Source organism: Bubalus kerabau, chromosome 12 (assembly GCF_029407905.1).
Source record: "Bubalus kerabau isolate K-KA32 ecotype Philippines breed swamp buffalo chromosome 12, PCC_UOA_SB_1v2, whole genome shotgun sequence".
Taxonomy (NCBI): domain Eukaryota; kingdom Metazoa; phylum Chordata; class Mammalia; order Artiodactyla; family Bovidae; genus Bubalus; species Bubalus kerabau.
This window is the reverse complement of record NC_073635.1, coordinates 60216786-60288874: the sequence shown is the minus strand read 5'-3', so window position 1 is coordinate 60288874 and position 72089 is coordinate 60216786. Positions and strand designations below refer to the sequence as shown.

Genomic DNA, 72089 nt, shown 5'->3' with positions numbered 1-72089 from the left:
GTGTGTGTGCCTACTCACTTGTGACCTCATGAACTGCAGCATGCCAGGCTTCCCTGTCCTTCACCATCTCCTGGAGCTTGCTCAAACTCATGTCCATCAAGTTGGTGATGCCACCCAATCCAACCATCTCATCCTCTGTCATCCCCTTCACCTCCTGCCCTCAATCTTTTCCAGCATCAGAGTCTTTCCTAATAAGTTGGTTATTGGCATCAGGTGGCCAGAATATTGGAGTTTCAGCTGTAGGGTCAGGCCTTACAATGAATATTCAGGGTTGATTACTTTTAGGATTGACTGGTTTGATCTCCTTGCTGTCCAAGGGACTCTCAAGAATATTTTCCAGCACCACTGTTCAAAAGCAACAATTCTTCGGTGCTCTTATGGTCCAACTCTCACATCCATACATGACTACTGGAAAAATCTTAGCGTTGACTAGATGGACCTTTGTTGGCAAAGTGATGTCCCTGCTTTTTAATATACTGGCTAAGTTCATCATAGCTTTTCTTCCAAGGAGCAAGAGTCTTTTAATTTCATGGATGCAGTCACTGTACACAGTGATTCTGGAACCCAAGAAAATAAAATCTCTCACTGTTTCCATTGTTTTCCCATCTATTTGCCATGAAGTAATGGGACCAGCTGCCATGATCTTTGTTTTTTTGTTTTTTGTTTTTTTGAATGTTGAGTTTTAAGCCAGCATTTTCACTCTCCTCTTTCACTTTCATCAAGAGCCTCTTTAGTTCCTCGTTGTTTTCTCCATAAGGGTGGCGTCATCTGCATAGCTGAGGTTATTGATATTTCTCCCAGCAATCTTGATTCCAGCTTGTGCTTCATCCAGTCCAGGATTTTGCATGATGTACTCTGCATATAAGTTAAAAAAGCAGGGTGACAATATACAGCCTTGACATACTCCTTTTCTAGATAGTTAATAGTGATTTCCAAAACAATCAATGAGATTAATTGCAAACAGTTAAAATCACTAAAAATAATAGGTTGCAAATTTCATTCCTCTTTTTTTCTGTTACATATTCTTTTCACAGAAATAATTAACATAATATACACTTGCAATTTCTTTAAGTAATGATGTGTGGACAAGTAAAATTAAGAACTTATACTTGTTCAAATCATTTTATTTAGTAATGTTTGTATTTTTTGAGAAAGTTAGGTAAATAATTATGTTTGATTCTGAAAGTGCATGTTAATTTTGCTAAGGATCATTGCTAAGTATAAAGATCAAGAAAACACTTTATGATTAAGGAAAGAAAGAATCTTACTATATACACTTCTATTCAGCATTGTACTAGATGTTCTCCCCAAGTCAGTTTGGCTATAAATATTCATAAATATAAAGCACATAGGTTGGAAAACAAAAAGTAGAATTACATCTATTCAAGGATTATATAATCTTGTATGTAGATAATCTTAAGAATCCACTAAAACTATCTGAATTAACAAATACTCAGCAAGTTTACAAAACATGAAATCAATATAACAATCAACACTATTTCTATACACTAGCAATGAAATTAAGGAAAAATTCCACTTGCAATAACAGAAACAATGGACTATTCAGGAAAAAATTAACCAGGAAGAAGTGCAAGACTTGTACACTGAAAGCTATAAAACACTGTTGAGTGAAAATAAAGAAAAGCTACATGAATGGAAAGACATCTGTCTTCATGGAATAGAAGACAACATCAAGATGTCAATGTTCCGCAAACTAACTTACAAGCGCAACACATTCTCTATGAAAAACCCAGCTGCGTAATATTATAGCAGAAATTGAAATCAGATTTCTAAAATTACTATGGAAATGCAAGGTATCCAGATTAGCCAAAATAAATCTTGAGATAAAGAAAAGACCAAACTTGCTTTGGTCTTTTATCAGAACTCTATGTAATTGTAGCTACTTTAAAAATACTGCTAGGCAGTTTCCTCAAATGTTAAGCAGAATTCTCTTATGATCAAGTAATTTTATCCTGTTATATACCCAAGAGAAATGAAAACATATGTCTCAATAAGAACATGTACATAAACAATCTTAGTAGTTTTATTCCTTATAGCCAAAAATTGGAAATAATTCACATGTTGTTCACTGGATAAATGAATAAATAAAATGTTTTTCATCCATATAATGAGATATTGTTTGGTAATACAAAGAATGATGTCCTGCTGCAGTTATAACATGGACATTGAAAACCTTATAATAAGTGACAGAAACCAGATATAAGGCCACATACCTTATAATTCCAGTTATATGAAATATATATATTATCAAATTCGTAAAGATATAAAGTAGATTAGTGGTTATACAGTGCTGGGAGGGAAGGGTTAATGAATGGAGATTGCCTGCTAATGTGTGCAGGTGATTTTTGTTTTTGTTTTTGTTTTTTTTGGTATGATGAAATATCTTAAAATTAGACAATGGTGATAACTGCACAACTCTGAGAATATACTAAAAATCACTAAATTATTTTTAAATGGTGAATTTTATGACATGAAAGTTATCTCAATAATGAAGGTTTTACAAACATCAAACATAGATATATTAATACTTCTATTATTCTGAAGATACTAATGATATAACATAATTTTTAATCATTTCTTCCCATGTTTTTTATATGACTATATGGCTACATTAAGAGACTTTGCCTTTGTTATGCCTCATTAAAACAGTACTGATTATATAGATTTTCATTCAAGTTTTATTGATAATAAATATTTTCAATTTTTATGTTGACTTCAGATAATCATGGTTTTAATAATATTTATTAAAATACACAGTTTGGCATATATCTTTTAGTCACATCTTGCTTATTTATTTTCAACATAATTTCCCAGTGATCTTATTCACCCTAGGCTATGGATCTTATAGTAGTTTCTTAAATCATTGAATTTACTTTTGAAGAATAAGCAGATACTTTTTTCCTTTCCTTTTATTACTTATATCAAGAAGATATAAATATACTATTTCTTTCAGTCCAAGATTATTTTAATTACTAGATGACACTTTCCATTTCAGTCATGCAATTAAACAATGTACATGAATGAAATAAAGGGATGGATATAAAAGAAGAAGGTGACCTCAGCTTTCTTTGTCTTTCTTTTTTTTTTTTTTCTTCAATAAACAAGTCAAAGCAAGCATGGGAAGGAGAAATTTTTAATTTCTTAAACACTCTCTCAAATGTTGGAAAATTCTATAAACATGATGTCAGTAACTTTCAATTTCTTTAAGCTTAATTCCACACAAATTACAGTCATCTATATAATAAGTACTTAGGAATACAATATCTTTGAAGTCTGTCAAGTTGATCTCTAAAGAGCTTTGTTACTCATTTTATACCCTGCCATTACTGCCCATCAACTAACCTTTGTCTTTCTTTTACTTACCTTTTACCACAAAACTAACCCAAATTTAGGTGAAAGTGTGAAGTTTAAATGGTAAATAATTAAAAAGTAAGCTGCCAGCTCATCAATGGCAGTGTATTATTTTGTCACAATTTTAAGAACAAATCAATTGTTTCTTTAACAACAACAAAAAATAGTTACTGCTATTGTAATCAGAGGTAAGGTATTTCAGGTATTTTTTTGACAGTAAATTTCACAGAAAAATAATGGGCGTGTTCTAACTGATAAAACAGCTGACATGGCATATTTCCTAACAGTGATGTCAACAAAAAGCTTTTAGAATAAAAAGTAAATGATGTAACAGTTTACAGCCTTAAAAACTTCCATGTTATTTATCTTTCTGCAATGTGAATGGGACAGATTTATAAGCCATTTCTAGTCTCCACTGATAATTCATTGAATAAACATGCTTTCAGGCTGTTGTATAAAAAAAAAATCATGTAAGTGGTGACTCAGATGCCAGATTTTCAAAAAACTTTAAAACAAATCAGACTTTTAACATTGTAATTCACCAGTTACAAGTGGATCTCATGTTTGTTTTGTAACTGACATTTAACAGGGGAAAGCACTTTTCTGAGTGACTCTCTAGCTGTTCATCAGACACTCATGTTCCTGCCATTTGAATGGGTGGGATCAACAGCTGATTAATATTATGATTCTATTCTCAGATAGTTTGTCCTTTTCGTCATTTCTGTTCACATTTTTGTTACCATAATAAATCTTATCAGATATCACTATAATTTTATTTTTTCATGGGAGTAAACAAAACCTGATTCGAAGAACTGACTCATTTGAAAAGACCCCAATGCTGGGAAAGATTGAAAGCAGGAGGACAAGGGACGACAGAGGATAAGATGGTTGGATGACATCACCGATTCAACTGACATGAGTTTGAGTAAACTCTGGGAGTTGGAGATGGACAGCTCATGGGGTCACAAAGAGACCGACACGACTGAGAGACTGAACTGAACTGAAACAACAAAGTTCAACATAAATCCGTTGATTAAAAAGTACAATAGTGAAGTGAAAGTAGCTCAGTTGTCCAACTGTTTGTGATCCCATGATTTCTCCATGGAATTCTCCAGACCAGAATCCTGGAATGGGTAGCCTTTTCCTTCTCCAGCAGATCTTCCCAACTTAGGGATTGAACCCAGGTTTCCTGCATTGCAGGTGGATTCTTTACCAACTGAACCACAACAATAATCATTGACTAATTCTAGCCTTTTTAGAATTGAGAAGATTTTAACTTAAGGTTTCAATACTATAGGTCAATTCTCTACTAATGCAAACTAAAGCAGACTAAGCATTTTTTTTTTTTGCAGAAAATACTAGATTTTATAATCCATTTGAAGGTGGAATTAATTCCCATTTAGAAGAAACTATACTTTAATAATATAGCATTAAATAACTCACACAGATTCAGTTACTTTTGTTTACATGTGTGCTTGCCTGTGTGCTAAGATGTTTCACTCATGTCCAACTCTGTGATTCTATGGACTGCAGCCCACCAGGCTCCTCTGTCCATGGATTCTCCAGTTAAGAATACTGGAGTGGGTTGCCATGCCCATGTTCGGGGGATCTTCCTGACCCAGGATCAAATCCCCGTCTTTTATGTTTCCCAAACTGGCTGGAGTGTTCTTTACCACTATTTACACCTGGGAAGCCCTGTGCTTATATATGCAAATCAAATTTTAAATTTTGTTAGATTGTTACTGTCCATTAAAGAGGGGTACTTCGGAGGGAAAAAAATCATCAAAATGATATTTTAATTTTTCTAATGCCAAATAGAAATTTTTTTTAATTTTATTTTATTTTTAGACTTTACATAACTGTATTAGTTTTGCCAAATATCAAAATGAATCCGCCACAGGTATTACTTTGCCAACAAAGGTCCGTGTAGGCAAGGCTATGGTTTTTCCAGTGGTCATGTATGAATGTGAGAGTTGGACTGTGAAGAAATCTGAGCGCCAAAGAATTGATGCTTTTGAACTGTGGTGTTGGAGAAGACTCTTGAGAGTCCCTTCGACTACAGGGAGATCCAACCAGTCCATTCTAAAGGAGATCAGTTCTGAGTGTTCTTTGGAAGGACTGATGCTAAAGCTGAAACTCCAATACTTTGGCCACCTCATGCAAAGAGCTGACCCATTGGAAAAGACTCTGATGCTGGGAGGGATTGGGGGCAGGAGGAGAAGGGGACGACAGAGGATGAGATGGCTGGATGGCATCACCGACTCGATGAACATGAGTTTGGGTGAACTCCGGAAGTTGGTGGTGGACACGGAGGCCTGATGCACTGCAGTTCATGGGGTCACAAAGAGTCGGACATGACTGAGTGACTGAACTGAACTCAACTGAATGATTATCTTGACTGATAAGAGTGATAGAATTTTAAAACACATTGCAACCTAATAACAATATATAAACCATTAAATGTATTTTAATCATTTTACTATAGATTCTATAAGTGAAGACATGCATAGAACTAGTTTAGCCATCTGGCATTCCAAGTGGCTCAGAGGTAAAAAGAATCCACCTGCCAATACAGAAGACCCAGTTTTGATCCCTGGATCAGGAAGATCCCCTGGAGAAGGAAGTGACAACTCACTCCAGTCTTCTCGCCTGGAAAATCCTATGTAGAGAGGAGCCTGACAGGCTATAGTCTATGGGGTTGCAAAGATTCTGACACAACTTAGCAACTAAACAGCAGCAGCAACAGCAATAATAGGATGAGGAAGAAAAACAAGAGTTCTGTTATCTGTAAGAAGTCAGAAATTGCTTTATACCAATCTTCATAAATCTCCTTAAACTGCAGCAGTAAAAAAATGAGGCAAGTACATTTTTGTCAGTAATAGACAATTCTCGTTAACCTCCTTGCATTATCAGTTTCATTTTTGCTCTTTTTAGAATGGTCATTTTTTTCTCTGGTAAAATAAACCCAATATTATTAATACAGAATTGGTATATTTGTGTTTGGTAATCGATAATTCCAATGAAAAAATAAGCATGTAAGATGTCAAATATTCAGATACGAACAACTACAAGAGCTTCAATTCATCAAGTCTATGTTAAGGTACTCAGCAAAATTAGGTATAATGTGACAGTTACATTTTCTTTAAATTATTAGCTCCCAATTGAAGTAGTCATTGTTTACCTGATATGACTCTTGTTATGTTATGTATTAAATATGTTATGTGCAATATATATGATACCTGCTAGAAACCCAAATATGCAAATATGTAAAGACACAGTCCTTGTTTCAAAAAACTTATAACCAAAATGGGAAATATATGTGCAAATTAACAATTGTTACTTTCCAGGATCAAATATTATCATAATGTATTGTATGAGATTATGGAACATTTCATAGTATACCTTAACCCACAGTGTTCCTTTGATTGGCAACTGGGAATTTTGCTTTGACAGGAATGTTAGAAATTAGTATTATTAATAAATTCCTATACAGCAATTATTATTCATTTTCAAATGAATAAATCCTTAATCTTTACCACAGTCCTTAGACTTTTGTGAACACTCTGAAAATAATTCTTCTATGAGTCTATTAGTCTTATATCTAGAATATTAAGAAAAATCTCAGCTTTTGTAGCTTTTCCATAGAGAACAGAACAGCATGTTTCAGAGATTTGTAAGCTGTTTATAAACAATGCATTAGATCAGTGCCCTATGAAAAGAAACCAGGAAATATTAACCCATGGAGTTTGTAATATATATTGACTATTTTGCTTGTCCCTTTTAAAGGTTCAACTTAAATTTACGGTATATAGGCTGGAGGCTAGGATACTATTAGTCTCTGGGGTTCTGTGATATGTAATGTTGTGCTATGTGTTGATGAGTAGGAGTAGGGTTCATGAGGGACAAGAAAATGCATTACAATTGTAAGCAATTGCACAGATCTCTGGAAATTCCTCTGTTTCTAAGAATTACTCAAACTCCATAAAATAACTTTGTAACAACCTGCTGCTGCTGCTGCTGCTGCCAAGTCACTTCAGTCGTGTCCAACTCTGTGCGACCCCACAGACGGCAGCCCACCAGGCTCCCCAGTCCCTGGGATTCTTCAGGCAAGAACACTGGAGTGGGTTGCCATTTCCTTCTCCAACAACCTGCTACATCACACCATATAATCATTGTAAAAGAAATCTAAGGAACAACAGTGATAAGTGACTAGATATCTTCTTTTCCTGTGTTACTTGACCTTCATTGAGATGAGAGTTCCAAAATCTTTAAAAAGTAGGCACTTCTTATCTTCACATTATGTTTTTCCCTTGATAAATATATCCTGTGTACTTTGTTACTTTTTATAAAATTGAACTTGGATTTTAAGTATCCTCAAAATAAGTCATAACAGTAAAAAAATACAAAGGGAAACAATTGCTTTTACACTGTTCACTGAGTCAGACACGACTGAGCGATTTCACTTTCAATTTTCATTTTCATGCATTGGAGAAGGAACTGGCAACCCACTCCAGTGTTCTTGCCTGGAGAATTCCAGGGATGGGGGAGCCTGGTGGGCTCCATCTATGGGGTTTCACAGAGTCAGACACGACTGAAGTGACTTAGCAGCAGCAGCAATTACTAGCCAAAGGTCAGGAAAAACCTTTTTCACTAGGCTTAAGTTAATTGATATCCTCAACTAACTTATGAAATTGCTGCTGCTGCTGCTAAGTCGCTTCAGTCGTGTCTGACTCTGTGCGACCCCATAGACGGCAGCCCGCCAGGCTCCCCCATCCCTGGGATTCTCCAGGCAAGAACACTGAAGTGGGTTGCCATTTCCTTCTCCAAAGCATGAAAGTGAAGAGTGAAAGTGAAGTCGCTCAGTTGTGTCCGACTCTCAGCAACCCCATGGACTGCAGCCTACCAGGCTCCTCCATCCATGGGATTTTCCAGGCAAGATTGCTGGAGTGGGGTGCCATTGCCTTATGTATAATTGCAAGGTACAGAAATCAAACAAGAATTTTAAAAGTAAGGAATCCAATATTACGTTAACTGATTTCTCAATCATTCAGTGTGATTTCCTTCTTTTGTTTTCAAGACTGAAGTAATGCATACCACCATTTTTAACAAAAGTCAATAATGAGATATGAGGGAAGCCACTGATTCCAAACTAAAACATAAAACTACTATCCACTTTATGATTGAAAGTATCACTCAACTTTACTTTTGCTACTAAGAGTCAAACTTCCTTAATTTTATGGTTCAGTTCAGTTCAGTTCAGTTGCTCAATCCTGTCCTACTCTTTGCAACCCCATGAACTGCAGCATGCCAGGCCTCCCTGTCCATCATCAACTGTGGGAGTCCACCCAAACTCATGTCCATTGAGTGAGTGATGCCATCCAACTATCTTATCCTATGTTGTCTCTTTCTCCTCCTGCCCTCAATCTTTCCCAGCATCAGGGTCTTTTCAAATAAGTCAGCTCTTTGCATCAGGTGGCCAAAGTATTGGAGTTTCAGCTTCAACATCAGTCCTTCCAATGAACACCCAGGACTGATCTTCTTTAGAATGGACTGGTTGGATCTCCTTGCAGTCCAAGGGACTCTCAAGAGTCTTCTCCAGCACCACAGTTCAAAAGCATCAATTCTTCAGTGCTCAGCTTTCTTCATAGTCCAACTCTCATATCCATACATGACCACTGGAAAAACCATAGCCTTGATTAGATGGATCTTTGTTGGCAAAGTAATGTCTCTGCTTTTTAATATGCTGTCTAGGTTGGTCATAACTTTCCACCCAAAGAGTAAGCATCTTTTCATTTCATGGCTGTAATCACCATCTGTAGTGATTTTGGAGCCCCCCAAAAATAAAGTCACACTGTTTCCACTGTTTCCCCATGTATATTCCATGAAGTGATGGGACCGGATGCCATGATCTTAGTTTTCTGAATGTTGAGCTTTAAGCCAACTTTTTCACCCTCCACTTTCACTTTCATCAAGAGGCTCTTTAGTTTCTTCTTCACTTTCTGCCATAAGGGTGGTGTCATCTGCATATGTGAGGTTATTGATATTTCTCAATAATTTAATTCCAGTAAAAAATTTAATTTAATTTAAATTTAATTTAATTCCAGAAATTTTAATTAAATTAAAAATTTAATTCCAGAAAAAAACACATAATCATATAAATGATGTAATAAGTGTTTGTCAAAATGCAACACTCATTCTTAAAAAAAAAAAAAAAAACTCTCAGAAAACTAGGAACAGATTGGAACTTTCTCAAACTTATGAGGAACATCAAAAATAAATAAATAACACCTAAGCTGTCATAATAATAATGGTGAAAAGCTGGATACTTTACTTCTAACATCACTAATATGGCAAATATCTTCATTCTTTCCACTCCTATTCCCCATAGTATTGGAGTTTCTAGCTTGTGCTATAGATTACGAGTCGTTGGAGGTGGGGGTAGGGGGAGAGACAGCCAGAATGGAGAGAAATCAATGGAAATGTTTCCCCATTCATGGATTATATAGTTACATATGGAGAATATCCCAAGAAAACTAAAATTTCCTTTAAATAATAAGTGAGTTTAATATGGTTACAGGATAAAAAGTCAGCATGCAAATAATTATATTTATTTATAAGGGCAATGTAAAACTGAGGGTCAATTTTTTAATAACAACCAGTTAAATACCATTAATAATGGCTCTAAAAATTTAACATACTCTGCAAAAATGCAGAGGCTTTGTATACCAAAAACTATAAAGTCCTGACAAAAATAAATTTTAAAAAATATAGATGCTTATGATATTCAAATACATAGCACATTTAAGAAGAGAAAATATGAAAAGTATTTTATGAACTAGGATTAACAAAGATTTTGTTAACATGACACAAAAAGAAAAGAAATATTCCACCAAAAATAAAAAAGTTGATAAAATTTAAATTTATCAAATTTAAAACTGTTGCTCAGGGAAAGTTTCTATGATGGAGACAAAAATGCAAGGAATAGGCTTGTAGATAATATTTTTAGCATATCTCATATTTGTCATGTGTCCTTAATATAAAAATTACTCTATAAATTCAATAGTTGTTGCTGTTCAGTTACTCAGTCATATCTAACACTTTGCAACATCATGAATGGGAGCATGCCCGGCTTCCATACTTTCACTATCTCCTGGAGCTTGCTCAAACTCATGTCCATTAACTCAGTGATGCCATCCAACTCCTCATCCTCTGTTGTCCCCTTCTCCTCCTGCCTTCAGTCTTTCTCAGCATCAGGGTCTTTTCTAAAAATAAGTCAGCTCTTTTCATCAGGTGGCCAAAGTATTGGAGCTTCAGCTTCAGCATCAGTCCTTCCAATGAATATTCAGGACAGATTTCCTTTAGGATCAACTGGTTTGATCTCTTTGCAGTCCAAGGGACTCTCGAGTATTCTCCAACACCAAGTTCAAAATCATCAATCCCTTGGTGCTCAGCTTTCTTTATGGCCCAACTCTCACATCCATACGTGACTACTGGAAAAACCATAACTTTAATTAGATGGACCTTGAGAGTGAAAATCAACAGTAGAAAGCAATATAATTATAAGATGACCAGGATATATGAACAGACATTTGATTACAGAAGTTATAAAGATGGCAAGTGAGTACTTCAAAAGATGTTCAATATAGTTACCTTTTTGATAAAGTAAAACCACAATAAGATACCACTATGTAAAGGAGATCAGTCTTGGGTTTTCATTGGAAGGACTGATGCTAAAGCTGATACTCCAATACTTTGGCCACCTCATGCGAAAAGTTGACTCATTGGAAAAGACTGATGCTGGGAGGGATTGGGGGCAGGAGAAGAAGGGGACGACAGAGGATGAGATGGCTGGATGGCATTACCAACTCGATGGACATGAGTTTGAGTGAACTCTGGGAGTTGGTGATGGACAGGGAGGCCTGGCGTGCTGCGATTCATGGGGTCGCAAAGAGTCAGACACGACTGAGCGACTGAACTGAACTGATGTACCTGTTTAAACAGCTAAGTTAAAAAAAATTAAAATATGAAATCCTGGAGTTATTGCAAGCCAACTTAATTGTCATACTTTGCTGGTGGAAAAGCAAAATAATGAAGCCATTTTAGAGGGAAAAAAAAGTTGGATATATAAAATTAAACTCCACTTCTCTACAGGGTAACTATACTCCTGGGCATTTATCCTAGAGAAAGGAAACTAACTTCACACCAAAAGTTGTACAGAAATATTCAAAAGCAGCATTTTATGAAATAGCACTGATTTAAAAAGCAACAAAAAAACCCAAAATGTCTTGCCACATGTAAAGAGATAAACTTAATATTACAACCCAATAAATGTTTTTCACAAAAAAATCCTCTAATTTTTTTCTGTTTTTAAACTATCCTAAGGTTTACATCTAGATCTGTTAACCATTTTGATATAAGTTTCGTAAAAGGTATCAAGTACTGCAAAGTGATCAAACTGGTCAATTCTAAGTAAATCAACTCTGAATTTTCATTGAAAGAACTGATGCTGAAGCTTATAAGCTCTAGTATTTTGATGCAAAAATCAACTCATTTGAAAAGACCCTGATGCTGGGAAAGATTGAAGGCAAAAGGAGAAGGGGGTGGCAGAGGATGAGATGATCAGACAGCATCACGGACTCAGTGGACATGAATTTGAGCAAGCTCTGGGAAATAGTGTAAAACAGAAGAGACTGGCAGGATAGAGTCCATGGAGTCACAAAGAGCTGGACATGATTTAGCCACTGAGTGAAGAACAATCAAGTATGAGTTCAGGTATTTTCTAAAATATATGGTCACTTTTCCAATGCTATTTATTAAAATACCTATCTTTACTGAACTGCCTTAGCACCTTTTTCAAAGATCAGTTGATCATATTTGTTTGTATTGATTTCAGGACTTTTTTTTTTTTTCAAAACGTACAGATCTCTTTGTCTATTTTGTTCACTAATATTACACTGTGTTGATTATCATAACTATATAGTAAATCTGAGGGGATGACCTGATGGATTAGCAATAAAGAATCTGCCTGCAATGGAGGAGCCTCAGGAGACATGGGTTCAATCTCTGAGTTGGGAAGATCCCTTGGAGAATGGCATGGCAACCCAATCCAATATTCTTCCCTGGAGAATTCCATGGACACAGGAACCTGGCAGGTTACAGTTCATAAGGTCGTAAAAAGTCAGACATAACTGAAGTGACAGCATGTGTGCATGCATCAGTTCAGTCACTCAGTCATGTCTGACTCCTTGCGACCCCATGGACTGTAGCACACTAGGCGTCCCTGTCCACTACCAACTCCTGGAGCTTGCTCAAACTCATGTCCATAGAGTTGGTGATGCCATCCAACCATCTCATCCCTGTCTTCCCCTTCTCCTTCTGCCTTCAATCTTTCCCAGCATCAGGGTCTTTTCCAGTGAGTCAGTTCTTCTCATCAGGTGGCCAAAGTATTGGCGTTTCAGCTTTACCATCAGTCCTTCCAACGGATATTCAGGACTGATTTTCTTTAGGATTGACTGGTTTGATCTAATGCAGTACAGGAAACTCTCAAGAGTCTTTTCCAACAACACAGTTCAAAAGCATCAATCCTTCAGTGCTCAGTTTTCTTTATAGTCCAACTCTCACATCCATACATGATGACTAGAAAAACCATAGCTTTGACTAGATGGAACATTGTTGGCAAGTGATGGTTCTGCTCTTTAATATGCTGTCTAGGTTTGTCATATCTTTTGTGTCATCTGCATATCTGAGGTTATTGATATTTCTTTCAGCAATCTTGATTCCATCTTGTGCTTCATGCAGCCCAGTGTTTCACATGATGTACTCTGCATATAAATTAAATCAGCAAGGTGACAATAAGCAGCCTTATGTACTCGTTTCCCAATTTGGAACCAGTCAGTTCCATATCTGGTCCCAACTGTTGCTTCTTCACCTGCATACAGATTTCTCAGGAGGCAGGTAAGGTGGTCTGGTATTTCAATCTCTTGAAGAATTTTCCACAGTTTGTTGTGATCCACACAGTCAAAGACTTTAGTGTAATCAATAAAACAAAAGTAGATTTTTTTTTCCCCCTGGAACTCTCTTGCTTTTTCTATGATTCAACGGACACTGGAAATTTGATTTCTGGTTCCTCTGTCTTTTCTAAGCTTGAACATCTGGAAGTTCTTAGTTCACACACTGTTGAAGGCTTGCTTGGAGAACTTTGAGCATTATCTTGATAAGAGTGTGAGATGAGTGCAATTGTGTGGTAGTTTGAAAATTCTTTGGCATTTCTTTTCTTTGCATTGGAATGAAAACTAACCTTTTCCAGTCCTATCGCCACTGCTGAGTTTTCCAAATTTGCTGGCATATTGAGTGCAGCACTTTCACAGCATCATCTTTTAGGATTTGACATAGTTCAACTGGAATTCCATCACCTCCACTAGCTTTGTTCGAAGTGATGCTTTCTAAGGCCCACTTGACTTCTATTCCAGGATGTCTGGCTGTAGGTGAGTGATCACACCATTTTGGTTTGCTGAGTCATTAAAATCTTTTTTGTATAGTTCTTCTATATATTATTGCCACCTCTTCTTTATATCTTCTGCTTCTGTTAGGTCCATACGATTTCTCTCCTTTATTGTGCCCATCTTTGCATGAAATGTTCCCTTGGTGCCTCTAATTTTCTTGAAGAGACCTCTAGTCTTTTCCATTCTGTTGTTTTTCTCTATTTCTTTTCATTGATCACTGAGGAAAGCTTTCTTATGTCTCCTTGCTGTTCTTTGGAACTCTGCATTCAAATGGCTATATCTTTCCTTTTCTCTTTTGTCTTTAGCTTCTCTTCTTTTCTCATGCATAGTAAGTCTAAAAATTAGGTAGAATGAAAACTTTGTTCCTCTTATTCAAAACCATTTTTAATATTCTAGTTCCTTTGAATTTTTACACAAATTTATCTTTTAAAGTTTCTTTTGATGTATAGTTGACTTATATTAGTTTCAAGTATACAATACAATGATTCAATATTTACAGACTATATAAAAGTTACTATAAAATACTGAATATATACCCTGAAATGTACATTACATCCTATTATCTTATTTAATACTTAATAGCTTGCATCTCTTAAGCACCTTTCCTTCTTCCTCCTCTCCCAGCCATCCTCCCACTTGAAAAAACTAGTTTGTTCCCCATACCTGTGAATATGTTCCTTTTTGTTATAATCATCCATTTGTTTTATTTTTTTGATTCCAAATATAAGTGTGAAAACATAAGGTGATTGTCTTTCTCTGCCTGATTTATTTCACTGAGCGTAATGCCCTCTAGATCCTCCCATGTTCTCATAAGTGGTAAATTTTAATTTTTCATAGCTGAATAATATTCCATTGTATTTACATAAATTTTAGTATTATTCATTGCTAGTCATTAGAATATGCTCGATAGCTGTACACTGACCATGTGTCCAGAAACTTTACTGAACTTCTGTATTTTGTAATTAGATTGAATTACAGTAAATTTTACATTTTTGATTAATCTTTTAAACATTATATAATGTATCTTATACCTATTATCAGAGATGGCAATGGCACCCCACTCCAGTACTCTAGCCTGGCAAATCCCATGGATGGAGGAGCCTGGTAGGCTGCAGTCCATGGGGTCCCTAGGAGTTGGACGCGACTGAGCGACTTCATTTTCACTTTTCACTTTCATGCATTGGAAAAGGAAATGGCAACCCACTCCAGTGTTCTTGCCTGGAGAATCCTGGTGGGCTGCCATCTATGGGGTCGCACAATGTCGGACACGACTGAAGCAACTTAGCAGCAGCAGCAGCATACCTATTATATATAATGAATGCATGTATTATATAATGGATACATATATGTGGATTTTCCTACTTTCAAATATCAAAGTACAAAGCTAATCTGAAAATATTGTTGACAAGAAATAATTTCCTTCTTTCTTTGGGAACAAGATTCTGATAAGTAGGGAGTTTCTAAAAATTATTTCAGTACTGATATAAGTGGATATGTTATAAATTCTCATGGCAAAATACTGTAAATAAATAGCAATGTCAAATCACTTCTTTATGTTCACAAAAGTAAATCAACAACATTCTCATTACTATCAACACAAATTTCAGAAGTGAATACTCAAGGCAGAAATTATAAATAATAATTGTAAAGAGTTATATCAAAATCTTCTCTCACCAGCAAGCATGAAGAGGAATGAGCACCTTCCCAATGTCGGAAGTTATCATTTAGCAAAGTCACCAGGATACAATAAACAATCCAATCAGAGGTTAACTTTACCAATGTCATTTGCAGACTAACATAGCAGGCAGTTGGAGTGGAACTAACTATGTACTGTAGGTGGTATGAGAAGAGCTCACACATTAACAATTTTGCATTAATACAAAGAAGTGCAATCATACTTTATATCAAAGGCTACTAAGAGCGATGACCTACACATGTGATGACCTACTTGGTTGATTAACTTTTGAAAGTTTATGCAGACCTAATCAGGTTAGAGTTGAATTAGACTGCATTTATATTCATAATTATAATCACATCTGAATCAGTAGACCAAGAAATGTGATATTATCTATTCAGATACTGGATAGATATAATTCTCATAATCCTTTGTCTGTTTATATCTTCAGAAGCCATATTTTGCCCTGGCATTTTAACAATTCTTTACTTATACTTTGTAAAAGCCACATTTTACCCTATCATTACTAGCAGTACTGGTGCTCAAATAATTTAAATAAAAAATGCACCATGGTTTAAACTAAATATGCTAGAAAAATTAGGGATAATAATGAATAAAACAGACTCAAAAAACCAACAAAAAATGTGATATAGTTTCATATTTAAAACATGAAATGAAAGCTTTTATTTTTTTACTTTCTTCTCTCTCTCTCTCTCTCACACACACACACACAGAAATATACACACAGGTAAAACTAGAAAAAAGGATATTAAAGTAAGGCTGCTATTGAAACTCAGCTGAGTACAAAAGCATAGATATTGAAATATCCTGGCTCCATTGTAGGAAAAAAAAATATTTTCAAAAACCTGCTTGGGAATAACAGCACTCTATATACATAGACAAAAATGTATTTTTCAACACTATTTTCTCATTTGGATGTGCTTACTCTAATTAAAACATACTTTATGTGTCAAGATCCCTTGTTTTCGGCTAATCTGTTGATTCTTTCAACCACAACCATTCCGTTTTTCCTATATTCCAAGTTCAGGAAACATGTCCTTGTATAAGACATACAAGGCTCCTCCTCTTTTGGAGCTTAAATCCCAGTAGGATATGACAGACAATAAAGAACAAATGAATAGAACAGTTATGGCATCATCTGAGGGAAATGTTTCCTGGGAGAGAGAACAGCTGGTACAAATGAGGAAAAGCATATATGACAATATGTGGTTCTAGAACTGTACACAATGGGACACTGTGCTACGGAATTAGCGTGAACATAGAGATGTGCTTGCAGGTTAGTTAAGAGTGGTGGGAGAGTCCAGGGAGAATAGGGCCTTCCTGAGAAAGTGAGAAAGATTTATGGTTACTGAATCATAATAAAATACTATATATTATGAAGGGTAAAGCCAGTTTTCTTCATACATTACTTTAAAAAATAGCTTCCACAGCTAAATCCTAAGAGAAATACAAAAAAAAAAAAAAAAAAAAAGAAAGAAAGAAACAAGTGGCCTGCTTTTCTTCCATAACCATAGGTCTTTATTTTTTAGGCGATATAGCAGTTCACTTACTAATGGTTTTTAAATACTGAGTAAAATAAACTTGTTGCTATGTAATAACATATTAGCCAGAATCCTAAAGCGTTTCTAATTTGGATTTATCAGAAAAGAATGGTTTGCTGGATACAGGCCTAAAATAGACAATTATTTTCAGGATGTAATGATTATGCTTACATCATTTTCCAAGAGTTTCCATTGACCTTCTTTGACAGAGAGCTCAATAAACTCTGCCTGATAACACCTGTGATATGTAATTTCAAAGTAAGTGCCTGTGTTTTTTATGGTTCATCAGATCATTTTGAATGGTCAATCAATGTGTATCAATAATTACTGCACATTCTATAAAAGAAGATTCTATAGAATTTATAAATTATAACTCAATTAGCCATCACAGAAGAGATATGATAACACAGAAGGTGAGTATGAACCATGACAAATCAGATAAACTCTCACACATCATTAAACAGCCTCAGCAGTCATGTTAAGGGGAAGGCTTTTGCACTTTTTCATTTTGCCTTCTTATAACTTGTGCCAATTATATCCTTCCATAAATGAGGTCCATAAATGTTGTTAAAAACAGAGTCATCTAATGTCAGTTTCCTGTTTTATAGTCATAAATAAAATAAAATGATAATAAAAGATATAGTCCATTAAGATGAACTATCCATTACTAAATTTACTATATTTAATACATAGCACCATCTAGTGAAATTTGAGGGAAATGTGTAATATACTGAATATGATGCAGACAACTCTGGAAATAATTGGAGATTAGTTCTTATGTATTAACGTATCATTTAAATTTCTCCTAGAAATTTTTCAAAAGATAAATAAAATGTTATAGAATTCTCCGGGCAAGAATACTGGAGTGTTGAGCCATTCCTTTCTCCAGGGGACCTTCCCAACCCAGGGATCTAACCCAGGTCACACAAAAAGTGTGTCAGTGATAAGAATACACTGGCTGACTTTCCAACTATGAAAGCATAATTGACCAGAAGCTCTAGTTACTATCCATGAAATCATGTCCATGTTTACTTCACAGCCATGATTTCCACAATTTCTTCCCAATCAATGACTAAGTATGGTATGAATACAAAGTCAGGCCTATTCCTGGGCTGCATGATAGTCTTTCGACAGCCATCTCTGACTCAAGAACTACTCTGTAGCTCAGATGAACTTTTCTTAGATTGTGTTGCTATCTGGAAAGTGTCCACCAGCTTTCTTTCCCTCTTTCCTTTGCCAGGGTCAGACTTGTATTGCAATTTGAAGATTCTCCCAAATTCTTTTAGCTTCCCAACCGCACTCCATTTTTTCCCTCATGGGCATTTTTCCTAATAAAATGCCCACACATTTAACCCCACTTAGCATCTACTTCTTGGAGAATTCCAAAATGAGGTCTAGAAGGTCCAGAATTACCTCAGAGTAATAGAAAGTGAAAGTTGCTCAGTTATGTCCAACTCTTCGAGAGTCCATGGACTATATAGCCCATGGAATTCTCCAGGCCAGAATACTGCAGTTGGTATCCTATCCCTTCTCCAGTGGATCTCCCCCATCTGGGAATCCAACCAGGGTCTCCTGCATTGCAGGTGGATTCTTTACCAACTGAGTTATCAGGGAAGCCCCAGAATAATAGATGGATCAAGTTCTCTGTGAGTTTCCATGTAGTAGTGTTGGCTAAACTTTGTGTACAATGAAAGCAAATCAATATTTGTGATATGCTTAGCCAAAATTCCCATATGGTAGCTTATAGAGAACTTGATCCACAGGCTTGGAATCCCACACAAAATAGCATTTGAGTAGGGGACAGCAAGGGTCCTGTTTAGATGTAAGTTATGGAAACCAACAGGTGACCTTAGAATTAATATGCCCAGGGATCAGAAGATAAGCAAAGAGGTCATTTAATGTCAGAGATAATTACCCTTGATCAGTAGGAGAAAGAATAACTGTACTTAGAAAATGGGGCAAGTAAATACAGAACCCAGATGACCCACTTGGCTTGCCTCTACCTCATTAGTCCTTCATTGCTCTATTTAAACTGTGACCAGATACATGTACCTACCCTGGACTGAGAAGCAAGGTATGACTATCAGGGTCAGAGCCATCAGGAATGAAGTTTTGGTCACACTACTAAGCAGGCCAGCATGACCTCTGAAGAGATAACTGAGACTGGGAGGGATTTAGAATGGACAGTAGTGCTGGGACAGTGTATCAGCTGTAACTTCAAGATCAATTCCATCAGTTAGAACTCAAGTTCAAAGTAATAATATGTTTTAAGGTTTTTCTCAAGAAAATGGGCCGTGGAGGAGCTTGTCTGTTCAACACAAGTAGTAGAACTAGTAGCCTTGGGAATAGGAGTATAATTGACCAAGGGCCCAAGCTGCTGTGCTGAAATCCATCAGCCACACTTATAATGATAAGTTTCTTACTAAACGTTCTTGGCTAATAACTAAGAGTGGCAAGGAAATTAGAGCTGCCCTTGGTTCCAGAATTCTCCAGTCTCCCTGTTAAACTTTTCTTAGACTTAAAGAGTCTACTGCTACTGCTGCTAAGTCGCTTCAGTCGTGTCCAACTCTGTGCGACCCCATAGACGGCAGCCCACTAGGCTCCTCTGTCCTTGGGATTCTCCAGGCAAGAGTACTGGAGTGGGTTGCCATTTCCTTCTCCAATGCATGAAAGTGAAAAGTGAAAGTGAAAGTGAAGTCGTGTCCGACTCTTCGCAACCCTATGGACTGCAGCCTACCAGGTTCCTCTGTCCATGAGATTTTCCAGGCAAGAGTACTGGAGTGGGGTGCCATTGCCTTCTCCATAAAGAGTCTAGGACTCTTACATATAAATTCCTTTTTTCTGTCCTTTACTTAGAATCAATCTTTCATGGCAGCATGATGGATCTTCCCGCTTTAGGAGTCTCCTGTCTATTTCCTCTCAGGGGCAGTATCAGACCTTTTCTCTCATAAAATCCTTAAATGTTTAATTCTGACACTATAAAGTCAAATAGCTCAAGACACTTAGATTGCAATAGGTTAGGAATTAATAAGTATACTAAATTAGTTGTTTTTGCTGATCTACAACCAGTAACTTTGTAGGAAGAAATCCCTTCTGTCTCTGAATCAAAACTCTCTCTGCATTTAAAAAGACTAAAATTAAAGAGAAAAAAAAAACTTATCCTATGAGGTATAACACAAAAGGGACAAATTGAGTGTTTTTGTTTACAGGGCATCAGTTCAGTTCGGTTCAGTTGCTCAGTCGTGTCCAACTATTTGTGATCCCATGAATCACAGCACGCCAGGCCTCCCTGTCTATCACCAACTCCCAGAGTTTACCCAAACTCATGTCCATTGAGTCAGTGATGCCATCCAGCCATCCCATCCTCTGTCGTCCTCTTCTCCTCCCACCTCCTATCCCTCCCAGCATCAGGGTCTTTTCCAATGAGTCAACTCTTCGCATGAGGTGGCCAAAGTACTGGAGTTTCAGCTTCAGCATCAGTCCTTCCAATGAACACCCAGGACTGATCTCCTTTAGGATGGACTGGTTGGATCTCCCTGCAGTCCAAAGGACCCTCAAGAGTCTTCTCCAACACCACAGTTCAAAAGCATCAATTCTTAAGCACTCAGCTTTCTTCACAGACCATAGCCTTGACTAGATGGACCTTTGTTGGCACAGTAATGTCTATGCTTTTTATAGGATAGGCCAAACAGAGAGAAAAGAAAATTAGTTTCCCAAGTTGCAGCTCAAAGAAACATGGAAAGAAGCCCCAAAGAAGTTTAAATTAGGAGACCTGCTCAGAAAGTACTCATGGTCACAGAAATTAAATTATATACTTGTAAATAAAGGGGATATTATGTACTGGGCATAAACTTGAAATATCATCTAGACAGCTTTTTTTTGGAAACGCAGATTGTCCTCTTTTGTTTGAAAAATATTTATAAGTGAAAGTAGATTTCCATAAAAGTCTGGATAATAAATTTCATAGGGTAGAAATTACAGTTCGTACTCATGGCACTTTCTCTGGTATGGTACATTTTCGTGAACAGTTTAAATATACAATGCAAGTCCCTACCTAATAAAATTGGGAAAATATAAAACAATTAGTTAGAATGTATACACTTTAAAGTATACAAGGGTACTAGGAACAGGAAGTTCTATCTAGATGCCTGGAATCTGGCCTGCACAAGGTGAGATCTGGTTAAGGCAAACCTATGATGGATGGAAGGTATTGTGCCTGCTTTCTGCTACAGAGTGATAGGCTTCAGAAGACAGGGAAGACCATAATGAGTGTTCTTTTTGTTGTTTTATTAAACACTATGGCTTCCCAGGTGGTTTTACCAGTAAACAACCTGCCTGCCAATGAAGGAAATGTAAGAGACAGGTTCCATCGCTGGGTAAGGAATATCCCCTGGAGAAGGGCATGGCAATCCACTCCAGTGTTCTTGCCTGGAGAAACCAATGGACAGAGGAGCCTGGTGGGCTACAATCCACAGGATAGCAAAGAGTCAGACACGACTAACACGACTTAGCATGCATTGCATGCATGCATGGCTTAATAGCCAATATAATTTAGGAACTTAAGAGAGAAGAATGTGTCTCCATTAACTGTAGTTAGAAACATGAAGAAGTCACATCTGACACTTCAGGAAGTAATGCACAAAGGAGGGTAGCAATGATGCAGAGCAGGGGTTGACTCAGATAGACAAACAACTTTCGGGAAATATTTAAATAACATAAAGGCATTTGTTGGTACTGCCAAAGTGTGTCCTCTACAGTGAGGTTGGGGGTTTTATACTTTGGGGAATAATGAAGTAGAAACAATTTTCCTGCACTGAAAATTGATGTGGATAAAACCATACATCTAGACAGCCTCTATAGCACAAGCTAGCATATTGGATCTTTTTGATTTGACTTAAGTTCAGAGTGCTGATTCTATTTTCTTAGCAACTTCTGGAAGATAAATATAAACTTTAATAGAAGACACTACTAAAGTCTTGTCACAGACAAGAGAAATCATGATTTCCATATCTATTGTATGCCACTTTCATCACTAGAGAGGTTGCCAAGAACCACAGATCAAAATCCTTTAATTTGTATGGTAATTTGGACATTTGGACCTTTATGAATGTGTATTTTGTTGTTCTCATAGGTGAGCTAAAGAAGAAGAAATCTGTCTCACATAATGAAACAGCCATTTTATTAGCCTAGCACCACACCTAGGAATGTAGGGCAAGATATACTACCCTAGAAAGGTTAAATGGGTGGTCTTTCATTGGGATACAAAAGAAGAAACCTGGGGCATCCGTACCACGAGTATTTTGAATTATGAGTGTATTTCTTAGCAAATGAATGCAGAAAAAATATTGTACATATGTATTTCTGGACATTATATATTAACTAAATATATCTTTGATTTTGTTTTTACTGTTTGTTTAGTTGTTAAATCATGTTCCACTCTTTTACGTCCCAATAGACTATAGTCCCCCATCTTTTCTGTCCATGGTATTTCTCTAGGCAAGAATACTAGAGTGGGTTGTCATTTCCTTCTTCAGGGGATCTTTCCGACTCAGAAATTGAACCCACATCTCATGCATTGGCAGGCAGATTCTTCAGCAGTGAGCCACCTGGGAAGCTCATCATATCCTTGAATTAGGAAACTTTATATATTTTTTTCCTACAGTAAATTGATGCAGCCTGTGATATTAAATAAGACACATTACTCATTTTCTGACAAATTTTACACTTACTTTAAAGTTATTTATTTCCAGTCTCCCTTATACAATTCTAAGCCTGTTGAAAACAGGCAGAGATTATTTTACCCACTTTTAAACCTGAATGTTTACCTAAAGTAGTACCTAGTACAATCATTTATCTTGCAGGGAAATGTATGAAGAAAGTATATTTTTTATGTATTACAGTTAATAACTTAATAAAGTTACTTTTACTCCATCATAATGAATTAAATTTTTGTTGATGGAAACAAAAATTATAAAATAGAAGAAAACAACACTAGCAGTAAATGTTATCACTATTATAATTCTTAAGGACACCAGAACTAATATCACTATGCTCTTTATCTCTGTTAATGCAAAACACTCTGAAAGAACTCTGAATTCTAGGTTCTGTCTCATTTCTTACTTTTACAGTTATCCCTCATAATTTTATACATGTTTAATATTTCTCTGCAATGGCAACCCACTCCAATACTCTTGCCTGGAAAATCCCATGGACGGAGGAGCCTGGTGGGCTACAGTCTATGGGGTCACTAGGAGTAGGACACGACTGAGAGACTTCACTTTCACTTTTCATTTTCATGCATTGGAGAAGGAAATGGCAACCCACTCCAGTACTCTTGCCTGGAGAATCCCAGGGACAGAGGAGCCTGGTAGGCTGCCGTCTATGGGGTCGGAAAGAGTCGGACAAGACTGAAGCGACTTAGCAGCAGCAGCACATATTTAATTTCCTCATAGCTTATGTTTATTAAATCTGAAAATTCTTAAATTATTTTAAGATTTCAAATGAAGAATTCAACATCCATCATCAAGAAAATTCCTAGGGACTTCCCTGGCAGTCCAGTGGGTAAGACTTGTGTTTCCACTGCAGGGGGCACGAGTTCAATCCCTGACCCAGGGAACTAAGATCTCACATGCTGCATAGAACAGACAAAAAACAACAAAATAAAAAAACAAAATTCCTAAATCATAAACCCCTTCTCTGAACATTCCTGAGTCTGCCCCAAGGACAATGATATTTCTAAATTGTATTGTGGCAGCTTTTTTCACTGAGCCTTTACACAAGGCCCCAAAATATGGCAAAAATACTTCTGTCCTGATTTCAAAATCAATTCTTCTTCCATAAATGCCCAAGATTTTGAATCTTATGTCTTCAGATTTTATACTATACAATATCTATCTTGATTATGGTCATCTACTAACATGGATTTTATTCCTTCTTAGTTTTCAAACTAAATGCCAAATAAAAATGAATAAAAAAACACTCCCATCAACAAATATTACCACAAAATTTTGTCTATCCAAGATAAAGAGAAGTTTCTAAAACAACAGAGCAAAGTAGGCAAAAACAGCTATACATGGTCAAGTATCTGAATGATAGAGAAATGTTCGACAGTAGAACTGGAAACTAATAAAAATAAAAAATACATTATATGATATTATACATGTTTCAAGCCAGTCCAGGTTCAATGCAGGATACAGGAAGCTTGGAGCTGGTGCACTGGGATGACCCAGAGGGATGGTATGGGGAGGGAAGTGGGAGGGAGGTTCAGGATTGGGAACACATGTACACCTGTGGCAGATTCATGTTGATGTATGGCAAAACCAATACAATATTGTAAAGTTTAAAAAAATAAAAAAACATTAATATCCCATATAATATATACGTATAATAATGCTAATAAACATAAAAATATAATTATTACTAATAAATATCTCAGAGACCCTTCTCTGCTGAGAAAAGATAAATATTCCAATAATAATGAAAGCAATTTTTATGGAAGTAAGTAGAATAGATTTGGGGACACTGACTTTAAAAAATGCTGTATTATTAATATATATTTTTTTAATTTTTACTATTGTAATGCCATTATATTATTGGCAAGAATCTGCCTCTGAGTCTAAAGGATATCAGTGTTGAGTGAAAATATCTACTCTCATCTAGGTTATTCTTGACCCATTTTCATACACTTTCCAGTCAGATAAAGTAGAAGAATCTTTAAAGATTAAATAGCAGAATAGTTTTTAATCAATGTCATTAGTTAGGATGGGGATAGAGGAGGAAAGGTTGATAGCTAATAGCATTCATTTTCATTATGGATAAAAAATGCTCATTAATAGGTATGTTAGTTTCATATAGTTTCTCTTGTTTTGACTTCAGATAGACAATTCTGACATGGAATTGTTGGAACAAAGGGAAGGAGCCAGAGAAAGATAGACTCTTCCTGTAGTAAAAAACATTATTATCATAATGAAGGCCTACTTACTTCTTAAATTTTTATTGCTATCTGATAGATGGTAAGAATCCATACTCTAAAACTGGCTTTGTCAACTTATTCTAAATTCAAAACCAAATTGACAGCAAAATTTAGGTCTGAACTTTTTCACATAGTATAACAAATGAAAATTCTGGTTTGGGGGATACTTTTAAAAATTGGGCTAATATTTATTTCAGTTCTTTTAGGTCTGCTTCATATAGAAAGTAGTAGAATAAAAAAGTAAGAGGATTCATAGTTTACATTTCATCTATAGTACTAATGAATGCAAATACTTTTGATAAGGCTTTACCATTAGAAAAAATCATTTACATATCTTAAAAAATTTGAGTACACATAAAACCACTTATTTATAAGTAGCCAGAGACCACCATCTTCATAATATAGCTTAATGAAACTAAAAATAAAACTCTAGTGAAAATATTTCTCACATCCATCTGTCACATTAGCAAATGTTAAGATTCCATTGGAAATCAGGATAAATTGTTACTATTACATGTAATCACATTTTTCAGTTACTTTCTTTTAAAATAGATCTATCTTTGAGTGATGTAGACTAAGTTCATGACAATGAAACACTGCCCCATTGGCACAGAATATCTGGTAAAATAAACATAATTCTGTCTGGTAAAATATAAATGAGTAATGACATTACTTAAGGTTTATTGTTTAGCGCACAGAATCTCCAAGGCTGAAGAAGCTGCTTTGGACACTCCTTTTATAGCCAGAAAGAGTGACCACAGTCAAGTACAGGGCTGGTTAATGAAAGCTCTGCTGCCATCATCAAACAGCCCAGGCCCCGGGCTGTACTGACCTGTTTGTGTATTGACTCAGAAGGCCCTCGTGAGTACTATTGCCACTGCTAATCCTGTAAACTGAACATGGATACTACTGAGTCCACCAACCCCACTATAAATTCCACGTGTCCATTCCCATTTATTTTATTTTGTTCTAAGTCAATGTCTGGGGTAAATGCATGCCATTAATAGAGTCTGGTTTCCCAAAACACCCTATCTGCCAAAAAGACTTGGAAACCAAAATTCTGAAACTTTCTAATTCACTTGCTTGAAGCAGGACCTTTCTCATAGCAGTAAAGATTCCATAAAGATTAATTTACTGAAGAACAAAAAGTAATAATAATAAATATTTAACATCACTACCCTTGTCTGTATAATATCAGTATCATTATATGCTCCTTATTTTAACTCTAAAATAAACATCAAAATTAACTATTTTTCCAATGTAATATAATCATAAATTATACAGATAAATACCTTTAACCTTCCCATTGAAAAGCTTAATATGAATCACTAAATACAAATTTAGTACTATAGTCATTCAGTCATGAATATTAAAATATTATTTTGTCAAATTTTTTGTTTTGATATTACCAATAATTTATACCCTTCATGAAATAATAGGGAAAAAAAAGAAATGCACAGAAGAGGAAAATTATTTATACTATATGCACATGTATATTTCAGAACAACAAAAAAATATGAATAGCTACTATAGTATTCATTTCCCAACTTGTCAATAGGTAATACCTGGTTTTCATTACTTTTCTACTTCACTAATTATATTACTTACCCTGTGTTTAGCCAGGAGCTCAGCTGTTAAGAGTTCCCCCCCACCACCCCTTTGAAAGTGAAAGTGAAAGTGAAGTCTTCAGTCTTGTCCGACTCTTTGCGACCCCATGGACTGTAGCCTACCAGGCTCCTCCCTCCATGGGATTCTCCAGGCAAGAGTACTGGACTGGGTTGCCATTTCTTTCTCCAGGGGATCTTCCCGACTCAGGGACCAAACCCAAGTCTCCCACATTCCAGGCAGATGCTTTAACCTCTGAGCCACATATCTTCATTCTTAAAGGACCTGAGTCCTTATTGGTTTTACCTATATAAAGTGGTAGCATTTTTCAAGTTATATCATTTGACTTAGCATCACAAATATAAATCTAGTGTCTTAATATGTATTACTTAGCATCACAAATATAAATTTAGTGTCATAATGTGCAAAAACCAAGAAGTTCAGAATTCAGGAGAAATTCTTTAGTTATAAAATGATATTATTAAACAAAGAATTAATATATGAAGCAGTAATTTTTAGTAATGGGCATGCTATTAGCAAAGCTACCATAAAGTATTGATCAGATGAATCTACTGGGGAAATTGTGGAAACAGTAAAAATGCACATTTCCATTTTATCATACTTATGGGATAAACATCATTGATTGAGGGCTGCTCCTGGACACTATAAATCTGTGGCATGCTCAGTCTGCTGCCAAAGCTGTGTAGGTGACTAGCCTTTGCAAAAATCCAAGTTAAAAGGGATGCAGATATTGGCTGTTGGAAATCACTTGTAGCACATAAAAAGTCCAAAATATATGGGTAGAACAGGCCAGTGTATGCTAAACTCTCTTACATTTCCAGGGTTTCTCCTGGATTTAAATTACTTCCCTTTTTGTTTCCACAGGAACAGACAACAAAAATTACATTACTGACTCCACGAACATAAGGCGTTGATGCTGTCATTCAAACAGCTACAGCTATAGCTTTATCTGTGCTGTGTGTGCTCAGTGGTATCCAACTCTGCGATCCCATGGACTGTAGCCCACCAGGATCCTCTGTCGATGGGATTTTCCAGGCAAGAATACTGAAGTGGGTTGCTATTTCCTCCTCCAGGAGGTCTTCCCAACCCAGGGATGGAACCCACATCTCTTAAGTCTGCTGCACTGGCAAGCAAGTTCTTAACCACTACTAGGGCCACCTGGGAAGCCCAACAACTGTAGGCTTAGAAAGTAGATATATTAATAGCTGCAGCTACTCCACAGTGGCCCTTGATTTCTCACTTTAATTAGACATTAATTTGAGTCTATGGTAGGTGTGTGGGTGAGGCCTAGCTCATGGGCCTAGATATTTATTGAAAGGAGGCTAAAATAGCTAGTATCAGAAATTTTTGCATTTTGTTATATGAAACATAGAGAAAATTTATATTAAAAATAAATAAAGAAAACACATTACAACTGATATCACAGAAATATAAAGGATCATAGAAGACTAATATGAACAATTATATGCCAATAAACTGTATAATCTAGAAGAAATGGACAAATTCCTAGAAACAAACAACCTGTAAGTACAGAATCACAACAAACATCTGTATAGATCAATAATGAATATGAAAATTAAATCAAGCTCTCAAGTTTTAAAAACTACATTCTCATACTATTCATTCATTTCCTTGCTTTCTCTTTCATTTTCCTCAGGCTGCACCACAAATAATTTTTCTCATGCAATTTGAGTTTCTAAAACACAAATCTGATCAGGAACTGCATCAATTTCTCATGACTATAAATTTCAAATACACTCTTGAGACCTGAGTGTTCCACTGGAATTGCATGGGAGGATATAGAACCCCTAGCCAGTACTATGGCCTCCAACTATTATACCCCATGCTTTCTTCTCTCCCCAATCTCGTCATCTTCCTCAACATAAATGTTGTTTCTCAGGGAAAATTTTTGTGAACATCTCCTTTTATGTTATGCTCCTATAATATCCTGAATTTCTCCAGTACTATCAAATCGTAATATTGTTATATTTCTTTTTCTTTTCTCAAATATTTAAATTCTATAGTTGGATCCAATTTCTCTTTTATTAATTACTTATAAAACACCTAACAAAATTTTCTTAATTTTTGTGTAAATGTTAAATATATACGAAAAGCAAGGAGAAACTTTTAAATGGATTTTTAAAAATAAATTGGTAGGACACAGTTTGTATTTTAGAAATTTCTCTCACATTGACACAAACTAACAGTGAGAATCTTGAGGCTAGTAGATATTTTATGAGGCTGGTGAGGTTAGCCAGGTGATATGGTGGCTCCAACCAGTGAAGTGACAGGGGAATGGAAAGGACTAGACAGATCCCATAAATATTTAAGTGCTAAAATTGATAAGACAGAACAAGAGTTGATGTGTAGAATAAGGTAAAGGGAGATGGCCAGCTTGAAAAAATTGAGTTACTGGATTGATAAAATCAGTTGGACAGTGATGTCATTGAGATAGAGAACAGAGGACAAAGTTAGCTTGGATAATGAGAAAATTTTTTCTGCCCTTTGCTGCACAGAATTAAGCATTCTAAAAAGAGTTCTAATGTTTTGTTTTTAACTTCATTAAGTTTATAGTTTTAAGATTGTAGGCAACAAATAATGTATCTCACTAATGGCAAACAGATTTTTAAAGAATGTCTCATTTTATTTAAATTTATTAAATTGTAATATTCTCTCAAAGATAACATCACTTAATGTACTGGAAATGATTCTGAGAAAAATAATTTGGACAGAAATTAACAACTATTTTGAATTTTACTTTTTATATACTTAAAAATAACTTAGAATCATAAATGAAAATAAAGTTTTGCTAGAGTTAATACATATTTTTTCATGAAAAATTATGTTTTACACTCCCTAAAAATGTTTCTAAAATAGTCTGTGTTCTTGTGTTTTTATCATTTAGTTTTGCCTGTTTAAAAGTGCAAACTGAGATTCAAATAGTGACATTGTGCTGCCACCTGCTGGAAGGCATGGAAAACTATCTATTTTAAATAATGGACTGATAGTGATGTGCACTGCACTAAATAAGAAAACTCATGTGATGTTTAGGATATTTTTCTGTTAAAAGGGTATCACAACATGCAAAGCTATGTGCCAATGTATGGTGATGTTCTCTTTAATTGTGAGTAAATCTTATTTATGCATTCTCATGAACTACCGTCTCCATGACCTGTTTAATTTCATTTTTAAAAAACATTTATGTGGGTAATTACAATTTGATTTTAACTAAAAAGTAATACAGAAAGTCTTAAATAGTTATTATAGTAAATCAAAAAATAATCTTTAAACACACCTAAGTACATAAATGGAGACCAAAAAAAAAGTTTCTAGGAGGAGAAATAAAGTGATTCAATATGGAAAAGTGGAATTGAGGCGTACTGGAGAAGGAAATGGCAACCCACTCCAGTATTCCTGCCTGGGAAACCCCATGGACACAGAAGCATGGAGGGCTACACTCCATGGGGTCACAAAAGAGTCAGACCAGACTTAGAGACTAAAAAACAAAATCGCAATACATTGATTTAGGACATATGTGCAGAATTCACTTAGATTTTTTTGCAGTTAGGAGGCTGAAAAAATATTAATTTGTGAAAATCATTAAAGCATTCTATCTCAGATTCTTTGTACTTAAAAATGGGAATCATAAATTATAACACCAGGCTTTTGAGAACATTAAATGAGGTATCCAGCGAGTACTTCCACATTATTCTTGCATATGACATGAAAAGCATAAAAAAAATTTAAGAGTAAGATATCTTGGATAGTAAAAGCACTGTAACATGTTTAATAGTACTTCTAAAATATAAAATAAATAACACAATTATATATTTTTTGATTGACATATTTATATCAGATGCCAAATAACCTTTTAGTATTCTAACTAGAATATGTCACTAGCAAAAAACAAACAAACAAACAAAAACCTGTTTTTAGTAGTGCTTACATTTGCCTGACTGCAATAATGGTGATAAGTAAATATATGCTTGAATTTATAGAACTGAGTGGATTATTCAAATACTTTTGAATTTTAGTAATTTTTCCACTTCTATTTCATTTGACCAGAAGAAAATTGCCATTTCTAATGGTTCTGATTGCTAACAAAATTTAAAATCTGTCCAAATGTTTCACAAAATTTGGCCTATAGTTCACTGGTGGTTCGTTTGTATCATATTTACTTATATTACATTAGCTTGTGGTTGCTGATGAATAGATTACCTCAAACTTAGTTGTTTGATGCAACACAAACATACTGTCTTGCAGTTTTATAAGCCAGAAGTGAAGTGAAGTGAAGTGAAGTCGTTCAGTCATGTCCCACTCTTTGCAACCCCATGGACTGTAGCCTACTAGGCTCCTCTGTTCATGGAATTTTCCAGGCAAGAGTACTGGAGCAGGCTGCCATTTCCTTCTCCATTTATAAGCCAGAAGTTCAATATAAATCTTACTGAGTTAAAATCAAGGTCTTTGCAGGACTGCGTTCATCTCAGGAGGCTTAAGAGAAGAGTTCCCTTTCTTAGTTTTTTACAGCTTCCACAGGCTTCTTGATTTCTCATTTGTGGCCTTGCTATCTTCAGAGCCAAGGGCACTGCATCTTTCTGACCGTTCATCCTTCTGAAAGGTGACTTTTATTACTCTGCTTAACTCTTCCACCTCTTAGGATTCTTGTGATTGCATTGGATACCCTATTTTATCCCTTTAGGTTAATCACGCCTGTAAAGTCCCTTGTACTATGTAAGGAGCTGTTCACAAATTCTGGGAATTAGGACATGGACATATTTGAGGACATTATTCTGACTACCACATTTTTCAAATGGCATCAAGTGGCTTAACAGTTTTTTAAAAATGTAGCTTTGTTTTGATATATATTTCACAATCTTGAAATGTTGAGTCATTACTGTTTCCATAGAAATCACATGAGAGTTTTCATTATTACTTCTAATAATGAAAAATAATTAATTAATTATCAAAATAATAATTAATTTTTATTTAAAATAATTATTTTAAAATAATTTAATTTTAAATAATGATTAATTTATAATAATTAATAATTTAAAATAATTAATTTTTGGCTAGAAATGTGATGAAAAATGTGTTTATATTTTCTGGTCCAAGACCAAACAAAAATACACAAAAAGGAAATATCATGTTTGAACATCAATTTACAGAAATGATAATTTTAAATTGAAACATATATTTGTGTATTACACAGTCCAAAGACTGAATGAAACAGAGTCTGCTTTGGGGTGTATGAGGTGCATCTGGCAGTTAATAAAGTTTAAACATAAAGAAAAATAAATGTATCAAGCCAAAATGCTGTCTTATCGTGAAAATTATACTATACTACTAGTTTTAAAGGTCAGATTACATTGGAAACTTCTCTGTGCTTCTTTTTTAATGTTATTTTTAAGAATTATACAACACTAAAATGTATACCATATGAAGAAAAATATTAAATCCAACCTAATTTTCATATTATGTCAAATAGTATTTATCAAACATTTGCTTGATGGTGCAAAGTAAGGGTTATATAGACAGATTTTCCTTTTGGGAAATAATAAAAGGAAACACAGAGTTGATTTGCATAGACATGGCCCTTTTAGATCAGTGTTCTGTAAATGTATTCAGGACTTCCTACATCAGAATTACCAGAAAATACTAAGCAAGGATTGACTCTGAATCTGTGTGGAGCCCGGGGTCCTCGAGAATCTGCAGCTTGAGAAATACTTGTTATGTTGCATGCCAGTATGTCATATTCTATCCATATATCACATGGGAGAGTAGGAGGATGTTAAAAATGGAGTGAGAATTGTCATTAAAATCATGATGATGTCATTAAAATTTTTGAGAATCATTTCTGTAGTGAGGAACTAAGTTTTTTTTTCTTATTTTTCTAATTATTCAATTAGCTTACTTTCAATGGAATAAAAGTATGGATGCAACTGAATGAGTAAACAGGTTACTCATTTTCCTTCATAAATAAAGAAAAATATATAGAATTTTTAAAAAGAGAGGAAATCTTACTTGAATTATTTGAAAATAAAGAATTTGCATGCATGGTATTGCTGTGCTGTGCTTAGTCACTCAGTCGTGTCCAACTCTTTGTGACCCCATGGACTGCAGCCATGGTATTAGAAGTTTATTTTCATATCATGCTGAGTTTTCTAATAGCCAAGTTTTTGTAATAGCATATATTCAATTTGTTGTTGTTTAGTTGCTAAGTTGTGTCTGACTATTTTGGAACCCCATGCACTGTAGCCCACCAGGCTCTTCTGTCCATGAATTTTTTCCAGGTAAGAATACTGAAGTGGGTTGCAATTTCCTTCTCTAGGAGATCTTCCCAACCCAGGAATTAAACCCCAGTCACTCTATATGAGTATCAAAATTCAGCTCATGAGAATTAAGGAGAAACATCTCTATAGCCCTACAGATATTAAAAGAATTATAAGAAAGTATTATGAACAACTTTACGCTAACAAATAAGAAAAATTTGATAAAACTGACAAATTTCTAGAAAGCTAGAAATTGCCAAAATTAAAGCAAGAACAATAGAATGTGTACGTAAACTTATATGAGGTAATAAAATTGAATTAATAATTAAGAATTTCTCACAAAAGAAGCTGAATTAATTCTATCAAATTTTTAAGGTAGAAGAGATATCCCAGTCCTACACAAGGTTTATAACTCATTTCACTGGGCCAGGATTAACTCAACATGGATGCAAGATAAAGACATCAAAAGAAATCAAAGCCACACATTAATTTGCATTATGAATATACACATGAAATTCCTTAAAAACATGAACAAGTGAATCCAGCAACATATAGAAATCTATGTACATCATGATCAAGTGAAGTTTTGTCCAAGCAAAGTTTGGCAATTTAAATACAAAAATCAATGAACATACACAATTGTAAATTAAAAGGCAAATGACAATGGCAATACAAGCAAAGGAGTTAAACACTCACACATCTGTGTAAGTGCAGAAAAAGCACTTGAAAAAATGCAACATCTGTATCTGTAAAAAGTAGTAGTTTCTGGAAACTAATAGAATTGAACTTACTCAAACAGCTAAAGGACTACTATGGAAAACCTACAGCTAACATCATAGTTAACTGTGAAGGAGTAAAAGCTTTCCGCCCAAAATAGAAAATAATATAAAGATTGCTTTTTCCTTGAAAGAAAAAGTGAAAGTAGCACAGTCATGTCCGACTCTGCAAACTGAAACCTGCCCAGCTCCTCTGTCCATAGAATTCTCCAGGCAAGAGTACTGGAATGAGTTGTCATTTCCTTCTCTAGGGGATCTTCCCTGACCCACAGATCAAACCCAGATCTCCTGCATTGCAGATTCTTTACCAACTGACCACAATAAACAAAAACACTGGAGGTTGAGTTGAGCCAGTCAAATAAGACCATAAAAAGAAAATTTATGCATACAGGGGAAAGAAGGGATAAACTTTCCTTATTTTCCTTATTTGCAGATGGAACAGATTTTTTTTTTTTTTTTTTAGCGAAAACCTCAGAACAGATTTAACGATATTAAAACAAGTCAACAACAGGTAACCAAAAATTAAGAGCAGCTGAAAGTGCAGAAATTTCTTATCTACCCCTCTTTATCACAACCCTTGGCACATAGTTGGAGAAGGAAATGGCAACCCATTCCAGTATTCTTGCCTGGAGAATCCCATGGACAAAGGAGCCTAGGGGGCTATAGTCCATGGGGTCACCAAGAATCAGACATGACTGAAGCTCTCTGGTGGTGGCACATAGTGTTCCCTACCTTTTTTGCCTATATTTGTTATAACTGATGAATCAATATTGATACTTTATTATTAACTAAAATTCATAGTTTTCATTAGTGTTCATTCATGTTGTACAGTTCTGTTCTGACAGGCACATGATGTCACTTTCCAGCATTACAGTCTCATACAGAAAACATTCATTGCCCTAACAATCAAATATTGCATGCTAGCTTGAGAAAAATGTATATTCTGCTGTTGTTGGATAAAATATTCCTTAAATGTCAAGTACATCCACTTGATAGTGTTGTTCAGTCAGTGTTATCCTCGTCGATTTTCTGCCTCCTGGATCTGTCAGATACTGATAGGGAACATTGCTGTCTCCAACTATCATAGTAGCTTTGTCTATATCCTTGCACAGTTCTATCAGTTTTTGCCTTACACATACCCATTAAGGATTAATATATCATCTTGGAGAACTGACCCCTTTTTATTCATATAATGTATCTCTATATCCCTGATAATTTTCTTTGCTCTAAAGTCTGCTGCTGCTGCTGCTAAGCTGCTTCAGTCATGTCCGACTCTGTGCGACCCCATAGATGGCAGCCCACCAGGCTCTCCCGTCCCTGGGATTCTCCAGGCAAGAACACTGGAGTGGGTTGCTATTTCCTTCTGCAATGTGTGAAAGTGAAAAGTGAAAGTGAAGTCATTCAGTCATGTCCAACTCTTAGCCACCCCATGGACTGCAGCCCACCAGGCTTGGCTGTCCAAGGGATTTTCCAGGCAAGAATACTGGAGTGGGGTGTCATTGCCTTCTCCTGCTCTAAAGTCTAGTTTGTCCAAAATTAATATGGCTACATCTTATGACCCAAATTGTGTTCCCCTCAAACTCATGTTTAAGTCATAGGCCCTAGTACATTATAATGTAACTATATTTGTATTTAAAGTTTTTGAAAAGGCAATTAAGCTAAAATGAACATTACTAAAATAATCCAATATAATTTGTGTTATTTATGTATTTGGACTAATACCTACCATATTTGTAACTTTTTTCTATCAGTGTCCTTTCTCTTCATTCCTTCAACTCCATTCATTTATTGCTTTCTTTCTCTGAAATTAATTGATCATTCCAATTTATATTCTCTAAGCATATTAATCTCAAAAACGACAGAATGATCTCTGTTCGTTTCCAAGGCAAACCATTCAATATCACAGTAATCCAAGTCTATGCTCCAACCAGTAATGCTGAATAAGCTGAAGTTGAACGGTTCTGTGAAGACCTACAAGACCTTTTAGAACTAACACCCAAAAAAGATGTCCTTTTCATTATAGGGGACTGGAATGCAAAAGTAGGAAGTCAAGAAACACCTGGAATAACAGGCAAATTTGGCCTTGGAATATGGAATGAAGCAGGGCAAAGACTAATAGAGTTTTGCCAAGAAAATGCACTGGTCATAACAAACACCCTCTTCCAACAACACAAGAGAAGACTCTATACATGGACATCACCAGATGGTCAGCACCGAAATCAGATTGATTATATTCTTTGCAGCCAAAGATGGAGAACCTCTATACAATCAGCAAAAACAAGACCAGGAGCTGACTGTGGCTCAGACCATGAACTCCTTATTGCCAAATTCAGACTTAAATTGAAGAAAGTATGGAAAACCACTAGACCATTCAGGTATGACCTAAATCAAATCCTTTATGATTATACAGTGGAAGTGAGAAATAGACTTAAGGGCCTAGATATGATACATAGAGTGCCTGATGAACTATGGAATGAGGTTCATGACATTGTAGAGGAGATGGGGATCAAGACCATTCCCATAGAAAAGAAATGCAAAAAAGCAAAATGGCTGTCTGGGGAGGCCTTACAAATAGCTGTGAAAAGAAGAGAAGTGAAAAGCAAAGGAGAAAAGGAAAGATATAAACATCTGAATGCAGAGTTCCAAAGAATAGCAAGAAGAGATAAGAAAGCCTTCTTCAGCGATCAATGCAAAGAAATAGAGGAAAACAACAGAATGGGAAAGACTAGGGATCTCTTCAAGAAAATCAGAGATACCAAAGGAATATTTCATGCAAAGATGAGCTCAATAAAGGACAGAAATGGTATGGACCTAACAGAAGCAGAAGATATTAAGAAGACATGGCAAGAATACACAGAAGAACTGTAGAAAAAAGATCTTCACTGACCTAGAGCCAGACATCCTGGAATGTGAAGTCAAGTGGGCCTTAGAAAGCATCGCTATGAACAAAGCTAGTGGAGGTGATGGAATTCCAGTTGAACTATTCCAAATCCTGAAAGATGATGCTGTGAAAGTGCTGCACTCAATATGCCAGCAAATTTGGAAAACTCAGCAGTGGCCACAGGACTGGAAAAGGTCAGTTTTCATTCCAATCTCAAAGAAAGGCAATGCCAAAGAATGCTCAAACTACCACACAATTGCACTCATCTCACATGCTAGTAAAGTAATGCTCAAAATTCTCCAAGCCAGGCTTCAGAAATATGTGAACCCTGAAATTCCTGATGTTCAAGCTGGTTTTAGAAAAGGCAGAGGAACCAGAGATCAAATTGCCAACATCTGCTGGATCATGGAAAAAGCAAGAGAGTTCCAGAAAAACATCTATTTCTGCTTTATTGACTATGCCAAAGCCTTTGACTGTGTGGATCACAATAAACTGTGGAAAATTCTGAAAGAGATGGGAATACCAGACCACCTGATCTGCCTCTTGAGAAATTTGTATGCAGGTCAGGAAGCAAAGGTTAGAACTGGACATGGAACAACAGACTGGTTCCAAATAGGAAAAGGAGTTCGTCAAGGCTGTATACTGTCACCCTGTTTATTTAACTTCTATGCAGAGTACATCATGAGAAACGCTGGACTGAAAGAAACACAAACTGGAATCAAGATTGCTGGAAGAAATATCAGTAACCTCAGATATGCAGATGACACCACCCTTATGGCAGAAAGTGAAGAGGAACTCAAAAGCTTCTTGATAAAAGTGAAAGTCAAGAGTAAAAATGTTGGCTTAAAGCTCAACATTCAGAAAACAAAGATCATGGCATCCGGTCCCACCACTTCATGGGAAATAGATGGGGAAACAGTGGAAACAGTGTCAGACTTTATTTTTTTGGGCTCCAAAATCAGTACAGATGGTGACTGCAGCCATGAAATTAAAAGACGCTTACTCCTTGGAAGGAAAGTTATGACCAACGTAGACAGCATATTGAAAAGCAGAGACATTACTTTGCCAACAAAGGTTCGTCTAGTCAAGGCTATGGTTTTTCCTGTGGTCATGTATGGATGTGAGAGTTGGACTGTGAAGAAGGCTGAGCGCTGAAGAATTGATGCTTCTGAACTGTGCTGTTGGAGAAGACTCTTGAGAGTCCCTTGGACTGCAAGGAGATCCAACCAGTCCATTCCGAAGGAGATCAGCCCTCGGATTTCTTTGGAAAGAATGATGCTAAAGCTGAAACTCCAGTACTTTGGCCACCTCATGCGAAGAGTTGACTCATTGGAAAAGACTCTGATGCTGGGAGGGATTGGGGTCAGGAGGAGAAGGGGACGACAGAGGATGAGATGGCTGGATGGCATGGCTGACTCGATGGACGTGAGTCTGGGTGAACTCGGGGAATTGGTGATGGACAGGGAGGCCTGTCATGCTGCGATCATGGGGTCGCAAAGAGTCGTATACGACTGAGTGACTGATCTGATCTGAAGCATTTTAATTATACTTCTCTTTAGACCATAAAACCCCACTCCAGCACTCTTGCCTGGAATATCCCATGGATGGAGGAGCCTGGTAGGCTGACAGTCCCTGGGGTCACTAAGAGTCAGACACGACTGAGCGACTTCACTTTCACTTTTCACTTTCCACTTTCATGCATTGGAGAAAGAAATGGCAACCCAGTCCAGTATTCTTGCCTGGAGAATCCCAGGGACGGGGGAGGCTGGTGGGCTGCCATCTACTGGGTCGCACAGAGTTGGACACAACTGAAGCGACTTAGCAGTAGCAGTAACAGCAGTGGTTGCCTAGAGTCTGTAATATAATTTACAACTAATATAAATTTCTTTTCCAATAGAACTATACCATTTCAATTATACTGCACACACCTCACAATGAACCATTCACAATTTTTCCCACATCTCTCTTCTAACATTGCCGTAATTTATTTCATTTATTCACATGCTATAATCATCTGATACATTGCTGCTATTATTATTTGAAACAAATTCTTATCTGTTAGGTAAGTTGAGATAGAAAATAAAATATTTTATTTTACCAGTAGATATCCCTTATCCAATGTTCTTGCTTTCCTTATGTGTATTAAAATTTTTGAATTTAGCATTTTTCTTTTCTGTGAAGAATTTCTTATAACAGTTACTTCAAGACAGGCTCACTGGCAAAAATTTCTTCAACTCTTGTCTTAGTATATCTTCTTCATTTTTGAAGGATAATTTCACTAGATACATAATTTTAACTTGGTGTCTTTTTTCTTTGAACATTTCAAGTATTTTACTACATTCTTACTTTATTTTGAGTGAGCTTATTATAGACCATACCGCTTATAATAAGGTTGATTTGATAACAAAGTAGAAGAATCAATGTTTCATGTATGGGTTTTAATTTCAATGAACATTGAAGATGTGCCTCTTTACCTAACATTAATACAGATTTCAGAATTTATTTCTAAATAAAAGAATACTTACTGCTGAATTATTCATACCAATCAATTCTAGTTTTAAGAGAATAAAAGAAAACATTAGCTGCTTAAAATAAATGAAAATATTTCTATTTAAAATTAAATAAAAATACTGCAGTCCCTCAGGAGAGATTCTTAGATTTGACTTTTACAAGTGACCTACTTTTTAAGCAGTTGTAATTACTTCCAATCATCTTTCTATTCAATTTATTAAATGAAGGCTTTGCTTTTTAATGGATAATCTGCATTCTATTAAAGATTGAAAGCAATGCCTATGGCTTAGTTATTCTTCACTGAAGCAAACTCTTTTTGGGGACTCAATGCTTATCTTATAGTTAAAATGCACATTTCAGGAAATTAATTTCAGGCTTGAAAGACAAGAGGCATGCATATATCCGATATGGTTACAGCATAAGAAAGCAAGCAACTTTGATTTCTAAAGTACTAATTGTCATGTTCTGGAACTCCTTTGAGATAATGTAAGTTAGATCCTAATTTTCAAAGAAGTCTACATAGAAATAATAAGTACAAAATAACAGACCCATTATGTATGGTTGATGTAATTAGAATGCTAATAGGAAATGCTTCAGGTAATGAAAGGCAAGAGTTCACATCATATTTAAACAAAGGCACTGTGAACAATTAAAGTTTTGAAATACTTAATAAAATAATTGTATTTTCTTATTTTCTTTTTAAATCTGAAATAGTTATCATACACTTAGATAAATGAAGATTTGATGGCACATCATTTCTTTTCTTATTAAGTCTAAATTGTGAATAGGTAATGGTCATGACTGGGGCTTCCTTGGTGGCTCAGTGGTAAAGAATTCACCTGCCAATGAAGGAGACCCTGGTTCAATCCCTGATCTGGGAAGATCTCCTGCAGAAGGAAATGGCAACCTGCTTAAGTATTCTTGCCTGGGAAATCCCATGGACAGAGGAGCCTGGCAAGCTACAATTCACGGGCTTGCACAGACCTGGACACAACTTAGCAACTGAACAACATTAACGATAGTCTAGAAGTGTTTTGTTTTGGAATCCAGTGTTCTTTGAGTTTTGTTTTGGCGATACCTTGACTTTATAAAAAGCAGTATATTAAGCTTAATTCTCAGAATGACAGTTTTCTCCTCTATAAAGCAAAGATGATACTTAGGCTCATAGTAATAGATTTGTTTTGAAGACAAATGATATATATTATGAAACAATCCAATTTATTTATATAGTAAATAAAGTTAAGTTCCAAATTTGTAGTTAAATGAAAAACTGGTAAACCACTTTAAAAAAGAAAATCTTTCAATTTGCTTACCTTCAGTAGGCTCTAAAAACCAGTAATATTAGGTCAAGTGACAAACTGATCTTAGTCAAGTTTTATTTGTTAAGCAATAGAGTTTTATAAATAAGTAATCCTAAAGGACTATGATTCCTTCCATAATGTAAAAGAACAAAAAATTTAATATAAATTAAAGTAATAATTCTTTGATTTGATTTCTACTTTACTCAATTCACTATTAAAAAAATAAACATTCAATAAATGAAGTTAAGTATACACCTATATCTCCAGGCAAGAATACTGGAGTGGGTTGCCATTTCCTTCTCCAGGGGATCTTCCCATCTCAGGGACTGAATCCTGGTCTCCTGCACTGCAGGCAGATTCCTTACTGTCTGAGCTACCTGGGAAGCCCATACACCTATCTAATGTCAAAGCTGATATCTGAATATGGGTTTTCTTAGCTCTAAAATCCACATATATATATTTTGATTTCTAGTAGACCATCCCAGTCTTTAATTTTTTTCTTAAGATTTTAGTGTTCTTGGCTAGTCTTGGAAGTTTACTTATTTTCTCACGGAGTTCTAGTTCTATGTTCTTCTTTTCAGTATAATAAAGAATCTGATGCATGCTCAGATTATCTTTTAAGTGCATTTAAGATATATAAGGTTATTTAAAGGAATTTTTAAATTACCAGAGTCTTCTTTATTCTCTCATCACCCAGGGCTGTCTGCTGCTGCTGCTGCTGCTGCTAAGTCACTTCAGTCGTGTCCAACTCTGTGAGACCCCATAGGCGGCGGCCCACTAGGCTCCTCTGTCCCTGGGATTCTCCAGGCAAGAATACTGGACTGGGTTACCGTTACCTTCTCCAATGCATGAAAGTGAAAAGTGAAAGTAAAGTCACTCAGTCGTGCCCGACTCGTAGCGACCCCATGGACTGCAGCCTACCAGGCTCCTCCATCATGGCATTTTCCAGGCAAGAGTACTTGAGTGGGGTGCCAGTGTCTTCTCCTAGGGCCGTCTGTGAAAGCTTGAAATAGGAAGTTCTAACAGTCTGTGATTAAAAGTGGTTTTGTAAATTGGAATAAATGTAAAAATAAATGCGCAGCCTTTAATTTCTGGGGATCAGTGAAGCATTTGAGTTTGACACTATCACTTTGTAGGTGATTTGGTACTTGATTAATTAATTTATATGTAGTATTTTTTTAATTATAGCTAAAAAGTTATCTATGTAGATCAAACACTTACCTAGGTTTTATCTTTGCTTTTTTATTCTCAGAAAACATGTGAAAGCAGAGTAGTCTAAAATAATTTTACTTGTGGATAAGACATTGCTAAACAGACAGTTATGAAGTATCAGGGAATACTTTATCAAGGATGGAGAGCAAAACCAAAATGCAATTATAGTCTTAGGGAAAAGTTATAGCCACAGACCTAACACAATAGCATATTCAAAAGCAGAGACATTACTTTGCCTACAAAGGTTCGTCTAGTCAAGGCTATGGTTTTTCCTGTGGTCATGTATGGACGTGAGAGTTGGACTGTGAAGAAAGCTGAGCGCAGAAGAATTGATGCTTCTGAACTGTGGTGTTGGAGAAGACTCGTGAGAGTCCCTTGGACTGCAAGGAGATCCAACCAGTCCATCCTAAAGGAGATCAGCCCTGGGATTTCTTTGGAAGGAATGACGCTAAAGCTAAAACTCCAGTACTTTGGCCACCTCATGTGAAGAGTTGACTCATTGGAAAAGACTCTGATGCTGGGAGGGATTGGGGGCAGGAGGAGAAGGGGATGACAGAGGATGAGATGGCTGGATGGCATCACTGACTCGATGGACGTGAGTCTGGGTGAACTCTGGGAGTTGGTGATGGACAGGGAGGCCTGGCATGCTGTGATTCATGAGGTCCCAAAGAGTCGGACACGACTGAGCGACTGAATGATCTGAACAAACACAATTTATAACATTCATGTAACCTTTAGACTTGCTATTACTTTTCCAAACAATTTACTCTAGGAGTTTTAATGATATTTAAACTATCAGATGTCCTGATTAACCAGCATAACTTTTTTTTTTTTTAATAAGTGAACATCTAAAATTTTGGAAATAAAAATCAAGATTGGTGAATTATTTCTCAAAAAGCGGGAGAACTCTCTCTTAGAGACAGAGAGAGTGAATGACGTAAAATGCCCTGAACTTCCCTCCTCACACAGGTGTATGGAATGTACAGCCACACATGGAGCCATTTACCCCTGAGAGAAATGCATAACTTGGCTGAGTGAACCCTACAGGTTGAGCAAATGAGAAAACTGCTGCATCAAAACAGGTAGGAAATGCTGAGTCACGCTCCCGCTGTAAACCCCAGTCCCACACAGCACCCTCCAATCAGGTAGGCACCCTGAGGGGCTTCTACCTTTGGAGCGAAGGGCTTGTACTTCATATTTAGTGCCCAAATTTGTGAGACTGCCGTGAGGGGAAGGGCCCAGAACACCAAGTTGTGAAAGCCGAGGGCAATGAAAGCTACAAAAGAGTCCCACAAACAAAGAAGCAGGTTTTTTTGCGCACCTCCACCCCCCCTCCCCTCGCCGCCCCATAGAAACTTAGAAACTATGTATTTTCTGTCAATCTTATTTCCATTTCCTGTATAAACCTCTGGGAAAGCAAAGTAAGACCACTCAGTGGCCCTTGTCACCATTCAGAGGCCTGAGCAGCGGGAGCGGCAGCATTGACTCCAGCAGTGGCCTGAGGCCCAGTCAGTCCTCAGTGGTTTCAGTGCCTTCCGCAAGAGCTGGTTGAAGAACAGTAATCTTGGGGAAAAGAGCAATCTATTCACTCTGAAATTCCTTCCCGTTTATGGCCTTTATGGCAGCCCCAGCCCTCCTTTCCAATCTCTGCAGGATCTGTGGAGAACAGGAGTGAACGCCTTGTGAGTTTTCCCGCCAAAAAGTGCCTGGCAAGCACAGAACTCCAGAGCCAGACTGCTTCCGGTTAGATGGACTGAGGGAGCTACCTCCCTTGTAGCTCAGATGGCAGTGTCTGCTTAGCAGAGGAGAGAGCCTGATACTCGCAGCAGTGGTAGACAGACTGACACCAGACGCCTCTGTGAGAGCTAGCGGGAAGCCCTGGGATCAATAACCAGAGTTGCGGCTCCTGGAAGGCTGCCTGGATCTGGTGAGTGGAAGCCCAGGAGCGGAGTGCAGGTCCAGAAGCCAAGCCGTGGCAATACCAGTGGCTCCAGTGGCCCCAGCAAACGTCAGCACAGCTCCCTGGTCAGTAATCCTGCAGGATATGACTCACATCAGCCAGGTTGTCAATGACAACCGTGGCGCAAACTGCTGGCAATAGCGTCTCTGGGGGTTTTCTCAGGTTTATGATGTAGACGCCATTACTTTCCCTCTAGTGGATGTACTGTTCCATTGGGAAGCCAAGGTTGGTGCGTCCTAAGCAGATTCCTGCCCCCAAGAATTTGAGAACATCCTTATCCTTTATTTACAGGATATTAATTTCTTTGGACGTTGTAAACCTTCCCTTTAATTTAGTATGGGAATCCGGAGAAACTTCATGGGGACCCTGCCTGTCTCTCTTATAGTTTATTGTTTTGTGGTTTCCTCAGAACTTACATAAACCTTAAATGCCTGAGTCTTGTGGGCATTTAACAAAGCTTTCAAGAGGCATCCAGGAAATTCAGGAGAAGGCAAAAACCTATTTTTGGAACTTCTCTTGCTTTTCATAATTATTAAAATATTTGATCCTGTTTTTATACTGTAGGCCATTCCCAAGCTCTTTCTAAATTATGCATGCACAATATGCATGTGATGTAGGACTCGTTATTATCCCTGCTATAGAAAAGGATATTCAGAGGGTGATGACCTGTCTAAGGTGATCAACTTGATAACTAGCAGAGCCAAAAACAGGACCCAAGTCTCCACGTTACAATTTGGTACTGTATGTTTTATACAAATAGAACCTTACAAACAACTTTCTGAAAGCATGAGAACTCAGAGTTTACAGTAAAAACCTACCCAAGAGTCTGCATGTGTGTGTCTGTGATGTGTGTATGTGTGTTTGAATGTGCATATGTGTGTTTAACAGCTTCATGAGTCCCTGAAATTCCCAGTAAATTGACTTTAAAATTTTAAGTCAGCCCATGAAATGATTTTTTAAGCAACCTAATAACCCTAATTTTATTAACCTGCAGTAACCAAGGATTTTATCTTTTCATTTCAAGAGTGCTTTACTATTCTAATAGTAGAATAAAATAATATTATTTTGTATGCTTATCATAATGTAAGCATATATATATGAAATATATATATAGTAAACAAATATATATAGAAAAACAACTATATATATATTGAAAAATAATATATATATATTGAAAATCAACTTTTCTTTTTGATCAATAAACTTGCCTATACTCAAAATACCTGAAATGACCCCCACACATACACCAAATTGATTTAAGATGAGTATATTTTGGTTTTTCTACCTTAAAATTACAATGTCTGTGAAAAGGTATATAATCAAAAATATTTTAATTTTGGTAAACATTATTTTCATTATTCTTTAATATTGAATCATATTTACTTGATCCTTGGTACATTATCTTTTGCCAGTCATGTTAAAATCTTCCTGTTTTATACTAAGTTTATAAGTAGTAATAGCAATGATGCTAATGCAATAAAGGATGATTTTAATATTACTTCACTTACATTGAAAGTTCATTTTGACTCATATGTCTTTGAAGTTCTATTTTATATTTTTTCACCTTGTAAATTTTTTACACATCTCTTCTCTTCTATTTCCAAAAGAAAACTGTGAATGGAAGAGCTCTAATATGTGAAAATAGATGAAAAAGTCACATTCCTAGCATGGTCAAAGTAGGTCAAAGTAACTTTTTATTGTGGTGAGAACAGTCTGTTGTAGTATTTCCAACTCAATTATTTATACAGCAAGGTATCTGAATGACTCTCAGATAAATCATGATTTGGTCAAATTTCTATCACTTTTTATTTTTCATTCTTTCATATAATTTCTCTTTTACTAAATTATACAATAGTCCCATGATTAAAAAAAATAACTGACTTCTATTTGATAAATAAAATTCCTTTTTGACTTATTTCCACTAGAAAACAATAATCTTCACAATTATTTGGGTTCCTCTGAAAACAAATAAAACATATCTATGCTTATTTAAAAAATTGTCCAAGTGATTGAGAAAAGTTAAAAGTAAAAGTTACTGTAAAAAATTATTTCTAAAATATTGAAAGCTATTTGATAGTTTCAGTTCTTCATTAATGCATATTCAATAATTTTGAATTTTTTTTTTTGCCTTTTAATTTCTTGATTCCCCTCACTGAGGACACATTTATATCATCAGATTATTCTTTAAATAATACATTGGTAAGTATTCACAGTTATTATAATAGTCAAAGATATTAATAAGAAAATACACTGTCCAATACCATGCCTTATACCATACTGGCTTATATAAGATTAGGCTTTGCTCTGTTAAGTAATTGTCAGAATAAGCCAAGAGTGGTCCCTTAACTTTAATACTGCTGTCATCCAGGTTCTAGCACTAACTGTAAGGCTATATATTTCCCTACACATAGTAAAATAGCAGGGTTGAAGAAAGACCTAGACAGCTCCTTATGTTCTCTCTGAGCCTGCCATTTTTCTTTACTTCCATTCACGAATATCCTGCCTAAGTGTCCAGTCCTATAAAAAAGAGATGTGGATAACCAAGAGTCTATCAATCAGAGTGAAGTAAGTCAGAAAGTGTATATATTGATGTGAGAATTGGGCTGTGAAGAAAGCTGAGTGCCGAAGAATTGATGCTTTTGAACTGTGGTGTTGGAGAAGACTCTTGAGAGTCCCTTGGACTGCAAGGAGATCCAACCAGTCCATTCTAAAGGAGATCAGTCCTGGGTGTTCATTGGGAGGACTGATGCTAAAGCTGAAACTCCAATACTTTGGCCACCTCATGAGAAGAGTTGACTCATTGGAAAACTCTGATGCTGGGAGGGATTGGGGGCAGGAGGAGAAGGGGATGACAGAGGATGAGATGGCTGGATGGCATCACCGACTCGATGGACATGAGTTTGGGTAAACTCCGGGAGTTAGTGATGTATAGGGAGGCCTGGCGTGCCGCGATTTACGGGGTCGCAAAGAGTCGGCCATGACTGAGCGACTGAACTGAACTGAACTGAAATCAGAAAGAGAAAAGCAAACGTTGTACATTAACACTTATATGTGGAATCTAGAAAAATGGTACTGATGAACCTATTTACAGGGCAGGGATAGAGACAAAGACATAGAGAATCGACATGTGGACACCAGGCTGGGGAGGGAGGGAATGAATTGGATTAGCATTGGCATATGTATGTGTGTGTGTATATATATATACACACACATGTAGTATTGGCATGTAGTAGGAACCTGCTCTACAGCACAGAGAGTGCTATACAGCAGCACTCTGTGTTGACCTAGGGTGGGATGATGGGGAGGGCAGGGCTATATGCATTCATATAGCTGATTCACTTCATTGCACTGCAGAAACTAAAACAACATGGTAAAGCAACTATATCCCCACTAAAAAAAGAGAGAGACTATAATTAGCATAGCTAACTACATTTCCATGATCATCATGACTAACTCCTTAATTTAGATGAGAGACTCATCATGCCCTTTATTCTAGGTTATCTCAGTTCCCAGTAGTTAGTCAACCTCCCCCAAAATCTTTAATATCTATACTCTCAGAAGACCAGCACTTTGATTTGCTTGTGTTTGTGTATTATAATGTGATCCAACCTGTTTGCAGTCATCTATCCTTCTGTAATCTCCTCATTCAGCAAAGATTTTAGTGTGCTTCCTTGTATTTTGCCAGTTATATCATTCAATATAAATGTATGATCTATTCTCCATAGTTTCTTGATGTTTTCTCCTCTAATTTTTCTTCCACCAGACCTCAGACATACTAATTGTCACACTTAGATTTTCAGTGAGAAATAATTGAACCACCTCCTGAATTTCGATATCTTGTCTTTCTATTAATAACTAACTCCTTCTATCTTCATAATGCAATCACTATCATACCCCAATTCTAAAATTTTTATAGACATTTCCATAACCTACAAGTTACTGAAATTTTTACTTTTCATCAGCCTCTCACTGCCTGACTTTTCTGCATACAGAACCAGTTGTCAACATTTATCTCCTTGCATATATCTTCAAACTTGCTCTCTCCCTTAATTAAATTTCTGAGATTGGAGGGGGGGTGGTGTGTGGTTTAAAACCACATCTGAATTTTACATTCTGCCTGAAAGGCAGCTTGTGAATATATCTAGGGACACATATACACAGGGTGTACATTCTCACCTCTCTTTAATCAATATAACCCTCAAGGAAGTCTCCTATATTTATATCAATTCATTTTTCCTATTTTTCTATGCAACTAGTTTTCTAAGCCTTCTTTTCAGTTCTCAGTCAGTTTTGCTTCTAAAGTCACTGAGCTAATGTACACAATCAGAAGAGATCTCTCATACCTACTTACTGTTAAAATTATCAATTTTTTCCCTTTGTTTTCCTTTTAAAATGAATGAATTAGAAATATTTCCATCAAGGCCAAAATCTCCATGTGTGCATTGAATCCCACTGGTGCATCTCTACAAAGAATTTCTATTTTAAAGCCTCCTCAAGAATAATTCCTATTAAAATAAGGAAATTCTTTAATATTTTTTGCTGCAAAACAAGTAAAGAAAAAAACAGCATCCTTAATCCAACATCCTCCTCCACTTACCAATATCTTGCATGCTCCTGTTTTGAGGCAAATCATCAAGGAGTGCTCTATTTACATTATTCTCCTTTCTCACCTATTGAATTCTCTGGAATCCAGGTCAGTCAGATCTTTGTCCCCACTACACAAAAGAAAAGCCCAGTGATCATCACTGTGCCAATATAATGGCAATTTTCATTCTACAACTCATTCAATATATTAACTGCATTTCACATAAATTGGTTTTCTATAACAACCAGTTTATTTTGGATAACTTACTACCATGATCATTTAAAAACTTTCTCTCTAGGTAGATTGGTAGCTAGATTGATAGATATGATTACGTATTTTTCTTTTGTTTCTTTCCAAAATCTGTACTCTATAATAACTCAAAAAGTCTGAGCCTCTTCTTTGTAAGTGATTTTCTACCAACATATTTGTTTAATAGACATTTTTTACAGCAGTTTTAGATTCACAGCAAAATTAAGAGGAAGGCACAGAGATTTTCCATAAACATCCTGTCTCCACACATACATCAACTCCTCTATAACCAATGTTCACCAGAGTGGAACATTTGTTATAATTGCTGAACATATATTGAGACATCAGTATCACCCAAAATCCACTCTTGGTTTTGTACATTTGTTTTGTATGGAGATGACATATATTCTTCATTTTAATATCATATAGGGTTTATTCATATCTGTAAAAATCCTGTGTTCCAACTATTCCCCACTCATCCCTACCCAATACCTAGAACTCAGTGATCATTTTATTATTTCTATAATTTTGCTTTTTCCAGAATGTCACATAGTTGGAATCATAGTATTAGCCTTTTCAGATTGGGTTCTCCCACTTATTAATATGCATTTAAGGTTCCTCCACCTCTTTCATGACTTGATAGCTCATTTCTTTTTAGTTCTGAATTATATTCCAATATCTGGAATACTACAGTTTAGCCATTCACCTATGGGTTACTTCCAAATTTTGGCATTAGTAGATCAAACTGCTCTAAAATATCCATGTGCAGGTAATTGCATGAATATAAGTTTTCAACATCTTTGGGTAACTATGTTTAATAAGTTGAATTGGTAGATTGTATAGTAAGAGTATATTTAGTTCTGTAAGAAACCACCAAACAGTCTTCCAAAGTTATTTTATTATTTTGCATTCGCACTAGCAATAAAAGCGTTCACATCCTTAACAGCATTTGGCATTATTGGTGTTACAGATTTCTGCTATTCTAGTAGGTAGGTAACAGTATCTTATTTTAATTTCTATTTCTGTGACAGCATATGATGTGGAACATCTTTGCATATGCTTACTTACCATATGTATATCTTCTTTGGTAATATGCCTATTAAGATCTTGGCCATTTTTAATCAGGTTGTTTTATGTCTGTTGAGTTTTAAGATTTATTTGTATATTTTGAATAACAATCATTTATCAGATATGTCTCTTGAAAACATTTTCTTCCAGTCAATGACTTGTTTTCTTATTCTCTTGACATTGTCTTTTGCAGAGCAGGGGTTTTAATTTTAATAAAGTCCAGGTTTTCATTTCTTTCTTTTATGGATCATGTCTTCAAATTTTTATCTAAAAGCTCATCATCATACTCAGTATACCCAGGTCATCATACTCTTAGAAATTTTGTAGTTTTGTGTTTTTAATTTAGATCTGTGAGCCATTTGGAGTTAAGTTTTGTAAAGGGTATAAAGTCTATGTCTAGTTTCCTTTTTTGCATGTGGATGCCCTACAGTTCCAGTGACATTTGTTGAAAGACTATCTTTGTTCTATTGTATTACCTTCATTCCTTTGTCAAAGATCAGTTGACCATTTTTTTGTGAGTCTATTTCTGAGCTGTCTACTATATTCCATTTATCTATACATCTATTATCTTGCCAACACCACACAGTCCTGATTATTTACCTTTATAATAAAGTTTTGGATTCTGGAAGTATTGCTTCTCCAACTCTATTCTTCAAGTTTTGTGTGGGTACTCTGGGAGTTTGCCTCTCCTATATAAAGGTTAGAATTTCTTTTTATATCTTCAAAACAAATTGCTGGGACTTTGATCAGGATTGCATTGAATCTATTGACATATTGACAATATTGAATCTTTCTATATGTGAATGTGGAATATATCTCCACTTATATAGCTTTTCTTTGATTTATTAAAGTTTTACAGTTTTTCTCATATAGAACCTGTCCAAATTTTGTTAGATTTATATTGAAGTACTCAATTTTGGGGGTATGAATATAAATAATATTTTGTTCTTAATTTCTAATTTCACTCATTTACTGCTCACCTACAGGAGAAAATTGACTTTTTTATATGAACCTTACATCCTGTGACTTCTTTGTAAGTTAGTTCCAGTATTGTTTCATAGATTCTTTTGGATTTTCCAATAGACTATAATGTTATCTGAGAACAAACACAGTTATTATTTCCTCCTTCCCATTTTTCCTTCCTTTTCTTAATATATTAGTTAGGACTTCTAGTAAGATGTTGAAAAACAATGGTGAGAGGGTACATCATTGCCTTATTCCTGATTTTAGTAAGAAAACAGAATTTCTTACTTTGAGTTTCTAAGTTTGATATTGCTGCTGCTGCTAAGTCGCTTCAATCGTGTCTGACTCTGTGTGACCCCATAGACGGTAGCCCACCAAGGCTCCCCCATCCCTGGGATTCTCCAGGCAAGAACACTGGAATTGGTTGCCATTTCCTTCTCCAATGCATGAAAGTGAAAAGTGAAAGTGAAGTCGCTCAGTCGTGTCCAAGTCTAGCGACCCCATGGACCGCAGCCCACCAGGCTCCTCTGTCCATGGGATTTTCTAGGCAAAAGTACTGGAGTGGGGTGCCATTGCCTTCTCCGAAGTTTGATATTAGATGTAAGTTATTTGTAGATATCATTTTTCAACTTGAAGAAAGAGTTTACTGAGTGTTTTTGTCATGCAGAAGTGTTAGAGTTTTTCAAATGCATTTTCTACATCAATGATTAACTTTTAGGTTTGTTATCCATAATGGATTCTATTTCTATCATAAAATTTACCTAAGAGAATTTTCTTTCTGCAACAGAAAAGAAAAAAAAAATGTGATGGTCACACTCAGTCCTCCGTTGCACTAGCTATACCACAAGAGTTCTTTAGCCTCATATATATACAGAGAGAGAGAGAGAGTAATAGCAATCTGGAGAAATCTAAATACCTATATAAGGGAATGAGTGAGAAAATCCAAGAGCTTTAACTCAGAAAGTTCCGGCCTAGTCAGCTGAAAGGACTTTTAATTTAAGGTAATAATGTTGAATGGAACTACTCACTTTGGAAAAAAAATAGCTGACTTAGGTCAGTTATTCTCTAGGAGTAGATCCTGAGGTGGGGATTCTTGTTCAAGTATTATTTGGGGAATGCTTTCAGATGGAGGGAAATTGAGAAAGCAAGAAGGGATATAAAAAGAAAGTTAAGCAAGAATATATCCTTAGCTTTAGAAACTCAGACAAGTCCTGGAGCACATCTTAGAACTTTTTTTTTTTTTTTCACCTTGAGACAACAGGTTGTCTTTGGCATCCCCATGCCAGTCAGGCATTAGGCAATGTCATGTCTTCTTTGCAGCCCCATGGACTGTATATTCCATGGAATTCTCCAGGCCAGAAGACTGGAGTGGGTAGCCTTTCCCTTCTCCAGAGTATCTTCCCAACCCAGGGATCGAACCCAGGTCTCCCACATTGCAGGCAGATTCTTTACCAGCTGAGCCACAAGGGAAGCCCAAAGTATCTCATTTGGCCATGCTGAATTCTTAAAAAAAGAAGGAGGCAACAATAACAGAGCTGAAGGATGGAAAGCAGGCCAAGAAAGGGGCTGGGGATTGAAAATAGCAGCATCTACTCTTAGAACTGATACTAAAACACCTTCTTTTGGACCAAGATTCCCTACAGAGAGATGCTTCTGAGCTTTTTTACTTTGGATATGCCCCCCATCAGACCACCTTTTGCTTAGCAGTCAGTACTCCTTAGTAAGAGTGAGTCCAGTAAAATTGAGTCCAGAAGGTCTGGAGTCCTGCATCGCATGAAATTTGGAAACACTTGAGCATATCTCAATGCATATCAAATACAGATTGCTTCCTAGGAAGATGTCAGATTGAATGTGTGATTTCTGCTGTCACTAACCAGGACATGGATTTAGCACCTCTGAATCACTAAGAAATGGTAACCAAGGTGCATACACAGTTACCAAAACACTAAGTTATTCTTTCTTGGTAGCGTCTGTGTGTTTGAATTCTTTGGACTACTCTTAAGTATAACATTTTTTTTTTAGTCTATTGTTCCCATGGCTCAACTATATAGAGGAAAATGTTATTTTTAATTATTTGATTGTATCCTGCACATATGAATATTATTCTGTGTAATATTTTGCCATAGTTAACATGTTAAGCTCAATAAGAAATCATGAAAGTAACATAACTATGTTTATATTTGCCAAGATTGTATGTATGTTAGTAAAGGAAGCCTTGAGCCCTCAGTTTTTAACAAAAACACTGGAATTGCACCATTCATTCCTTCTAAGTCACTCCCTACTGAAAACAGGCAAACATTTTTCTCATTCCCACTTATCATCCCATATTTTTCCCTTCTGGTTAATTCTTACCTCAATAAATGTGATCAATATCCTCCCAGACACTTAGCAAAAAAAGTAAATTCTTTCTTTTCTCCTTTCTCACACATTCATTCACAGAAGCTCTTCTAGATTCATAAAATTTTCATTCACATGCCCCATATTATTCTTTTTTTAACATGCTTATTTACCTCTGATTACAATCTATCCCCAAAACTGTTATAATATCTCTTTTAGAAATACAATCTGAATATCAACTAGCTATTAAGACCTTTCCCTATATCCCCTTGCCTGGTTAATAATACAACATCTTCCTGATATAGTAAGACATTGTAACATGGATATTACTAGCTTTTGATACTGAAATCTACATATATCCTCTGGGTCTGTCCTCTGATCCCATTCCTGTACCTCAGGATGACCTTTCATATATCTGCAATGCATTTCTTTTCATGCCTACTCTATTCCCCATTTTCTTTCCACTTGGCTAACCTTATCTTTTATTCATACATCCCTCAACTCTTACTATATGAGGGAAGCATTTATTATGTAGTAGTTATAAAGGCAGTCTTATTTTTCTGCATACACACCTTGCACTAGTTCTTAAAATGAGGGTCTACCAATGCTAAACTTTATCTCTATTTTGATATTAACATGTTGTTGTTTCATGTATCCTTTTAACTGGAGGAGGTGTTTTTTAGCAAAAAAAAATTCAGATTAGCTAATTTGTTATGTTGTTAAAAACAGGATCAGAGCCCCTCCTTATCACAATAGCCTTTCTGTAGACCTTTATCATGGTACATTTTTGCTATTTGTTAACTGTGTTTTGCATTCCTTTTCTTCCTGATCTAAAGTAAAAGTCCAAGAGAAAGCAAGCTAGCTAATGCAATTTTGTTACCTGATTAATAAATTAATGAGAGTGTAGAACTAGAATATCAATTCCATGTGCCAAATAATATATTTTATGTTTTTGTTTTGATCATTAGCAGTTTCATACAATAACAGTTTGTGTAGAAATATATATATATATATTTATATATAAATCCCTTATTCTTTTTTCTTAAGTAGAAAACCAAAGACTATTTGTACTATGTTACATATTATAGGACAGATTTGTAGATGTGTTAGAATAAAATAAAGCAACTTTAAAATAATAGTAAATAAGTAAACTTTTTAACTGTAGTAAAAAACTTTATAAAATTTACTTTAGAAATTACATTTCCAAGTGTTCTAACCTAAGTTCAGTGACATTAGGTACAGTCACGCTGTTGTAAAACTCATCTCCAGTATTTTTTCATCTTACAAAACTGAAATTCTGTACCTTTACCCCATCCCCCCAACCCATGGTAACCACATTGCTTTTGGTATCTATGAATTTGATTACTTTAAACACCTCATGTAAGTGGAATCATACAGTAATTGTCCTTTTATGATGGGTTTATTTCACCAAACATGAAATCTTCATTTAGTAGTGTGAGACAGAATTGTCTTCCTTTTTTAAGGCTATGCACCACATTTGTTTAGATATTCATTTGTCCACAGACTTTTGGGTTGCTCCCACCTCTTTGCTATTGTGAATAATGTTGCTATGAATATGGACATGCAAATATCTCTTTGAGATCCTGCTTTTAATTTCTTAGGAAATACATCCAGCAGTAGCATCACCTTCTACATAAACTCTACATATCCCTTAGGCTCCCAAGTGGGACAAAATTTCTTTATAGTTATGAGATTGAGCTCCAAATCCAGGATATCTCGTTGATGCTTTGGTGTCTTCGTGAAGAAAGGGGACACTTGATGAGACCTTATTTTTGCTCCCTGGAAGTAGAATCCCTGTTCATTATTCTCTAGAAACCCTTTTCACTTTCTAGATTATCTTTTTACTTATATTGGTTTTTGGCATTAGCAACTTGATAAAGTGAAAATATTTTTATCCTATTTCCTTTCAGCAGATTATTGAGGTGGAGCACCAAGGCAAGCTTTAAATTTCAAAAGTTTTTAGCCTCTTTGATTTATGCAGAAGTGTCAGTATAACTCTCCTTATTTTAACTGGCTTTTATTTTTATTTCTTTGATTACAGATACTACTCATGATAATTTTCACAATCTCTACTTATATTTATATACATCTTTGCTTTCCTATTCCTATACCTCCCTTTATGATTCAGTCTTGGGTACTATGGACCCACAATGCTAGACTGGAAGAAATGATTAGCTTTTTTCCCCTGAAGTATTCTGTCCCATTAAAACACCAGGTTTATTGCAAACCACACTATTAGTCCTTCAATCTGAGACTTCTTAATCTAAAAAGAGGTTTAAACAGTAAAACTAATACAATTATGTAAAGTTTAAAAATAAAATAAAATTAAAAAAAAATAAAGATAAAAAAAGAATAAAAAAAATAAACAGTGTTATATACGTATGATTGATTTCATGATTAATATAATGATGAATTTTAAATGATTTTGTAGTCCAAAGCTTTCATATATATATATATATATATATATATATATATATATTAGAAATGTGTGTGAGAAGCAGCTGTATTTTAAAACGGCCAAGAATTTCTACTCTTTATATCTTTCCATTCCTTTTATCAAACATGAAAATTTATACATGATACCTGATTTTTTTCCTGTCAATAGCCAATCACACATGCTTCTAATATTTTTTCCAACTTTTTGTCCAAGAGTTATAAGGTCATTACATCCATGATGTCTTCTCATTAACAAAACTAGCCAGTTTACCAGTTCTTTTTATCACTCTATTGCCTGAATCATTATTTTCCCCGTACTGCAATAAGAGTTCTCCCTTTTTCTGCTCACTGCAGGACTTGTGAAATGTGCCACACATTGCAGTTATTTGTTAAAGCAGCATCTCCTCTGTGACTGCCTATTTCTATTTATAGCAAAATGGGGTCATCTACGCTAAGGTAGTAAGTAGCAAACTATTTTAAAGTCCAGTGGCTTCAGTTCAGTCACTCAGTCATGTCCGACTCTTTGCAACCCCATGGACTGCAGCACACCAGGCTTCCTTGTCCATCACCAACTCCCAGAACTAGGTGAAACCATCCAATCATCTCATCCTGTCATCCCCTTCTCCTCCTGCCTTCAATCTTTCCCAGCGTTGAGATCTTTTCGAATTAGTCATTTCTTTCGCATCTTCAGCATCAGTCCTTCCAATGATTATTCAGTGCTGATTTCCTTTAAGATTGACTGGTTTGATCTCCTTGCAGTCCAAGGGGCTCTCAAGAGTCTTCTCCCACACGGCAGTTCAAAAGCATCAGTTCATCAATAAAGCTTTCTTTATAGTGGATTTCCAGCGGCTTAGTAAAACAAAATTTTATTATACTTTTCCCAACATGAGTTGGTTAGCTTAATGTTAGCCTTGCTAGAAAACACAGATCATTTTCATTTCATTTTGTCTTTGCTTTCAAGATGCAGAAGAAACAAACAATATAAATAGCATTGTGACTTTTAATACTTCTGCCAGAAATGTCTCCTGTCACTTAAATTACCCCATTGGCCAAATCAAGTCATAGGTCCATTCCTAACTTTAACAGGTCAGAGAAACACAGTCCAATCATGTGCTTCTTTATCGAAACAGCCCAGAAGTCTTTGGTGAATAGCCCTGAAATCTAACACAACGTCTGTATACCAATGACACAAAGGGAAGTAAAAAAGATCTATACAGAGAGTGAAGCGGAGTTTAGAACTTACCCAGCATCATTTTTTTATAATAAATATTCTCTTTCATTGCAAATGTTTGAATAGATCTTTTGTAAATTTAATTTTATGATTTTGAACATTTGGCAAACAGTTGAAGATATAGGAATTGCACTTCAGTAGGGGTTTTGTTTTGCTCATAGATCATAGAGCTCAGAACCCATATCCTTAGGAAAAAAAAATAATGAATAATTATATGTTCTTTTGAAATATATAGTTAATTCTGGTTAATTGTATCATTTTATAATAATATCATCTGTTTTGTCTAGAATGTAGTGATTAAGCTTTTTTTGGAATAACGATATATTCTGATTTTCATTTGTGTATCTTTTTCTTTTTGAAATGCATCACACCAATATACTTTTTCAAACTTTTAATTTAAAAAAGAAGTCTAAAGTCTGTATGGTAAGCTATTTGATTAGAGGAAGATGAACATTCTTTTTATTCTTATAAATTTTGTCAACCATTACCACCTCATAAAACCCTGCAGGTAAATTTGATATTCTCTGTTGTTTTTCCTTAATCCTGCTGAATGAATCGATTTAAATGTCTTATTTAGAGGCTCAAAATGCCACTGAACATGCCAAGATTTGTTTTCTAAACTGTGATTCTGCTTGCTTTGTTTTTTGTTGTTTTTGTTTCCTTCTCTATCAATTCAGATGCAGAGGACACCTGGCTTCCAGTCATTTGCATCGCAATGACACCCAGTGGCAAGCTAGAGAGCCTTGCCCTGGAGCCAGAGAAGCAGGCTGCCCTGGACTTCCTCGTGCTTTCACTGCTCCTTCAATGGACCTTTGGTATTAGCTGAAAAAGGTGCGATACATTGGGCTGTTTCTTTAGCTGAAACTCTATGATTGAATTAGAGATCATTTTAATACTTTATAGGACTCTCAGAACATATGTTAAAAATCTAGCTGGATGTGCTGTGATCTAATGGACTGGAAAGGCATCTTGTCCACTCTAGTCATTTTCTTGGCTACCTTTGTTATTGTTAATGTTTCAGCAGTTGCATTCTCTGTCACTGAGTGGTCAGAGCTATTTTCACTCACAAGTCAAAACTAGGCAATTATTCTCTGTTTTTAATTTTCAATTTTTTCTTCACTTTTTTTTTTAATAGTGAATTGTGGCAAATACCTTTATCTTAAAACCTTAGCCCCAGAAGACTGAAAGGTGTTTGATTATAGCTGAAGAAAGCTTGAATTCCAAACAAAAATTACTACTCTACTACTGGAAAAATTCATCTAAGAATTCACATAACACATACCTAAGAAGTAAAATTTTTCCAGAATTGAAGTCTAGAGACAAAAAAATAGTTTTGACATTATCTCCTTCTCACACATACTCATAACTGAAAATGAATAACTTTTGTTTGTTTCATCATTTCAAAATAAAATGTGAAAAAGATGCTACTTTAAAACCTGAGTTTCATGATCTCACAAATGTAAATTTTTTCCTCTCTTTATCAATTATTATTTATTGCTTGCTACATTTCAGGAATGATGCTAGATTCTGTGCCTAAAATAAATTTATAATCTCCTAAATAAGAGAAACTGGTAAACAGACAGTTGAATATGGTATCCTTAAACATCAAAGTTTGGTTGGGTCAAAGTTCCATTTACAAGTGATTTTGCTTTGTAAGTATGTCAATCTAAATTTTAATCTCTTATAGAGAAGGAATCTCTTCAGATTGTATTTATCTAGTGCCTAGCATCCAATATTGCAAATAATTTTCTTCATAATCTTGTTAATTGATCATTTCTTACTATATACAGCATAATTCATAGTACTAATGCTATTTTATGTTTTCTATATACCTGTAGCTACTCTGCAGTGCTAAATTCATTGTCATGCCTTCCAACAAGAATAACTTGATGTGAAAGTATCATTAGTCACCAGTGTACAGTTCTCTTCCAATTTTTTGCATAGGAGAGGATCATTATGAAGTTAGGGGTAGCCAAGTTTTTGCTTTGGCCATGAAATGTGAGTGAAAGTGCATTTGTACCTGCTTAGTGAAGACTGTCTGAACGACACGCTTAAAAGTTGCAAGTTCTCACAATCAACAACCCTTATGACACTGTTGGCTTTGTTTTCTGCATAGTATTTATTACCATTTAGAAAACAAAGTTATAATTGTTGCATGCTTTCCCATACTCTGAAAGGTATATATTTGAACGTGAGAGCAACAAAGGCAATGTATTTCTTCAATTTTTCAACTGATATCTGTTCTTTCTCTTTAGGTCTAATATAGTGCTTGGAATATAGAAAATACTGTGTAAATTAACAGTTGTCACTGGGAGGGTATTTGATAAGGCACTGGAGATACACATAAATGTATGTATGTGTGTGCATGTATATAATATACACACATACATATTTTGGAGTTCATATACACACATTTTATATATATTATTTACACATATATATCAATATACATTAAAAGTATGAAATACATTTATTTATATAAAAGAAATATGCATATATGTATATATAGAAAACTAGAGATACATACAAGTGTACACACATACACTATTTCTTGTGTGCTTGAGTTCTCTTGTTATTACTGTTTACATTGTTCATTTATATTACACAGATTTTTATAAATGGTATAGTTCACTAAGAGCATTAAAAGAGTAAGTGTAGTGCGAGAGTGAGTTTAGGAGTCTTAGATGAGAAAGGATTAATATTATGCCAAGTAGAATATTTCATTTTAAGAGTTCAGAGACTGTGTATTTCTGATTATGATGTATTGGTGTGGCAGTGGGATATAAAGTTAAAGTGGAATGAAATGAAAATTGCTGCAGTGGATGGGTTTAAGGCCAGGTTTAATAGCTCTTGACATCATGAAGGATGGTGGCAGGTTAGTTGATCGGAATGAGTATCATTCAGGAACCCAAACTAATTTAGAAGAGCATCCATGAGTGTGGTAGAATCATCTGATTACTGTTTTACAAAGATGTAGAAATTTTATGGTGTGTTTTTAATAAAAGCCTTAAAATCAGTACAAGTTTTCAGCCTCCTGTCATTTCCCTTACCTCTCTTTTTCAAAGAATTGAATTCTGGAAAGCCAGAAGGAAATCCAAACTTTGATTAAAAATAAAACAAGAATGTTGAGAAAAGTTAAAAATAAATTTAAATCAAGTAAACCATAAAACAGATTTTTTTTTAAACTTTCACATAGTGGAGAATGTAAATATTCTCTAAGAATCAGTTTTGTTAACTTGAGGGAAAAAGCTTTTTGCTGAGCAAACTACTGTTTTCAAGAAGTGATAACAAGAGAGACATTGAAAGTCAGGACAGAACATTCAGTCCTATACATTTAGTCAAGAGAGAAGGAAAATATGACAAATTTGTCTTTGAGAAAATTTAAGCATGACCTGACACTGCATAACAGCTCCAAATGCCACAACTCAGTTTCTGAATTTGAGTGGAATAGATTAAAATTTATGAGAAATGTAGTGGTCTGTAAGTCATTTGATGTAGTTTTTAGACTGTGACTTAACATGAGCTAATTGGAAGGGGTTGTCATTCCATTCTTCATGGGATCTTCCCAACCCAGGGAACAAACCCAGGTCTCCTGTATTCCAGGGAAGCCTGAAGGCAGAATTTTTTAGTTATTTCTTGATTGACTCAGAATTGAAATGTTTAGTGGAATAAGAAGACAAATAAGAACCAGCTAGTGGCTCCAATTGTTGAATAAATAAAATAAAATAAAATAAAAATTTTATATCCATTCTTCTGTCAATGGACATCCAAGTTGCCTCCATGTCCTAGCTATTGTAAAAAGTGCTGCAGCAAACATTGGAGCACATGTATCTTTCTCAACTATGGTTTTCTCAGTGTATATTTCCAGTAGTGAGATTGTTGGGTCATATGTTAGTTCTATTCCTAGTTTTTTAAAGAATCTCCATACAGTTCTCCATAGTGGTTGTATCAATTCAGCCCAGTGCTCTGTGAGAAACTAGAGGGGTGGGAGGGGTGAGGGATGGGAGAGAGGTTCAGGAAGGAGGGGAACCTATGTATGCCTGTGGCTGACTCATGTTTATGTATGACAGAAACTGACAGAATATTATTAAGCAGTTACCCTCCAATATATTTTTTTTAATTTCAGCACTGATAAAATTCAAACCCAATAATGAGAAACGTATGGCGAAAAAAAGAAAAGAAAACAACCCTGAAGAATTAGGCAGTAGCTAGGTTACAATTATTGTGAGAAACGGAAGCTTTTGGTTGGAGAGAACTAAGGAATCAAATTGTAGGAATATTCTGGGAGAGAAAAGTCTAGAGTTTTCCCCTTTACCTTCATGTTGTGAGTCTGAGGGCTTGAAGCTAGAGGTAACATAACGTGATATTGAGGTCAAAGTTGAAAACCTGACCAAGGTTGTATTCACAAATATCAATTCATACTTTTGAGGCAGTAGGGATGTTTGTGATGCTAGTTTGTGGTGCTACAAACTCTCTAAAATAACACAAAACATGAGAAATGATTTCATTATTATGCACCGTGTGTTCAGACTTTGTAATCCTAGATTCCTGCCAGACCCACTCATACCAAAAAGGCGGCATAGCTGCCTTTCAAACTTTTTGAACCAACAGGTAGAGTAATATTAAGAAGATGATAGACTTTTATTATTAGTTTAAGGAGCCAAGAACTTGAAGATGACTGGACTGCAGACCTCTGAACACTCTTTTACATAATCCTTGGAATAGGGAATAATGAAAAGGAAAGCTACACTTAAAAGCAAGGGTAAAGTCTATAGTACAATGATTTGGACATAACTTGAGCTCACATGGAATGATGAGGTTTACGTAGCAATCTTAAATGTACACCCCTCCTCCACTCGTGTGATGAACTCACTGTAGGGAATAATTTAGATTTTTAGCTACAGGAGGATATAACTAGCCTAGGCATGGAGAATATAAAGCAAATCAAAATGTATTCACGTGGGAAAAACTAGAAGAATTAAAATTAAGAAATAAAAATTAAAATCTAAAAAGATAGTTAACACTTGGGAACAAGAAGGAAGAACAATAGTATTGCAGAAGTACTTAATGAAATATTGACCATGGAAATGATAATCCAGTGTATAAACTGAATATACACTGAAAGGCTGCAAGAAATAGTCCATGTCACTGTGATACAGAATAAAAATTATATTAGTGATGACATACAAAATTATATCCATCCAAATAAAGATAATCATACACCTAGATTATCAAAGAATTGTTTTGGATATAGACAATTTGGAAGTACAGTATTTTTGTAAAGAGAGCATTGTCTTGAAAAGTTAGTAAGTTGAAATAGTCATTCTTTTTTTTTTCATATCTTTATAGATTTTTTTTAAATTTTATTTTGTTTTTAACTTTACATAATTGTATTAGTTTTGCCAAATATCAAAATGAATCCGCCACAGGTATACATGTGTTCCCCATCCTGCACCCTCCTCCCTCCTCCCTCCCCATGCCATCCCTCTGGGTCGTCCCAGTGCACCAGCCCCAAGCATCCAGTATCGTGCATCGAACCTGGACTGGCAACTCGTTTCATACATAATATTTTACATGTTTCAATGCCATTCTCCCACATCTTCCCACCCTCTCCCTCTCTCACAGAGTCCATAAGACTGTTCTATATATCAGTGTCTCTTTTGCTGTCTCGTACACAGGGTTATTGTTACCATCTTTCTAAATTCCATATATATGCGTTAGTATACTGTATCGGTGTTTTTCTTTCTGGCTTACTTCACTCTGTATAATAGGCTCCAGTTTCATCCACCTCATTAGAACTGATTCAAATGTATTCTTTTTAATGGCTGAGTAATACTCCATTGTGTATATGTACCATGGCTTTCTTATCCATTCATCTGCTGATGGACATCTAGGTTGCTTCCATGTCCTGGCTATTATAAACAGTGCTGCGATGAACATTGGGGTACACGTGTCTCTTTCCCTTCTGGTTTCCTCAGTGTGTATGCCCAGCAGTGGGATTGCTGGATCATAAGGCATGTCTATTTCCAGTTTTTTAAGGAATCTCAACACTGTTCTCCATAGTGGCTGTACTAGTTTGCATTCCCACCAACAGTGTAAGAGGGTTCCCTTTTCTCCACACCCTCTCCAGCATTTATTACTTGTAGACTTTTGGATCGCAGCCATTCTGACTGGCGTGAAATGGTACCTCATAGTGGTTTTGATTTGCATTTCTCTGATAATGAGTGATGTTGAGCATCTTTTCATGTGTTTGTGAGCCATCTGTATGTCTTCTTTGGAGAAATGTCTATTTAGTTCTTTGGCCCATTTTTTGATTGGGTCATTTATTTTTCTGGAGTTGAGCTGTAGGAGTTGCTTGTATATTCTCGAGATTAGTTGTTTGTCAGTTGCTTCATTTGCTATTATCTTCTCCCATTCTGAAGGCTGTCTTTTCACCTTGCTAATAGTTTCCTTTGATGTGCAGAAGCTTTTAAGGTTAATTAGGTCCCATTTGTTTATTTTTGCTTTTAATTCCAATATTCTGGGAGGTGGGTCATAGAGGATCCTGCTGCGATGTATGTCAGAGAGTGTTTTGCCTATGTTCTCCTCTAGGAGTTTTATAGTTTCTGGTCTTACGTTGAGATCTTTAATCCATTTTGAGTTTATTTTTGTGTATGGTGTTAGAAAGTGTTCTAGTTTCATTCTTTTACAAGTGGTTGACCAGAGTTCCCAGCACCACTTGTTAAAGAGATTGTCTTTAATCCATTGTATATTCTTGCCTCCTTTGTCAAAGATAAGGTGTCCATATGTGCGTGGATTTATCTCTGGGCTTTCTATTTTGTTCCATTGATCTATATTTCTGTCTTTGTGCCAGTACCATACTGTCTTGATAACTGTGGCTTTGTAGTAGAGCCTGAAGTCAGGTAGGTTGATTCCTCCAGTTCCATTCTTCTTTCTCAAGATCGCTTTGGCTATTCGAGGTTTTTTGTATTTCTATACAAATTGTGAAATTATTTGTTCTAGCTCTGTGAAGAATGCTGTTGGTAGCTTGATAGGGATTGCATTGAATCTATAGATTGCTTTGGGTAGTATACTCATTTTCACTATATTGATTCTTCCAATCCATGAACATGATATATTTCTCCATCTGTTAGTGTCCTCTTTGATTTCTTTCACCAGTGTTTTATAGTTTTCTATATATAGGTCTTTAGTTTCTTTAGGTAGATATATTCCTAAGTATTTTATTCTTTCCGTTGCAATGGTGAATGGAATTGTTTCCTTAATTTCTCTTTCTGTTTTCTCATTATTAGTGTATAGGAATGCAAGTGTTTTCTGTGTGTTGATTTTATATCCTGCAACTTTACTATAGTAATTGATTAGTTCTAGTAATTTTCTGATGGAGTCTTTAGGGTTTTCTATGTAGAGGATCATGTCATCTGCAAACAGTGAGAGCTTTACTTCTTCTTTTCCAATTTGGATTCCTTTTATTTCTTTTTCTGCTCTGATTGCTGTGGCCAAAACTTCCAAAACTATGTTGAATAGTAATGGTGAAAGTGGGCACCCTTGTCTTGTTCCTGACTTTAGAGGAAATGCTTTCAATTTTTCACCATTGAGGATAATGTTTGCTGTGGGTTTGTCATATATAGCTTTGATTATGTTGAGGTATGTTCCTTCTACTCTGTTTTCTGGAGAGTTTTTATCATAAATGGATGTTGAATTTTGTCAAAGGCTTTCTCTGCATCTATTGAGATAATCATATGGTTTTTATTTTTCAATTTGTTAATGTGGTGTATTACATTGATTGATTTGCGGATATTGAAGAATCCTTGCATCCCTGGTATAAAGCCCACTTGGTCATGGTGTATGATCTTTTTAATGTGTTGTTGGATTCTGATTGCTAGAATTTTGTTAAGGATTTTTGCATCTATGTTCATCAGTGATATTGGCCTGTAGTTTTCTTTTTTGTGGGATCTTAGTCAGGTTTTGGTATTAGGGTGATGGTGGCCTCATAGAATGAGTTTGGAAGTTTACTATCCTCTGCAATTTTCTGGAAGAGTTTGAGCAGGATAGGTGTTAGCTCTTCTCTAAATTTTTGGTAGAATTCAGCTGTGAAGCCGTCTGGACCTGGGCTTTTGTTTGCTGGAAGATTTTTGATTACAGTTTCTTAAAGGGAATTTTGCAATATTTACATCAAATACGGATACGCCTTTTGTCCTGATGAGCCAAACTTAGTATAAATATGTATGAAGTTATTATGGAGATGTCCATGTTATTCATGTAAGCAAAGTCATAACTTAGTGACCATCAGTAAGAAATAATCATCTAGGAAGATATCAGTTACTTCCCTACAAAAACATGGAAACATGTTTAAATTTCATAGCACAATTTCAATTATGTGAAAGCAAAACTACAAAACAAAACCACAAGTGTGCATTTTTTGCAGACTCATGAACACTTAAGGGTTTCTGTCAAAAATATCAGAGTATGTTTATATAGCAGTGCTGGAACGATGAGAGGAAAATGAGTGGGAAATCAGTTTTCAATGAAAAATTAAAATCATAAAGGATTTTTTATGAATCTTTGGCATCACTATGCTATTAAGAGTAAGATTAATTAAACTCTGCATCAGAAGTCTAAAATTTTAGTTAAAAATGTATTTTTTAGAGAAAAATATTTTGTTTAAAAAAGGAATCACCTTCTTTGAGCAATTATTATATTAGTAGGCAACATTAAGAATAGAGAATTATGCATTGTTTATGTTGATTATATCTTTGTTCTAAGAAGAATGATAATTGATCTGAAAATGGTAAAATGAGTAATATGAAATAATTCAGCTGCAAAGGAGGTAGCAAGATTAAATAAAATGCATTACTGTTACATATTCATGGACTTCTTCCATTGTGTAATAGTTGGTAATTGTCCTACTATATAATGAACATAATTGTAAGATTGGCACACTATCCAATTAGTTTTAAGTATTTGCTTAAAAAGATAAAGATTGAGAGGGTGAAAAGTGAAAGTGTTAGAATTAGCTGTGTCCAATTCTTTGGGACTCCATGGAATGTAGCCTGCCAGGCTCCTCTGTCCGTGGAATTCTCAAATGTACTATAACAGATATTGTAAATATACATTTGTTGAATAATTTAGAAAAAATGAAAAATAAAGTGTCTGAAATAAAAATACAATAGATGAAATGAATATCAGATTAGATATTACAGAAGGAAAATAATTACAGAAAATAGAGCACAGATATAAGAGTAAAAACAAAAAGAAAATTGAACTTCAGTGACTTGTGGGACAATATCATACAGGCTCTCATATGTTTAAATTGAAGCAAGAGAAGGAGGCAAAAAATTAAACAGGAAAATCATGGCTAAAAGACTTCCAAAAGTAATAAAAACCAATAAGTCAATAGATACAATAATTTCAGCATGAATAAATCTCAAATTTATTATGTAAAATGAAAAACTAGACAAAAGAGATTACATACCATAAAGTCTACATTAAATTCTAGAAATGATAGAAATATTGTGATAGTTAGAAGATCAATGGATGCCCTAGGCTGGAGGATGGCAAAAGAAAATTTCAATGGGGCATTAGAGAACTTCCCAGGGTTATGGGAATCTATAGTAGGATTTTACAGTGTATACACACTTGTATATACAAACATGCTATATTGTATGTTAAAATATCATGTTTGCTAACAGATTCTTTGTTATTTTGAAGTATGCACATAACACAATAAAAATGTTATTCATTTATAGAAATTTTGTAAGAAAAGCTTGATTTATCTTTCACATAAACCAATAGTTCTATATTTAACAAAATAAATGGAAAATAGAAGCTAGACGTCATACATATAAAATCAGAAAACTATTAGATTATTGTTAAAAATAATTCAAGATACATACATTTATTTGGTGAATATTTTAAAAGCAATTAATTTGGAAATAAAATAAATCATATCTTTCATCATTTAAAGAAAAACCTGTAATTTTGCAATCTGTAGTCCATTTAGCAGTTTAGGAGTATCTAAGTATTATTCTGGAGAAGGAAATGGCAACCCACTCCAGTACTCTTGGCTGGAGATTCCCATGAACGGAGGGGCCTGGTGGGCTACAGTCTATGGGGTTGCAGAGTCAGACAAGACTAAGCAACTAACACATACACACAGGTATTATTCTGATGATCAAGGCTTTTTATTTCTGTCTTAATATAAACTATTAAAATTCAGATTGGATATTACATGTGTGAATATACCAAACAAATATTGAAATTTATGACTTGCAAAACTAATACAATTATGTAAAGTTTAAAAAATAAAATAAAAAAAAAGATTATATAGATATAAATATACTGACACATATTGGGGCTTCCCTGATAGGTCAGTTGGTAAAGAATCCGCCTGCAGTGCAGGAGACCCCGGTTCCATATCTGGGTCAGGAAGATCCTATGGAGAAGAGAAAAGCTATTCACTCCATTATTCTTGGGCTTCCCTGGTGGCTCAGCTGGTACAGAATCCACCTGCAGTGTGGGAGACCTGGATTAGGAAGATCCTTGGAGACAGGAAAGGCTACCCTCTCCAGTTTTCTGACCTGGATAAGTTCATAGGGTTGCAGAGTCAGACACGACTGAGCGACGTTTACTTACACACATATATTAATAATAAATACCATGCACATTACAATACATTGAAAAATGTAATGTTAGATGGAAAAGGCTATCAACAAAGGCAAAATAAATTAGATTTCAGTTTAATCCTTACTGTAGAATCTGGCATTTAGACATTCAGTTCCTTATCATCACCATAATCATGTTTATGAATTATATCTATTAAATGCATAAAACTGCTAATAATATGTAAAGTCTGAAAATTATATCACTTTAATTGATTATATTATTTGCTTTTAAATGATGTCTGTTATCTAATCTAATATTAATTACAAAATATAATTTTATGCATAATGTTTTAATGGGAAAGTAGTTAAGCACATTAGAATATGAAAATATATAGGCTGTTTTTTTCTAAATAAGCTTGTTAAAAAATAAATGCAACTCTTCCTAATACTATGAAAAGAAAGCAGTTTAAAAAATCAAGTGTAACAACACAAAATTTTCGTAGAGTACTGAATGGTTTTCTATGGAGCCATTTCCAAATTTCTTATTATAGTCTTCATCAAATAACATTGAGGATTTTAATGGAACAGTAGGTGAGAGACTGGTTCAGAATTGCCAATTGCCGTTCAACAGTTTTTGTCTTCACTATGTCTTCTACCGTATTGCACTCATAGAACATTAAAATATCACAATATTTCTTGTCAACTGGAAAGATGATAGCTCTGAGAATAGTTGTACAGCCACTTAGAAACTAATTAGCATTATTACAGAGGATTGTATATGATAATTAACAATTAAGCTTTCAGAACAGAAGCTGATCCTCCCTAGAGGAGACTCTACATAGGTTATGGCTAAAGAAGGAACTTAGTGAAATCTTCTTCACACAACAGTTACATAATAATGATTCTTTGCTACAGTAATTACTATTTAAATGTGCTATATATGTGCACCTGTAACTTTGGATACACATTTCTATATACTTAAGTAATAAATAATATTTGTGTTTTATCAGCGACACTGTCTTACATCTATTTTTCAGAATTCTAAACAAGGTGCTCTTATAACATTTGGCCACACTTATTTTAAATAAATATTTTAATAAACTGGACACTGCCTAAAGATCGGAACTACTGATTCATAACCATATCCCAGAAGAATTTTTGTACATCAAGGACCAAATTTTCTGATAAAACAAAGCTTATATTTACTTTTTAAATTTGTAATAAGAATATATGGTAATTTCAGGGAAATTATGTCCCTTTACTCTCTAATAAGCAGCATAAAATTTTAGATGGGGTCAATAATGATATAGTATGGGTACTGTTGGAGAAGGCAATGGCACCCCACTTCAGTACTCTTGCCTGGAAAACGCTATGGATGGAGGAGCCTGGTGGGCTGCAGTCCATGGGGTCGCACAGAGTCGGACAAAACTGAGGCAACTTAGCAACAGCAGCATGGGTACGCTATCGTCAATTAACAGTTTGGCACACTTGCACATAATTAGTAATTTTAACAAGTAAATAAATTTATTTTTTCCCTTAAAAATGTTACTCAGCCTGTAGAAAGGTTCAGTTCAGTTGCTCAGCTGTGTCCGACTCTTTGCGACCCCATGAATCAGAGCACACCTGGCCTCCCTGTCCATCACAAATTCCTGGAGTTCACTCAAACTCATGTCCATCGAGTTGGTGATACTATCCAGCCATCTCATCCTCTGTCATCCCCTTCTCCTCCTGCCCCCAATCCTGCCTAGTATCAGGGTTTTTTCCAATGATTCAACCCTTTGCATGAGGTGGACAAAGTATTGGAGTTTCAGCTTAAGCATCAATCCTTTCAATGAACACCCAGGACTGATCTCCTTTAGGATGAACTGGTTGTATCTCCTTGCAGTCCAAGGGACTCTCAAGAGTCTTCTCCAACACCACAGTTCAAAACCATCAATTCTTCGGCATTAGCTTTCTTCACAGTCCAACTCTCACATCCATACATGACCACTGGAAAAACCATAGCCTTCACTAGATGGACCTTTGCTGGCAAAGTAATGTCTCTGATTTTGAATATGCTTTCTAGGAAGGTCAAAACTTGCCTTCCAAGGAGTAAGTGTCTTTTACTTTCATGGCTGCAATCACCGTCTGCAGTGATTTTGGAGCCACCAAAAATAAAGTCTGACACTGTTTACACGGTAGAGAGGTTCAGTTCAGTTCAGTCGCTCAGTTGTGTCCGACTCTTTGCAACCCCATGAATTGCACCATGCCAGGCCTCCCTCTCCATCACCATCTCCAGGAGTCCACTCAAAGTCAGCTCCATCAAGTCAGTGATACCATCCAGCCCTCTCATCCTCTGTCGTCCCCTTATCCTCCTGCCCCCAATCCCTCCCAGCATCAGAGTCTTTTCCAGTGAGTCAACTCTTCGCATGAGGTGGCCAAAGTCCTGGAGTTTCAGCTTTAGCATCATTGCTTCCAAAGAACACCCAGGATGATTTCCTTTAGAATGGACTGGTTGGATCTCCTTGCAGTCCAAGGGACTCTCAAGAGTCTTCTCCAACACCACAGTTCAAAAGCATCAATTCTTCGGTGCTCAGCCTTCTTCACAGTACAACACTCTCATCCATACTTGACCACTGGTAAAACCATAGCCTTGACAAGACAGACCTTTGTTGGAAAAGTAATGTCTCTGCTTTTCAATATGCTATCTAGGTTGGTCATAACTTTCCTTCCAAGGAGTAAGCATCTTTTAATTTCATGGCTGCAGTCACTATATGCAGTGATTTTAGAGCCCAGAAAAATAAAGTCTGACACTGTATCCACTGTTTCCCCATCTATTTCCCATGAAGTGCTGGGATCAGAAGCCATGATCTTTGTTTTCTGAATGTTGAGCTTTAAGCCAACTTTTTCACTCTCCACTTTCACTTTCATCAGGAGGCTTTTTAGTTCTTCTTCACTTTCTGCCATAAGAATGGTGTCATCTGCGTATCTGAGGTTATTGATATTTCTCCCTGCAATCTTGATTCCAGCTTGTGTTTCTTCCAGTCCAGCGTTTCTCATGATGTACTCTGCATTAAGTTAAATAAGCAGGGTGACAATATACAGCCTTGATGTACTCCTTTTCCTATTTGGAAGCAGTCTGTTGTTCCATGTCCGGTTTTAACTGTTGCTTCCTGACTTGCATACAGATTTCTCAAGAGGCAGGTCAGATGGTCTGGTATTCCCATTTCTTTCAGAATTTTCCAGTTTATTCTGATACATGCAGTCAAAGGCTTTGATATAGCCAATAAAGCAGAAATAGATGCTTCTCTGGAACTCTCTTGCTTTTTCCATGATCCAGAGGATGTTGGCAATTTGATCTCTGGTTCCTCTGCCTTTTCGAAAACCAGCTTGAACATCAGGAAGTTCACGGTTCACATATTGCTGAAGCCTGGCTGGGAGAATTTTGAGCATTACTTTACTAGCATGTGAGATGAGTGCAATTGTGTGGTAGTTTGAGCATTCTTTGGCATTGCCTTTCTTTGGGATTGGAATGAAAACAACTTTTCCAGCCCTGTGGCCACTGCTGAGTTTTCCAAATTTGCTGGCATATTGAGTGCAGCACTTTCACAGCATTATCTTTCAGAATTTGAAATAGCTCAATTGGAATTCCATCACCTCTACTAGCTTTGTTCGTAATGATGCTTTCTAAGGCCCACTTGACTTCACATTCCAGGGTATCTGGCTCTAGGTGATTTATCATACCATCACGATGATCTGGGTCATGAAGGTCTTTTTTGTACAGTTCTTCTGTGTATTCTTGCCACCTCTTCTTAATATCTTCTGCTTCTGTTAGGTCTATACCATTTGTCCTTTTTTGAGCCCATCTTTGCATGAACTGTCCCCTTGGTATCTCTAATTTTCTTGAAGAGATCTCTAGTCTTTCCCATTCTGTTGTTTTCCTCTATTTCTTTGCATTGATCGCTGAAAAAGGCTTTCTTATCAGTTCTTGCCATTCTTTGGATCTCTGCATTCAGATGCTTATGTCTTTCCTTTTCTCCGTTGCTTTTTGCTTCCCTTCTTTTCACAGCTATTTGTAAGGCCTCCCCAGACAGCTGTTTTGCTTTTTTGCATTTCTTTTGATCCCTGTCTCCTGTACAATGTCACGAACCTCATTCCATAGTTCATCAGGCACTCTATCTATCAGATCTAGTCCCTTAAATCTATTTCTCACTTCCATTGTATAATCATAAAGGATTTGATTTAGGTCATACCTGAATGGTCTAGTGGTTTTCCCTACTTTCTTCAATTTAAGTCTGAATTTGGCAATAAGGAGTTCATGATCTGAGCCACAGTCAGCTCCTGGTCTTGTTTTTGTTGACTGTATAGAGCCTCTCCATCTTTGGCTGCAAAGAATATAATCAATCTGATTTCGGTGTTGACCATCTGGTGATGTCCATGCGTAGAGTCTTCTCTTGTGTTGTTGGAAGAGGGTGTTTGCTATGACCAGTGCATTTTCTTGGCAAAACTCTCTTAGTCTTTGCCCTGCTTTATTCCGTATTCCAAGGCCAAATTTGCCTGTTACTCCAGGTGTTTCTTGACGTCCTACTTTTGCATTCCAGTCCCCTATAATGAAAAGGACATCTTTTTTGGGTGTTAGTTCTAAAAGGTCTTGTAGGTCTTCATAGAACTGTTCAACTTCAGCTTCTTCAGCATTACTGGTTGGGGCATAGACTTGGATTACTGTGATATTGAATGGTTTGCCTTGGAAACAAACAGAGATCATTCTGTCGTTTTTGAGATTGCATCCAAGTACTGCATTTCAGACTCTTTGGTTGACCATGATGGCTACTCCATTTCTTCTGAGGGATTCCTGCCTGCAGTAGTAGATATAATGGTCATCTGAGTTAAATTCACCCATTCCAGGCCATTTGAGTTTGCTGATTCCTAGAATGTCAACATTCACTCTTGCCATCTCTTGTTTGACCACTTCCAATTTGCCTTGATTCATGGACCTGACATTC

At 35.8% G+C, this 72089-nt stretch overlaps 1 long non-coding RNA gene across 1 annotated transcript; it reads left to right on the top strand.

Moving 5' to 3' along the window:
• The first annotated feature begins 43255 nt into the window (after nucleotides 1-43255).
• Nucleotides 43256-68214, top strand: LOC129624155 (uncharacterized). The gene is made up of 3 exons (XR_008700785.1): nucleotides 43256-43586; nucleotides 57187-57340; nucleotides 68145-68214. It is a non-coding gene; the product is annotated as an uncharacterized LOC129624155 (long non-coding RNA).
• Nucleotides 68215-72089: the final 3875 nt, after the last annotated feature.